This window comes from Anarhichas minor, unplaced genomic scaffold (genome assembly GCF_050575085.1).
Source record: "Anarhichas minor isolate MPS153535 unplaced genomic scaffold, ASM5057508v1 ptg000010l, whole genome shotgun sequence".
In the NCBI taxonomy this organism is placed as follows: domain Eukaryota; kingdom Metazoa; phylum Chordata; class Actinopteri; order Perciformes; family Anarhichadidae; genus Anarhichas; species Anarhichas minor.
Window position 1 is genome coordinate 1662604 of NW_027466456.1, and position 72089 is coordinate 1734692.

Genomic DNA, 72089 nt, shown 5'->3' on the forward strand with positions numbered 1-72089 from the left:
AGCCAGCCAAGAGCCAGTCAATTCTCCCGCTTTCCTCTCTCCGTAACGGTGGAACCCCCGACCAGAACAAAATACCAACATCTAACATGTTACAACCCGATTAAAATACTTCAGCAAAAGCAGGAATACATGTCCCTGTGATTCCTTCTGTTCTTGTCTTTCTATTACTGTTGCATCATAATTCTACCTTTGACATAGATATACAATGAAGAAGAGTAGAGCGCTTTGTAGCATCTGTAGCTCACACTGAGGAGAAGATAACTTCGGTTCAATCCCCTACAGAGGTGAGGGGAGAACAGGTAGCATCCTCATGCTCTGAGGAGGGAAAGTGCTCACTTGTTGTGTCATTTTTCCTTTAAAAAAACCCGATTGATTGAATGTTTTGATGATTTTCATGAATGATTTTCATGAATGATGGGGAGGACAGCTGAGTGGAAAAAAAGTGCAAACTGCTGAGCAGAAAGTCAAACAGGAAGTGGATTCAACACCTCATGGGGGGGTTTGTAGCTGACCAAGACCAAAAAAAGCCATCGACGTCTTCCTACAGGCAGAAATGTTAAGATTGCAGAAACAACAGGTTATGGGAGGAGTTCCACCCGTATGTTATTGTGAGGTTTTGGTTGTTAAGCCTGTAATTGGCAGGTGTCGTTCCTTGGTCCTGTGTGTGGAACTGGACCCGGTTGGGGTCAGATATTTGGGGTTTCTAGAAGGGCACTGCACTCCGATGTGCTCAGTGGACACCATTATGTTTAAAGTGATGTGATTCAAACTTCACACAGGTAAACAAAGGCCTTAAGCTTGACGTAATTCCTTGCAAGTGGGTGCAGTGGTTTTTTGAAAGCAGACGTTTACATGGCGTCAGAAGGTTTCTCTCAGATATCAGAGGTACAGCGTGTCTCCAACTCTCAGAGTTACAAGCTTACATTTGCAATGAAAACAAAAAGCTGTTCAAAGCTTTAGGAGCCGGAACAGTAAGCTTCCAACGATTTCCTGGTGTCAGGACCACGCAGCCTGAAAGAGCTGCTTTCTGTTTTAAGATTTAGTCATTCCAACAGCTTTGTGGACCGCTACACAGCACGGACACGGGACTCACTGCAGAGGGAAACATAAATTGCAAGAGGGAGGCTGGAGAAAAGAAAAGACTGTAGAAGGAGCAGATGGAGTCGAGTACTGAAAGAGGGAGAAAGGGAGCCTTCAACGGGGTTTTCTTTGAGAGTTTCTACACAATACTCTGGGTTACTATGGCGCCCTGGAGTCGCCTGCTGGGCCCTTACAGGCAGAAATAAGAGGTCTGTTTGCCAGTAGTGTGTGTGTGTGTGGGGGGGGGGGGGGTAAGACCTTCACCTAGGTTACAGTAGCAGCACTACTATTTAACAAACTTAAACTAAAAGTTAAATGTTTTGCATTCACATTTCTACGTTTACAGCTTAAAGGAGCAGCTGCAGAATGTACTTACAGTGATTATCATTATGAAGGGGTCCCCTGTATGAGGAAATATGAAAAATGTGCAATAGAATAAACAAAGTATGTTAAAATAAGTGTCATGAGTGAAGAGTTGTGCAGGGATATGAAAATTACAAGTGGTCTATAGTTTAACCTGTGGACATGCATCATATTTCATGATGCTAATGTGTGTTTTTCCATGTAACAACATGAATCAGCTGAGTAATAACAAGTAACAAAGTAACAAAAATATGTTGTCAAAATGCAGTGTTTCCATCTGACATGCAGTACAATTCAGCTTAAACTGACAGCAGCTCAGAGTAAAAGCACGGTTGTAGAGTAAAGGTGTTATTACACCTTTACTCTACAACTGTGACTAAACCCTCAACACATTCTCACTGAGTAGAGATTATATTGAGTCCCATTACCGACAGGACGCATTCACACACCAGCTACAAGTACACCTGCTCCATGGAGAGAGATGATGCAGGCTGTGTGCAGACAGAGGGGGGGGGGGGGGGGGGGGTCTCTGCAGAGCACACCGCCAGCTTCATGATTAATGCGGCTTTTAGCTGCAGCGGAGGGAGCCCGGGCCCCCTCAAAGACCGGGTCGCCCATTCAACGTTCTCCATCAAACCCGAACCCGGTGACTGAGAACCAGACACACACCACTGGCGGCAATTTTTTTTAATTATTTAACGCTTTTTTTTTTTTTTTTTACACCGTATAACGCGCGTTTTTCACTTCACTCCCTACATCGCGAGGCAACGCTCCTCCAAAGTGGACTACCAACCCCCGCGCGCATCGGGGGACATGCATTCATTGAAGCACGCGGAAGATAGAAAGACTCAAGAACAGGAAACAAAGTAGCCGAAATAAAGAGCCGTGTGTGTGTGTGGCCATGTACACTTATAATAAACTTCTGAATAGGTGTATCAGAAACTAATGTAAGTGGAAGTATAATTAGGTTAAGCCACCATTGAGACCCCCCCCCCCCCTAGTATTGGGCAGAGGAGCACGCAGACACGCACGCGCCAAACAACGGGACGCACGTTAAAGTGCACGTTAAAAGACACTTCTACGACTTCATGGAACAAAAATGATGATTAATCTGGAGTCTCTAATAGAAGCGCGCCCTAAATAACACAACTACACACGCGGGGAGGGGGTGGGACACAGATGCCGAAATGCAGCAAACCTCCCGCCACACAGACCCTGACCACTATGTTTTCAGTGAGGGGGGGGTCACACACACTCCTCAACACACTCACTCACGCCCGCACACTTAAATCCCGATGCACCAGCAGCAGCAACACTAATTCATTGCAGTGATATGAGCAGAGCACACTGAATCCACAGGCTCCTCTTATGTGCAAAAAAAACCATCTAAACACTTTGGACCCCCAAACCCCCCCCCCCCCCCGCACACTGTGCACGGGACGAGGTGTGTGCACGCTGTTCTGCACTGGCGCACTTACCTTTGCACTACAGCGAAAATGAGCACAGTTAGTTCCCATTTTAGTGAGAAAAAAAAAAGCTTTAGAATCCGTTCATTCCCGTGTACCTCCTCCTGGCTGCTCCAGACATCCACCGCGTGTTTCTGCAGGGAGAGTAATCCACTGTTCCATCCCGGGGAGAGCGCTTTGCGAGCTCCGTTACATCTTTCTCCACAATCCCCTCAAAACTATGCCAGGCTTCTTTCAGCGCGTTTTTTTTTCTCTCTCTCTCTCTCTCCTCTGCCCCCTCTTCTCCTCTCCCTCTCTCTCTCCCTCTCTGAGGTTGCCTGGTTACCTCTTTCTGTAGGCTGGTTCAGACCGCCGGCCGGCAGCCAATCAGGATGCCGGGTTCAGTTTAACCCCTCTGCTGCCGAACTGCCCTGATTTCCAGCTTTCAAGGAGTGGGAGTGGGTTGGAAGGGGGGGGGGGGATTTAGAAAATGTATATTAACAAAACTATAATGAGCAGGAAAAGATGAAAGGAGAGAGAAAGGAGGAGGGGGTGATGGGGGATTTGGGTTTGAAATTAAAAGTTGCGGAAGAAATGTCATCAGACTTGTGCTTCACTGATTGTTGCAGTTTAGCAATGTGTTCGCACTCTCAAGGCATTCATTATTCACGTGAGTCATTAAGCACGTGAGTCTTTAAGCACGTGAGTCGTTAGGCACTAGTTATTCACGCGAGTCGTTAGGCACTCGTTATTCACGTGAGTCGTTACGCACTCGCTAGTCACGTGAGTTGCTAGGCCCCCGCTAGCCAACAGAGTAGTTAGGCACTCGTTAGGCACTCGCTAGGCATGTGAGTCGTTGCGCACACACTAGTCAACAGAAACATTCCAAACTTGCTAGTCACCTGAGTCTTTAGGCACTCGCTAGTCACCTGAGTCGTTAGGCACTCGCTAGTCACCTGAGTCGTTAGGCACTCGCTAGTCGAGTAAGTCGTTATGCACTCGCTAGTCAGGAGAGTCGTTAGGCACTCGTTAGACACGCCGCACACTGTTATGCACACGCTAGTCACATGAGTCCTTAAGCACTCGCTAGTCACGTGAGCCGTTAGGCACTTAAGTCATTATCCAGATGAGTTTACGTCAAACGTGATCTTTCCTAAACCCTAACTAGGAGGCTTGGGTGAATAAACCAAACTTCTTGTGAACACTGAAGTTTATATTGAAGTCACTATGTGATGAGTTGAAACTGACAGAAAGGAGCGTCATAGTTTGAAGCGTAGGGCCTCTGACCAAGCGTCGGCAGTTGACGTAGTTAAAGATGAGAACGTGTTGAGGTTGTTAAAGGATGACTGAACCGTCAGAAGTTCAGTCATCACACACACACACACTCACTCTTTCTACACACACATAGTAATGCTAACAAAAAACAAGCTGACTGAGTCATGAATGCACGCAAGCAGAGATCACGCTGCAGCCTTCACCCAGTCATTCAGCACAGACTATTGATTGGTTAACCAGCCGGTTTAGGTCATGCAGCCTTAATCGTGTGTGTGTGTGTGTGTGTGTGAGTCATGGACTTGGCAAACTCACCATTTACTTTGAGAGTGGGCGCACGCTTACTGTAAGAAACTGTTTTGAAAAAAAATTGCCCTAAAGACAGAAAATACGACTTCCTTCCTGTTAATACTAATTTTGTTTATTAGAGTAAGACTGACAAAATTAAACTTTGATCTAAGAGGATAATGCTGAACTCACTGAACCATAGCATTTTGCCGTTTTATGCTTTTCCTCTATTCTTCCTAAAGCCTTCACCTTGTGCAGCTTGCCCCCCTTTAATCCACACCTCCTTTCACTTTTCTGCCCCTGCACCTCCTCCTCCCGTCGCTTCAGATCATCCTCTTCTCCAGATGTGGTGTCAGGGGTTTTGGGAGCCTCAGCGTGGACACGATTCCTCTGATCTCTGCAAAGACTGAAGCTGCTCAGCAGTCTTCCAGCTAAACCTCCTCTTCCACACCCAACGCTTAGTTTGGTTTTAAAGTTGGTAGAGACAGGAAGCAGCTAAATCTAGTTATATATTGTATATTTGCTGCCATCAGGGTTAAAAGGGAAGGTTTATTGAACAATATATGTGCCAAAATAAACGTACAAAAGCCTTATTCTGACTTTAAAATGAGTTAAAGTTACTGTGAGGAACTTTTAACAGGTTATGAAATGGTCTCAATTTCAAAGTGATGCCTCTATATGACCTCCATAAGTGAACATCAGCAAGAAGTTTGGATATTTCTACATAGTTATTCTTAATGCTCGTCATCGGTGCCACCGGGTCGGATTCCATGGAAAATCAGATGAAATCATGCAGGTCCACCAGAAACTCCTTCAGCTCAGACTCCAGCGGGGCCTCGAGCAGAGTCCAGTCCACCGTGGACAGACCCAGATCCTCCAGCAGAGACCGGTCCACCGTGGACAGACCCAGATCCTCCAGCATAGTCCGGTCCACTGTGGACAGACCCAGATCCGGCTTCACCTGCAGCCTTGGACCTGCAGTCGGAGCTCCGGAGGGAGGAGGAGAGCTCAGCTCCCGGCAGCAGCAGCGTCTCCTCCTCCTCCTCCAGGAGCAGAGCTTCTCCTCTCTGGGAGCCAACACCGACACCACGCTGCTGGAGACCCAGGACATATTGCTGGACCCGCTGGAAGGAAGGGAGGCACGGGAGAACCAGAACTGAGAGGGTCAGATTGTCAGACCCTGCTGCAGTAAAATGAGAGGTTTTCTAAAAGGGAGTCTGGTGCTCGGATAGAACTACCGCTTTTTGTCAGAAAATTAAAGTTCCTTATTGTCTCTTTACGTTAAGATTATAACTTTGACCAACTAACGTTAGCCTTCCAATAAAAAATGCAGCACCCTCATTCATTTCACTGGGTCGGCCCAGACCCTCCACACAGTGTTCTCCTGCAAACCTGGCTCTTCTTCTGCTGCAACACACTGGGTCAAACCTATTTTTTCCTGTTGTTGTTATCTTCTTCTTTTTCTGTCTTGCGATGTGTGGCAGATTGTGTTGTTGGGTTTTATATGATGATGTTTTAAGAGTTTGAATTTCAATAAATTTAAAGTCATAGAAAAATAAAGCAAAACGCCGCTTTGGCCGATTAATTCTATCACCTGTTCATCAAATGATTGTCACCGTGAAAACTATCCAGAGCTTTTAAATCTTTCCTCGTAGAATTATACACACAACATAATAAAACAGAATGGAGTCCATTGGCAGGATGTTTGTAGGGATATTTAAGCTCGACATGTCCATATCCTCCTAAATGTAAATCTATTCCTATTAAAAACCTTCTCCGTCTCATCAACCTCACGTCTCTCCACCACCTCATCACATCATCTTCTCCTTCCCTGCTCTGTTTTCCTCTCTAAGTATAGCTGTAGTTTACCTTCTCCATCGGTGCAGAGCCCTCCTGTCTGTCTGCCTCCCACACTTCAGTATCTCTGCCCTTTTTCTTTTTTTTGTTGCCATATCTCCCTCCCTCAGTGTCTGCCTATACTCACCTTCCTCCTCCCTCACAGTCTCTGTCTGCCTGTCTCAGCTTGGCTGAGCAGATAACTCCTGGATGCTCACGTGGGCAAGCTTTCCGTCTTTCCTCTCACTCCTATATATGTCACATAGAAACACACCTGACCGGATGCAAATCACACATTCCCCTTTCCTCCAGACTGTTGAGGATCCATGGGCATGTCCAGATGGGTTGAGAACGTGGAAACTCAGCTCTCTCTTACTGTTCACACAAAGCATTGTTTCACAGGATTAGGATTACTCTAATACAAATATGGAGAGGAAGGGACAGAACGGAAAAAAGAAAAGGGATGGAAGACGAGAGGAAAAACAGAGAACAGGAGAAAGAATAGAAATGTATGCGTATTAATCAGCAAAGCGGGTCAAACTCGTTAAAGGCAACAAAGGCAGCTCTCTAATTGCCTGAGCTACAGTATAGTGTCAGTACAGTACGGAGCTCATCACTGGACAGACAGTGAGCCCGATTAAAACCTTAAGTAGCATGTAGCATGTAGCATGATGGCCAACAGTGTTCAGACTGCACACGCATCAGATTAATGGAAAAGTACTGAAACATGTTTATTCCTCTGGATGGGAATGATGCCGACTCGGAGCTCAAACCGGTGGCTCAACATGGAAGACAATGAGACAGGATGTGTGGGGGGGGGGGGGGGGGGGCAGCACATTGTCATAGGTCAAACTTTCAAAGGAATACTTCACCCACAAAATGACCCGATTGTATATCAGTTACTAGCTGTGTGTTACCTTGAATTGTTAAAGAGAACTTTTTCTCTCATGCCTCCACGGCCAACGAAGAATTAAAAAACAGAGAACAGTCTTGGTGAATTAAAGTAAACAAGTTTAGGAAACTGCAAAACGATTTATATATATATATATATATACACACACTGTATATATATATATAGTTTACCAACTCTCACAGAACTCGTGCAGAATAATCCTCACATTACTTCCCAAACACGTGCATCTTTGCTTAAAACACTATTTTCAACTTCATGCGAGTCCAACATGTTTTAAATACGTTTTTATTAAAGATTCATGTGTTGGGGAATCATACGACTGGATAAATGAGACTTGGATTGTACTGAACGAGTTGTGTGAGAGTTAATAAAACAGATGTTTAGATGCAGTTTTGCGGATGTTCAACGTGGCCCGTTTACTTCAATTCATCAAGACTTTTCTTAGTTTTTGTGAGTCTTTGTTCATGCGAGAAAGTTGTCGTTAAGAATTCAAGGTAACGCGTTAAGTAATTGGTATACAAATAGTTATTTTGTGTGTGAGTGAAGTACTCATTCATGAAAGTGCAGCAACTAACGTCTGAACAAACAGCAGATCTTCATCAGAAGAAGAAGAGGCAGCGGCGGTCAAAACATGTAAAATGCCTGCACCCAGCTGAGACAGACAGGTTCTGGGCATTATAGGCAATGACATAGCTTATAATAGTAATAATAATGATAATAATAATAATAATAATAATAATAATAATAGGCATTACAGTTCTCTGCCAGGAGAGATTTACAAAAGGTGGGGGTCTCCACATCATAGTAAGCAAGATGAATTAATCCATTTATTTGGCCCATATGTTTCTCTCGTGTTAAATATGTAAATCCAGCAGCATTAAATCTGTTGAATACCACAACATATCGGGGTGCATGTTGTGCATACATAATGTGACATCATGGTGCGCCGTCACATTCAGTCGCAGGTTCAAGGTGAAATAGCGATCTTTGCTTTTAGGACTCATTATGTTGGGACGACACGTGACGATAAGGTGGGAACAATAAATAACACCAGTCCTCCTGCAACCGCCAAAATACTTTAAAATTGAATTCATCGTATTTTGAATTAGGTTTTCCACTGATTAATGTGGTGTGATTATGATGAATGAATAGATTCTGTTTATGGTATTGACTGGATGAAAAAGAAAAGTTGCTGTTAGCTCTGTGCAGAGAAACATCTTTATCTTAATCTGACGAAGAAGGGCGGTTGCTACACAGTATTTAAATCTTTAAACTATAACTGTTCTCACGCAGCGTTCGTAGCTGTACCAAAAAAAATCAATGCTCTGCAATTCGTAGATATCCCACAAAACCAGTTTGTACGTAATCCACGTAATCAAGAACCAGGAAGTATAAAGACCACAAAAACTGATACAGGGCGGACGGGACAACACAATAAAACGGGTCCTTCACCCAGGAGTCCGTTGTCTGTGCCCCGTGTGAAACAAGAAGTCAACGTTTACTTGTCACGCAACTTCCGTAATAAAGTGACGCTACCTCCGTAGTTATATTAACCCAAACCGCCATCTTTTCCTAAACCTAGCTAAGTAGTTTTGTTGCCTAAATCCAACCGAGTTGTTTCCTGTGAAGAGGGAAGCTTATTTTGAAAATACTATCCATGTAAGGAGTGGAAATGAACACGTGTTGCTGGACTTTGGTAAGAAAACGAAAAAAAACAAAAAACTTTTTCATACAATATCATTTGGGTTGTTGGGTGAGGATTGGTGGACTATAACCACGAGCTCCTGATCTCATCCCTCCACACTGCATTTAAAACATGGCGCACTGTGGTCACATTGTAATCAAATGTGAAAATGACCGAGTCTCCTCTGAAGAGGCGTCAATACGTCTGGAGGTGAATTTGTTGGACACATCTCGACCGGAATGAGATTAGCTTTGACCCAAATGCACAAACGGGTACGCGGTGACCTGTCTCACTTACAATCTCCCATACTGCTGATGTAGACGAACACCAGGCTGCCCCCCCCCGTAGACGACATATCCAGCATCACTAGGAGAGGAGTTTTGACAATGTGACAGACGTTCTTATTGTATATTCTCATATGTAAATAAAGTGTGAAAGAGGACAGAAAAGGAGACACTCCTGAGCGCGATGACTACTTAAATCTAGGTGACAGGTTGACTTGTGGGTGTTTGGTTAAGATAGAAGGGAGGTGGAGCTGTGTGTGTGTGTGTGTGTGTGTGTGTGTGTGTGTGTGTGTGTGTTAACCCGCAGGGGGTTAGATATAAAGATGTGCTCGGTTGAAATGTCACACATGTTTAGGCTTTCATCAGGATGTGTAACTTTGAGGGCTTTTGCCTCCGGGAGGATCCATCATATTTCATCATATTTCATTTACACGTTTGCTGCATATGCAGACACGGGACCAGAGGGGGAAGTAAAGGGTGAACGTAGTCCCACCTCTGTGTGAGCCGCGCTGCCAGTCTGAGTTCATTGTGCTCCATCAGCCCTGATGCCCCCCCGCACACACGTCACCGATGCACCAGGACGTCCTTTTAAAGAATGGCTCTTGTGATGGTTTAATAGTGATCAGTAACAGTAAGCAGGGCGGCATTATTATTATCAATTTTTACACTAAACAGAAACTTTTGTTCTTGTATTTTACACCGGTGTCGTTCTCCTGTCTGTTTAATTCATGTTTTAATTGCATTTAACCCTCTGAACACCAAGGAGTATCGGTGCAGTATGACAGTTACCACGCAATAAACCATAACAACAAAAAACTCAAGTTGAATTTCTTTGATAATTTCTTTTACAAAAATGTGCAAACCATGTAATCTATATATCCAACATTTTTACAAGTTGCCAAAATGACAGTTTCTGGCCGTGATAAACGGTGTAGTTTTGACGATTGTTTAAGGAAAACATGCTTTTCCATCCTGCCGTCTGGTTTCAGGGTTCAGATAAAATAAGACAGAATTTTATTACTCCAGAAGGAAATTGTTGTGCCAGAGTTTGATCAAAGATTACAAGAGTAGAATAACAAAAAACAATAGAATAAAAATATAAACATATATGAATAACAGAGTAACAATTATCAATTTAAAAGAATACCGACACCAGCGCCAAATATGAACAGAAATAGAAAAGTAATACCGAGCATGATATTGAGAGTAGTATTAAAGTTACAGTGCACATAGTAAAATGAAAATAATATTGCACATGATATTGACTTGTAATATTGCACATGATGTGCAATGTTCCAGCTGTCCTTCCTTCAGAAGGGGGAGGAGTGTGGTGCGGCACCGATGTGCTTTTGACAAAGAAAGACGATCGTTTGTTAGTTTAAAAAGACGAGTAAACAATCATGTGAACACATTAATCCTACAACATTAATCCAAAGTTATTCTCAAGAATTCTGTGAATGTGTACATGCTTCATAATGGGAACATCATTTGTGTCTGAGCAGTAATTAAAGGAGGTTATCAGCAGGAGAAACATGAACAGGGTCTTACTGGAGGGGACAGGAGGCAGCGGTGATAACATGAGCAACAACTGCTCTTTTAAAGGAACTGAGGCTCCAGGTTTCCTGTGAGAATGTTGTAGCTTTGCTTTATTAATCTAGGCATTTATGAACGTGTACTCGTGCAGCAGTGAGGTGGAATAATCTGCAGCATGATTAAACAATGAAGGCAAAAGACTCAAAAATTAAACATTTAATCTTACAAAAGGAGATGTGTCCGCCTAAGCAAGTATTACATGAAGTGATTAAAAATGAACAAGTTAAATGATATTTGTCGGTCCCTGAGGACAAACAGTCCCCTGCAGAGTGGTGGACAGACTCTCTGCAAACATCTCTTCTGGTTGGACTGATGAGGAGACTAACCTTCCTCAAGGTAACACAGGAAGAACAAAACGAAATATCATATTTCACGTTTTCTACATGTCTCTTCACTGTTTGAGATTTGACTGCCGCTCTTTTAACTGTATGTGCCCTTTTCTTCAACGGTGTACTGGAGAATGAGAACAAACAGCTGTTCGGCTCATTGTCCCCAAACTCCTACTAGTCAACAGTATAGCGACTAAAAACACAGATTAATCAAAACCTTTGCGCAAAAGGTGCATGAAAACGTGACTACTGAGAGGAGTTTCTAAAGTCTGAGGGTTGAATGATCATTCTGTGGCGTCTTGAAGAGAACTTTCTCAAGAACACAAACAACGTTTTAGATATGATGTCACATGACACATGATAGGACACAAGAACGGACGAGAGACCTGCAATAAAACTAAAGCCACGAGCAGGAGTGCAATCATGCAACAGGACCGCATAAATGTCAATTGTGTACTTCCACTACTGCACCCAATCATTTCATAAATGATCAATATAGACATGAATCGTCATTAAACCAAACGTGTGCCTCTCTAACCAACAGTGACATACAACTAAATTGCCTTCAGTCACGTCGCAAGGGAAACGGATCTTCTCCCGCATTACGGTCGCAGTTTTAAACAACAAAAACCCAACAAAACTACTTAAGCTTACTAAAAAACATCATGGTTTGTCTTAAAATAACATTATTTAAGTTACAGACGTTAATTAAAATGATACGTTTACTTTTGGTTTCACACAGGACCTACTATTATTAGAAACTGATTTTTTTTAATATGTTTCCCTCAAATTGTAATTGACAATGCAGATACAGGAACATCCTTTTTTTTCCATTTTTGAGAGACCAGGCTGAGCTACTTCCACACCATTCCTTCTAGCGTCTACATGCTATTAAAGCTTTGCTCAGGCCGAGTGTTACGATGCTCACAGAGAGCACACGCACACTTATCCACGGAGAAACGTCTCAAGTGGAAATAATCAGAGGATCGGCTGCACACTTTATTCCTGCTGACTAACCCTCTGCTCCGCTGGACTGAGGAGTTATGATACTGACCTTGCTCAACCTCAGGTAAACTCTGTGAATCCCTCAACGAGAGGGGCTATGGGAGGAGAAGTGTGTGTTGTGTTGCATGGGAGGAGAAGGGGGGGAGGGAGTTAGGGGGAGGAAAAGAGGGCAGAGGAGGTGGATCAAGTCAAGCTGACACAGTTTCAGTGTATTCTCAAGATTGTAAATAATGCAGGACGCGCTGGTTCTCGTGGGTGTTGTCTTCATTCATTTTTAAGGGGTTGGGTTTCACAGTAGTACTCGGGCTCTCTCGTGGCGTCTCTCTGCGTGAGCCGGCCTGTACAGCCAGAGATGTGCAGGTGAACGAGCGCAGCAGGGACGCGTTTAATGTGATGAACTCACCTTTTCTAGTTGAGGTCGCGGGAAAGCAAGCAAGATAATGACTCTCTGCTAATTGTTTTCTGATTGCTGGAGTTAATCAAAATGTTATAATCCACTTGAAAGCAGTTGTGTAATGCGTACGTTATCCACGTAGCCTTGAGGCTGGACGTATGAAGTACTCTAAATCACACATTGGGCCAACAAACAGCAGTCGTCCAGCCCGGAGATCGCTGATCGTTAGAACAAAATGTGTGGAGCTTGTGTTTACCACAGACCTTATTTCAGGCACCTAAACAAAAACCCATTAAACAAACTCATCGACTCCAAGAAGAGGGAACAAGAAGAGTAAAAATGCTGACTCATGTCTGAGTTTTAGGGCTCTATTACTGTCACAGTGTTATCTCGGATGCGTCTCTTGATCAGCCTGCATAAACATTCTTGACATTTTTCATGTCTATAAACCCAGAATGAGCTAAATCACAGGAACAACAGATGAGTTGAGTTTGTTATTTTGAGAAAGACTCAGCGGGACTCTGGTCCTCTGTTTGCTTTCTGAGGCCCCACAATGCAGCTAACTGCATTACATCAGTTCATACGGTCAGACGCACTGTTGATGAAACCCTCTCACCTCAACCTTAAGGCTCAGCGTGTGCGTGTTTGAGCGAGAGAGTGTGTTTCTGTGTCGGCGTGTGTGTGTGTGTGTGTGTGTGTGTGTGTGTGTGTGTGTGTGTGAGGGCTGCCTGGGGCTCATTGCTCATCTCAGTGGGTATAAATAGAAAAATAGAAAGCCAGGAATATAAGAGCATCATAGTGTGTCTGTGGGGCGTCTGTGGGGCGGAGAGAAAATGAAATAATAATTTTTTAAAAAGCAGGTGCTGGGCTGCCGGAGTCAAAGCTAAACAAACGTTGAATAATAGCAGCTTCGGTTTGTCGAATTGAACATCTGTAGCTATTTGAGGCGGTCTACCGACACAATACCCAATCACAAACTGTTTTAACGTAGGATTTCATTTTTCTCAGGCAGAGTTGATGTATTTTAAAAAAAAGCAAACCTCACCTTCATGCTGCTGTTCTTAGGACGGTTTTGCAGGTTGATTTGTTGTCAACGGGTTCTGAAGAACGTACTTGGAGCAGCGTCTGCAGCTCTCCTCTCTTGTTGCCGTGTGTTGCCTCAGCACCCGTTGTTTCACCGGCATCCACTCAGGTTTCTGAGCGATCGACGTGGTGTGTGGAGGTGGCCGCTGTGTGTCTTGATGTGAGTTTTTATTCCATTAAGCTGTGTCCAAAATAACTCCCTGGTGTCATTACTCCCTTTACCCCCCCCCCTGTTTTTTGCATTGCATTGTGGGATTGTTTTCATACCACGAACACTTCATTCATTTCATCGTGTGGACTTTTGAAGGCGCTATAAAGGGCAAAGAATTCACACATGGACACTCAAATGAAGTGGCGGAGGGTGACAGGGTGAGTGATTTCAGACAGAACTGGCAGAACAGAGAGCGTGTTATGATGCAATTATGGTATCGTTAGGATATCATTGTAATACTCCTATCGATACTGCTTATAGGTTTGGTTTCTTATCGATACTGTTATCGGTTCTTGTTGATTATTTTGTGAGAAAAAGACGATGAATTAAGAAAAGAATCAACTTTGCTTCATGTTTCTTGTATATAAATAGTCTTTCTTGAGCAGCGACACAAAAAGTTCCAAAATCTTTAAAATACATTTACATCTAAACAATTGATTAGCTTTCATTCGTTGGCTTATTCTTATGATCAAACTGTGTTTGGCACCACTAACGGTACCTGCAGTGGACGAGGATGGACAAACAGGAGAACGTTTGCAGATTGATGCTCTGCTTGTTGGTCACATGTGATAAACTGCTGCTGTTTCCTCTCTTACTTGTGAGGCTTTTATTGTGTTTGAGACAACGAGAGTTCTCAGCATCTACTGGAGTCAAATGTTTTCTTCTCTCTGCCATGATGTGAGTCTCACACTGTACTGAGCACACTCAGTGTGTGTGTGTGTTTGTTATAAAGCACAAAGAGACAGAGAGAGGAGGTTTGAGACGAGGACATCTCACTGTGTGACTTCTAGCAGAACAGTTGACTCGGACCGCATCAATACTCCGGGTATTTACTCATTTAGAACCGGTTCCCGTTTAAAACTGGGATTCGGGGGGATCGTCCCTAGATGTGATGACGGTGCGGCATTATTTAAAGATGGCGTGTTTGACGCACACAAACGGCGTGCTACGAGAGCTGAACACGTACCTGGACGTCGCCACTCCTGGTGTCCATATCACGGCTCCTCAAAGACGGGAAGTGCACCTGGAGGAGAGAGTTAGGGGAGAAACAGGGAGGGGGGGGGAGGGTATCATTAAGAAAAAGCACTTGTCAGGTAACCCATTAGAGTACCATTACAATACCAATCTCTGCTCCCCATCTTTCCCTCTCAGCGTGTGTGTGTGTGTGTGTGTGATTCTCTTTGTGTGCCTCTAGCGGGGAGATGAGATCATTACCTGTGACTGCGAGGCTAATGTCACACTCAAGCCTCAAAACGCGCACGCACACACACACACGCACACACACACACACACACACACACACACACACACACACACACACTAAAGAGGCTAATGTGAAGAAAAAAAACGTGGGTGACCGCGGGGCTGGTCTCCATTTGGATAAGGCAGCCTGTTTTACAACCTGCTTCCAACACGAGCAGACGAGAGAAACAAGAGGACGAGAGAGGAGGAGACATGACGGACGGAATGAATGGAAGGGGGGGGGGGGGGGGGGGATCTAATTGGTGGGAACGAACAGCCACCTCTCTGATTCTGGGAAGGGAGAAAAAAAAAAGAAGCTGTACGGAGAAAAAGGTACAGCTGCGGACATAATGTATGGCTCAGAATAAGCTCATTAGCAGAGGCGGGACTGTGAGTGACAGATAAGGGGAGATGTAGAGGGGGAGGATGGGGGAGGGGGGCTTGAACTGGGTCAGAAGGTGGAGATGACTGGCCTGGCCTCTAATTAACTTCTCCATCAGCCCTGTGGCTCTTACTTCACATCACCTTCACAGAGACATCACGCCGACTGCGGCGCGTGACGGCAGGAACATGCTCTTCTGTCGCCACGTGGATTTACTGTCAGTTGGAGAAGTTGTGGCCGTTTTTTTTTTATTGTATTGATTTAACTCTTCCCTTAAAAAAGTTGGATCGAACAATCGGCTTGCTTTTGACCCGCTTGGCCACTCGAAACGCGCTTTGCAGCCATTAGACCCTCCTCTATGTAAATGTACAAAAGTAAAATAACCAAATAAAACTTTCAAAAGGGAGGCGGCACAGCGTGGGTATCATAGGGCGCCGACTCTTCTCTCTCTCTATAAAGATCCTCTCACAGGCTTAGATATTATGACAAATTAATCACAGAATACTACAAACACACCGTCAGATGGACAGCACTTTTCTGTGAACGCTACAGAAGTTAAACATGTCATCAAACAATCAGTCAAGTTTTATTCATGCAGCACCTTTTAATAAAATAAAAAGCAATTCAAAGGGCTTACACTGACAAGACAAAAACATGACGCAAATGGAGAGCAGATGAAGAGACTTAAGCATTTCCTGTCACGGCATGGGCCATTTAACATTAACAATGCAGCATTGTGTTTGCAGAGACAATGCCGACAAAGCAAAAATGTACTGTCAGCCGGTGTTCTGCGCTCACATTCAATGTTTTGACCCCGGCTTCCCGTTCATCATCATCCAGCTATCTCACCAATTCAAACTCACTGAATCAAGAGTGGAATCACGAACCTTAAACCTTCGCCGTCAAAACCAGCTAGCTAGCGCGTCAACTTTAGCAATTGATGCAAACGTGCTACCCCAATTTAACATTATTCAACCGTTTAAAACAAGTTGGGAAGAAAGCCACGTAATACAACGTCGTCCGACCTGCATGTGTGCAGCTTTTCCACACCATGACGAAAGCACTCTCGTCCATAAAGTACCACGTGAACGTTAAAACGATCCTGAACGTAACTCAACCCTTCAGATGTCAATGTTCTCTGCTTTGAGGAGCTCTGATGGACACACTGGCTGTTCTTTCTCATCTGAAGGAGAACAGGAGAATGTTGAAATACATTTTCAGGACATTTATACTTCTTCCTCTCCATTTCTATGTGTTTTCAATAACTGGTAAAACTGCGTAATCGTATGAGAAATATCATGGAGGCTTATCCAGAGTCTCCATTACTTTGTGAATCTGGTAAATGATTGTAACACACACCATTAAAGCACCATGCCCTCACAGCAGGCTTATCAAAGCCTCCAATTATGAACCATGACAACATTTCATGGGTCGTATTATCATGCGTCTCATTTCTTTCTTTCTGTTTCTAAATATATGCGTTTCCTTCATGTTTCCAGAGGGGAGAGTACAATATACTGCAAACACTATGTAGTTACTCATTGTTGTGTTTTGAAAATGAAAAAAAATTGAATTTTTCGTTCCATACGGCATGAAAAAATAAAGCTAGAGGTGCATTCTGCGTTTATTCTGGTGCTGCTTCGATGCACAACAACAAACTGTGTCAGCAGCCTCACACTGAAACACACACTAATGCTGAGCCCCCCCCCCCCCCCCCTTCTCCAGTCATCTCCTGTTCTCCCTCTTTAATTGTCTCTTTATATCTAATTTTGTTTTCAATTTCAATTAGTTAAGCGTCACATTAGCATTACTGGTAAGCACAAACAGTATTAACAATGCAATTTACAAAATGTGTGATTTCACCCTCTCTCTCTCTTTTTCACACTCCCTCTCTCTCTCTCTCTCCCTCTCTCCCTCTCTCTCTCTCCCTCTCTCCCTCTCTCTCTCTCTCTCTCTCTCTCCCTTGCCCTCTCTCTCACCTCCCAAACTAACTCACCCACTATGTGTCCTCTCCCTCATAATCATGTTGCAATCATGTGAAAAAAAGAAAGCGTAGGAATATAAAATATTAACTGCACGTTCATTACAGGCAAGGAGAATATGAAATGAATAAATCATGGTGTACAAGGCTGTCTAGATTCTTATCCGTTATCCTGATCTGCCTTCACGTGCTGTGAGGATGCTTTGCAGGAAATTAACAGACCAGTGTGTGTACTGTATGTATGTATGTACTATGTGTGTGTGTGTGTGTGTGTGTGTGTGTATGTATGTATGTATGTGTGTGTGTATAATGATCTAAATGCCACATCATACCACTCATTCATCACACAAACGTTTCTATGACAGCGAGGACGTCACCTGTTGGTTTGTGGACTGCAGTTTTGAAGCCGCGAGTTTGGCGATTTGGCCGTCGCCATCTTGGCTTTGTGCAACAAGTGAACGGAAGTGTGTAGAGTGATGTAGAGACGCTGTATACGTCTCTGGTAGAGACCTGCCAATCACTGTGTAGCCCCGCCCTAAAGCATCCCCTGCTTTATGGTCTGTTTGACTCTAAATGGACCATAATGTACTAAATGAACATCATGCTGTATTGAAGAAGACTTGAAACTAGAGATTGAGACCATAAACTCATGTTTACAATGTTTACTGAGGTAATAAATCAAGAGAGAAGTAGAGTCATTTTCTCATAGACTTCTATACAACCAGAGTTTAATGCACTTCAGCATTGGCTTCACTTTTCAGAACTGGAGGTTGCCGCCTGTGTTCAATGGACATTTTCAAAACGAACACCACAGTGTACAACTACACAGAGGCTACCAAGACAGTGAACTTTATTACTGCTTTCACTATTGACAAAGGCAGTGCGGACCAGATCCACTTTCACAATAAAAGCCTTGGACATAAACACTGTAACTCTTTCAGAGCATTTCATAAAACAGCTTACAGGCTATTCAACAATTTACCTCAGACAGACGCCGCTCTGGGTCAATAGCATCCTGCTAGTTGGTCCTCTGCTCGTGTGAATCTATTCAAACCTTCTATTGAAAAAGAGCTAAAACCGTTGCATATTCACAGCCGGTATGAATAGTTTTGATGAAATATTCGCTGTGAGTATTCCATGTTGTAAAGCTCCTCATGTGTAAAGGTATATATATAAAGTTAATGCTAGAGCCACTAACAAATCTCACGTCCCTCACACTTCCTGGATTCGGAGAGGCTAATCACAAGCGTTTATGCACATGTGTGGGGCCTTACGGGGCCGCCGTAGAGATATCACTTAGTTATTGATCAACATCGTCTCGGACGTTGCTTTGGGACAAGAGGGGAATAAAACCTGTGACCACAAATCGCATTCTCGAGCTGATTACTGGCGCGATGGAAAGATAATTTGGTTTCACTTTGAACATTGAGTGAGTGAGTGAACCGTCCGTGTCCGTCTGTCAGCACAGCAGCTGCAGCAACAACAGTCCTGCATGTGTTTCTGCTACGACAGTGTTTACGAGCACACCACTTCTGCACGTCGCCCCCCCCCCCCCCCCCCCGATATGAAGGGCCACCCCGAAGCCTTTGGATTGGTTCTGATGTGCAGATTATTTTCTTGAATCTATAATTATTCTCACAGTTTTAACAACGAGAAACAGGCAGATTATTTTCAGAGACCGACTTGTGAGTCTATCTCACATTTATAACATAAAGACTGTAAGGAGGGTCTGACAAAAGATGCTACAGAGTTGCATTATGGGAAGTGTAGGACCCTGCATTTTAAGAGCTTGACCCACACTAGGTCCTCTGCAGTTTCACTTTTTAGTTTTGTTAGTTGCATGGAAATCCCCCAACTTTATAAAGTTCAGCGTCTCTTTGTCGAAGAAATATTATTCCTGCCAACTAAAGTTTACCCAAAAGATACAGTATGATGAGCAGCGTGAGGAGAAACTCAATGAGTCTTTTTCAAAGCCACACTTTAGGACCAGCACTACTTTGCTCTCTCTCTCTCTCTTCATCTCTCCATCTCTCACGCTTGATGGCCCCCCTGCACGCTCCTAATAACCCATGATGAGTCCTCCACACTTGAGCACCCTCCCATCAGACACCCGCTGAGACCAGCACACACACACACACACACACACACACACACACACACACACACACACACACACACACACACACACACACACACACACACACACACACACACACACACACACACACACACACACACACACACACACTCTACCCCTCTGTGTCGGACGTAGAGGGGTGTGGATGATGACAGTCATCAGCAGGGCAATTAATGAGCCCGTCCCCCTAGTTACAAAACAACAGACAGAAGAAGAAGAAACAACATTAGCCAATGTGGCTGCATCCTAATGGTATAATTAGCTTAGCATGCTGTTCCCCACTTGGGACACACAGCCAGCAGGGAAGCAAAAGGGAGAGATGAAGTGGAATAAGAGGCAGTAGAGGAAAACACACTATTCAACATTAAGATAAGGAGGCTGAAAATAGTAAAGAGATGAATACACTTTTTTTAGTAACATCCAGACAGACTCTGGCTCTGTTTTACACTCAAAATAAAGGAGGGAGAGACTGAGAACGGAGGGAGTGGCAGAGCCAAGTGAGCCTGGAGAGAGTGATGGAGGTAAGACAGAGGAGTGAGGGGGAGGCTATAAAGGAGAGGTGGATGAAGGGAGGGAGAGCAGAGCGCTGTAGACACAGGGCCATGCTTGCAGCATACTGATGCCGCCGTAAGACATGCAGTCGGCGTGGCCTCGGCTGTAAGCAACCAGGCGTGTGCTGCAGAGGGCTGGGCAGCCTCGTAACACTCAAACTGCTTTTTTTCACGCGTGCATGTATTGTTCGATTGCGGTGTGTGAAAATAACACGACGAGGGAGAAAGATGGGATTAAAAGCAGAACACAAACCTTCATGTGAGCGCATGTGTGTGTTTTTGTGTTTGGACGTGCATGTGTGTGTGTGTGTGTGTGTGTGTGTGTGTGTGTGTCCTGTGCTGCAGTGGGCTGCTCATTATGCTGCGTGTGTCTCCCCACTTGCAAAGCCTGTGTTATCGCAGCACAGAGCCCCAGCAGCTCCCGTGTCAGCCCGGCTACTGTGCTTCAGTCCCAGTGGGAGCTTCCATAGCACATTCTGCTCCTCAAGGACGGAGACACAGACCACCATGACCTACCTCAAGCAGCTCCACTCATCAACTGCTGCTGATCGACATGAGACATGAAGTGAGTCCTTGTATTTGTTTCTATTTCTCCGGAATGTTAAAATGTCTGTATTCGTTGAAATGTTTTTATTTGTTTATTAAAGTTATGTTCTTTTCTCTTATTGGTCAGCACTCAGAGTTGCATTTGATGTGTAACTCGTGCTGTATAAATAAAGTTTGACTGGTTGATTGAATGTTAAAGTGACTACGAGGGACTTTCATTTTAGGTTGATTCTGTTGGTCCCTGTGGACTAAAGTGGTAGTGTTTCTTAACACCAGACTTCCTTTAGAAAACCTCTCATTATAATGCAGCAGCGTCTGACAGTCTGTTCCTCTCAGTCCTGGTTCTGGTTCTCCTGTGCCTCACTTCCCTCCAGCAGGTGAAGCAATACGTCCTGGGTCTCCAGCAGCGTGGTGTCGGTGTTGGCTCCTCCTGGAGGAGGAGGAGGAGACGCTGCTGCTGCCGGGAGCTGAGCTCTCCTCCTCCCTCCGGAGCTCTGACTGCAGGTCCAAGGCTGCAGGTGAAGCCGGATTTGGGTCTGTCCACAGTGGACCAGTCTGTGCAGGAGGATCTGGGTGTGTCCACGGTGGACCGGTCTCTGCTGGAGGATCTGGGTCTGTCTACGGTGGACCGGTCTCGCAAGCATTTAAGAATAACTATATAGAAATAGTCAATCTTACTCACTATGTAGGTCGTATAGAGGAATCAGTATTAAATTAAGACCAGTTAAAGTTCCGCACGGTAACTTTAAGCTCCATTTGTCCAATAATAATTAACCGTCTGTACCTTTGTGTAACGTGGACAAACGGAGAAAAAGACAAAGAAGAAGAAAGTAATAGCTGGACGAAAATGAAATAAATAAAAAAGAAGAGTGTATGTCATTTTCATGTCAGCATCAGTTTGAATTACACTTGTAATTGTGAGTGAAACAACAGGACTTCATTGAGGTACTGTCATCACTGCTCCGCAGTGTAAAGTATGCCAGAAGGCTGTGTGCAGAATCTCTCTCTCTCTCTTCCCGCTCTATGTGACTCTGTCCAGGACACAACAGGAGGCCTGCTCTCCTTTGTGTCTCTCACTCAATGCCTCAACATTCACTCGTCTCTCAGAAAGAGATCCAGAAATGGATTTCATTCATTAGCAGAGATGAGAAACGGCTTGCAGGGGGGGGGTACAAAAGCGTCTTTTTTCTGCCTTTCCTAAAGTATGCCACGCTGTGAAAAATAGAAGGGAAATAAAAAAAATAAATAAAAAAGGAGAAGCGGCAAAAACGCTGCGATGTTCTCCTCCATCTTTAATGAAAGAGAACGAGAGGAGCTGTCGCTTTCCCGTCTCCCACTGCTCCACCACAACCTGATTACCGTCTGATGATGATGGCACTACTTCCTGACATCTAATTGAAATAATTGTGTGTAATCACTTTAAAACACTGGCAGGAGACACGCCAAGCGATGAGTAGTTACGAAAAAAGGCGACGGCGTTTTTTAATTGAATCTTCCCAGATGCGTCTGATTCCATCAAACAAGTCTAAAAACCACCGGGAGTCGGGCGGAGACGCAGCGGTGGCACAGTTCAATTGAGAGATGAATGGTGGGGTAATGGGTTTAGGGGCTGTGGAAGAGAGCAGGGTTTAGCTGGATATGCTTCAGCCATTCTCTCATACTCGCACACTTTATCCCACATAATCTGGGAGAAATCTTCAGAGTATACCGCGCTGTATCCACTATCCAGGTTGACTTTGCTTTTTTTTTCTACCCAGAAACTGATCTGTAATACAGCGTTTCACATAAACAAGCCAAGCGAGGATTACGTACCGTAATGGCTGATGCTCTGAAAATATCACCTTTATCTGGCTCGGCAGCACCAAAGCTCGTGATCACATGCTAAAAGACAACTTGTTGTGTTTCTTGCACTGATCAAATTTAGGCTTTTTTTGCTTCTACAACATGTCTTCTTTCAGAGTAGCAGTAGCTCTCACATACACCAAACTTTACACTTTCATTCCTCTCTAGATTCTGAAGGTTTCTGCAGGGTTAGGGTGGTTCGGGTTTTTATCCACTGTTCAGGTTTCTGTTCTGGAAAATGTATGCAAATTTGCACATTTTCATTTGCAGATTTAAACACAACATTTCAGAAAACTTGTAACACAAAAAAGAATTGTCTCGATGTAAGCAATCAACTGGGGAAGTTTCATGGTGACACGTATTAGTTAAATATTTGAACCCTATTCACCTGTAGCGTCGGCCCTGAACTAAAAAGCTCATTCTGGACCTCGGAGCCCGGCCGCTGCTCTGTGGGCTCCTGAAGGTCCGTATCACACAGGGAGCTGCAGCCGGGGAGAGCCTGTCCACAGCCATTTCCCTGCTCTTTAATCTCAGCGGCCGACTGGAGAGAAGCAGCGCTGCACATTCCATTAATGTAAAGTGGGGCTTGAAGGCCCGTAATTTATTGGCTCTGCAGACTCGCCTCCCCTCATCTCACTCATACTGGCTCCCGGCCACCAAATACTCCCCCTGATACCCGCCGACATGCAGCACCCTGCGCTCAGCGTTTTTACGCTATTTCGTTTTGCTTTCTCCCTCTTTGCGTCTCCCTCTGTCGACTCTCTCTTCAAACCTCTGGCCTCAGTGTCTCTCTCGATGGTTCCCTCGCTTTACCTGTTGTGCATACAGAGAACCTCTCTCCAGTCGGAGTTATCGTAGTATTTCATCCCAGCTGCTTCACAAATCTTCTGCTCTACAAAAAAAAAAAAAGGATCCCAGGCCCGGCTCCTTAAGCCTCTGCAATCACTTGATTTAACGGATAGTTTAATTACAACCAAAACGACACACTCACAGAGCCACAGAGATAACTGCAGGAGAACAGAAGAATCCCCCGCTGAGAGAGATGAAGTGCCAGAGAAACAAGTCTGAGTGTAAGACAGAGAAAGATCTCGTTATCTCGGTGTATCCCCCCCCCCCCCCCTCCCCCTCCCCTCCCCACAGTGTGGGCGGTATGGCATAAATGTATCACGATTGTTTTTTTAAGCAGAATCTCGATCCACGATCTTATTACAAATCTTTTTCAAAAGACTATTTTGCCAGTTGTTGAACGGTGCAACCAAACTAATTTAAAAACAATGTAGCCTTACAAGGTAACAAAACACCACATCAAACTCCATTCTCAAATGAAACACTTTAAAGTTTATTTAAAGTAAGTAATCCATAGGAAGGAGAGAGGAGCATCACTCAATCCTAAACCAAACAGACCCAAAAGTATCCGGAGGAGAGCGTGGTTCATGTAACTCTTATCTAGTCGATGGCGACCATGAAGAGAGAGTCAAAGTAAGTGAACGACTCAGTTATTTAAATGACTGATTAAAGATGAGTCAGTCAGTCCTTCAGCTTTTGTTTGTTTTTGTCATTCAGTTGATTTCAGACCCTGAGACGCTGACTGGAGCATCCTGGTGCTTCAGGTGAAACGGTTTAAATACCCGGCGGAGCAGCTTCTGGTTTGGCTGAGCTGTCTAAAGATCTATGAACGGGACACTCTCTAAGGATCATACTTTTGTCTCCTACTGGGTTTTTACCCTCCTCTGACGGGGAGCAAATAAAAGCAGAGCTACATTATAAGTTATTTCAGAGGAACAGAACACACCAATAGGTCAGTCCCCTCTCTGAGACAGTCGGTAAGGTGGTAGAACACGGACTAACTTTGTGTCTGACATGACGAATCTAACATGTGAGCTTCAGATGATGCAAGCGACAGGAAAGCGTCTCCACGGAACAAGCGACATTATGTCAAAGACAGAATACACCACTTCCTCCGTAATGAACTTTATGTTGCGGGACCTCCCTCACGTCGTGTCTCAGCAGACCTGCTCTCTGTATGCGGAGCATAAAACCCTGCAGTTACATTCACGCCACGCTATTGTAAATTGTTTTTTTCATTTAAAGTCACTGTTTTATGTGTGTTGTGTGCAAAATGTCTCCTGCGTGTATTGTAGTAGAATGGAATTAAGATTTAATTTGGGAAATGTACAATCTAATTAAACTTTAATATAGGAAGAGAATCAATATATCGATACCGAGTTAAAGAGGGTTGCTTTTTTTAATGAAGGCATTTCTGTAATGCTGTTAGCAGGATTATGTTTGTTGGATTTGCTTCATTAGTTTATAGAACAGTGGCTATTACTGTAGTCATTTAAACTAGAGTTAGGTTAACCTGCATGTTTGGTATCATTTAACTGGGATGAATTCAAACTTTTCAAATCTGTCCTCAGCAGAACTCCAACAAGTGTTTGCTTGCTATGAGTGAGAGCTTCAGAAGGGATTTTCCTCCACATGAGATCACGCTATCGTCAGGACGAACGTAAGATACTTCAGACCACCATCGGCCACATGTAAGTACACACAGAAGTATTCTAGTTGCTGAAGGGAACGTGGGGAAATAATGCCGACAGTACACATGCATTCTTGTGAAAACTAGAATTACCGCCTCACGGTTTGTCTTAAGGAACCGGTCGAGTTGTAGTTTACATCAAAAATGTAATCACTTCATCATTACATCCATTTGGCCAACTGGGTGAAATTGTGATAATTAACATATGAATTCTTGATTTATGGCCGTAAAAAAGTGTTTTGAAAAATTCCGATCACTTTATTCTAAAGTCCAAGTGGACGTTTGTGCCAATATTTGAAGAAATTGTCATATTTAGCATATGAATAAGATTTTACTACCAAAATCTAATCAGTTCACCTTTGAGTCAGGGCTGGTTGATATGTAGAAAAAAATCATAAATATCACAATATTTGACCAAATACCTCAATATCGATATTGTAGGTTTGACCGTTGAGGCTTTTACAAAATATTCACACAATGAGAGATTTTTTATAATCATTAGTAACGTGGATATTGTTACTAAGTGGGTGAAGGCAAACAATAGAACAGTCCGTTATGTTCATTATTTTACTGTAATGCAGCCTTTAAAACCAGGAAAAGACAACGCTTATTATGAAATATTACCAGTCTCATATTATGATATTGACATAATTAACCAACAGATGTACGAACAACCTGAATACATGATTCTGTCCACAGCTGTCGCCCGCTCATATAAACTATGAGTGTTACGTTGACCAGCACATTCACAAATCACAGTTACTGCACAGCTTCTAACTGCAACGTAGTTCAACCAATCCTGTTCATCACTGAACAATCAACACGAGTATTTGGTCAATATTACCAGAATCCACTCTTTAGTTATCCACACAAAGTCTAATTCCCCATTTATGCTCCATTCCTCAGTTCGTGTCTTTGTTGTGTTTAAATACAAATAAATGTGTCCCGTTTGCTGATTCATAATTTGGTTATTAAACTGTGCAATGCTGCTTTATAAACACGAATGGTGCAGTATATTCTAATCAATAAAGATCGGTTATTATTTTAACACTATAATAGAAATGCAAACACTCTCTTATCTTGCTGTTGATGTTATTTTTTCCCCTTGTTTGGTACATTCATTAAATCCATAGATTGAGTTATGTCTAATACATTTTTATATTCCCCGAGCTAAGACGCCAGAATCTGCTCACTTCCTCCAGCTGTTACAGTAAATGCCTTCAGAGGTTCACCCAGAAAAACACAGCAAAGAATGTGAGACTGCAATAAACCTGCAGAGTGGATGTTTTAAAGTTCCGTTACACATACAGAGGAAATGAAGAAATAAAATAAACTCACAAACACCCCTAGTGGCTAAGTGTGTGTGTGCGAGCAGCGCAGCGTGAATTATAGAAGAACAGCCGAACTGGGACTTGTTAGAGATGGCGAAGAGTTTTTCTTTTTTTTTAAGAGCCACGATAACAAGAGCAGGAAGAAGCATTCAGACTAAAAGCATGAAGGCAAAGCGACGATAAGAGCCGCACACTGCAGGTTAATGGTGTCTAATTACAGCGGCGATGAATTACTCATCTGCATCTCCTCACACTTCAATTGTTCAAGCGCATGTGAAAAAAAAGTGTCTCCAGTCCGTCTCCTCACACCACAATCTGTGCACTCAATAAGCGGTAGTTTGATGCAAACAAAAAAAATGAATACAGAATACGTGAGGCTATCGAGTAAAGAAGCGATGCGATATTTATGAGCTGATTAAACTGTGTGCGCGGTCAGAAAGGAGCCGTGAGAGGCCAGTGGGCTTCCTCTCACTTATTCATGCTGGGGGCTACACGTCTCTCTGTAAATTATTTACACCTCATCTGTGTGTGTGTGTGTGTGTGTGAGAGCAGTGAGTGAGTGAGTGAATTATTAAGGTTATGTGTATACAGCCACAGTAGGGATTCAGATGGGTCACTGGCCGTGCTGTATATAACGTTATGTTGCCACGTTGTGCTCCATGTGTGTGTGTGTGTGTGTGTGTGTGTGTGTGTGTGTGTGTGTGTGTGTGAGAGAATCCATCAGCGAGAGGGGTTTCCCAATTTAGTGAATGGATCCTTGGGGACGAATCGTGGACAAAAAGGGCAAACTGATACCGAGATAAACATGACATGACGCTGAGACGGAAGAGGGGGAGCGAAGAAAGGAAAAGAAGCAAGGGGGGAAAAAATATGTATTTATTAGAGATTGCAATTTTCTTGTCAAATTTCGAAGTTTGAGCCGCCGATTCAGATTTTTGGATGATTTTCTTTCCAAAAACTATAACTGACAGAAAGGCTTTAGACTCACTTCTTTTCACCACCATCATAAAAAAGTATTTCAAAGTCGGTGTGAACTGTCTTTCTAAATTCTAAATGTTATCCTTTTACTTTAATAATTGAAATGAGGAAATCATGCATTTTTTATTTAGATATTTGCTTTCATTAAAGCTAAATCTTGTGATGAGCGGTTTTAATGAATTCTATTAGAAGCTGCTAGTGTTAGGAACTTAAACAGGTCATAATTCTCTCTCTAATATCTATTTCATATTGCTGTGAAAACATCTCCTTCAAACAACTATATTTATTCAAGTTTCTTGCCAAAAACTACATTTTACAAGATTACATTTGAACAAATCTTCAGCCAATAGTCACAGAGCTTGAACGCGTCATAATGCAAGTCGATGAGAAAACTGAAATATGAGACTGAACGGCCAATTAGATGAAAATAAGGACGGGTTCGATCGTCGGCCGATCGATCGCTGCATCTCTGGAATGTCCAATCTTCATTTTCTTCTGACACACTTTCCCCTTTACCTTTATTTCCACCTCAGAGGGGACTGAGTGCTTGATGGAAAATGCATCTCCTCTCAATGAGCGTGCTGTCAGGTCTGACTGTAGTGGTCCTGGAGATTGGGGCGCCTGTGCATTTGACGGGTTAACATGTAAAATAGTTATGCTAATCGCTATGCTAATTGCGTTTCTCAACGCATGTGAGCACACTGTGAGCTATTTCAGAGCAAACAGCCATGGCCTAAGCTGTGAATAATGACCACTTCAGCTCCTGCAAGGGTATGTAAGCAGCAGGCCGCTGACGGACGGGGTTAGTGGGCGGATTACAGGGGGGGGGGGGGGGGGGGTGAAGAGTGATGAGGAGAGAGGAGAGGGGGTGGAAGAGGAGGACGAGGGAGGATGGATGGAAGGTGTGACGGCTTTCTTCATAATTACTCACCCCACTCAATCCCCGAGTAATATTCATCTGACGGAGCAGACAGAGAGATAGGAAGTCAAAATACAAGTCTGGCGGCAGCATTACATCATGAATGATCGAGTCTACTGTCTGCAGAAGAATCGCTGCTGCTTCGACAACAGATTGCGCCCTGATATTTTTTAAACGCTGGTACACAATGAGTCACTCTTTGATTCTGACAAACTCACACAGTGAAGCTGACATGTAACCGTGTGTCAGATAGTTCATGTGTTTCTCCCATTGAGCTCCTTTAGATTCTTCTGAAGCCGCATTCAAACCGACAACTGACCCTTGACTAAGTCCCGCCCCTCAAACGCAGTCTGGCCAATCATAGCGAAGCACTGGCCAGCCACAACCAGTGTTGCCAACTTGGCGACTTTCTCGCTAAATCTGGCGCCTTTTTTTGTCAAAAGCTACGAGCGACAAATCTAGCTACTTCTTCTGGTGTTGTTGGAGACTTTTCTGGTGTTTTGACTCTGACGTGAAAGCACGTACCGTTCGGCACGCGGGAGCTGCCGTGAGCTCCTCCGCCGCCTCAAAGCACTCAAAGGCGGTTAGTCTCTCAGTAGCCCCTCGCGCAGCAGTCCAGCTGCAGAAAGAGGAGACCCGCACTCTCCGTGTCCAGACTGCAAATGAATCGCGCAAAGCCGCCGCTGTTCCCGCCTCTCTCCTACAGCGCTCATTACAATTATGCAAATTAGGCGATGACGTCATTTAGCGACTTCTAGCGACTTTTAGGACAGCCAATAGCTACTTTCCTTACTGAGGAGTTGGCAACACTGGCCACAACCACAGTCCGACAACTATCCGGCTCTGCTCCGTAGACTCATGGTTTTGTGGATTTGGAGCTAGTCGTGGTTAAATGTTGTGTATCAGTGATACTACAGAGATAATCGGTTTTTAAATTGGCGCTACAAACACAAACATTTTGGATCAGTCCTGTGGTAGTCAACACGTTGAACAGCTTGCAGCCATGGACGCCGCCGGTGTTAAGTGGTGACTCTCAGCCGAATGCGTCCGCGGTTGCTCGTAGTGGCGGCAGCTGTTGAAAACACAGACAGTAAATCCAATAAAAGCCTTTAATCAATTTAAAACACAGACTCATATGAGTGTATTATCTACGCCAACCGTTAACTTAAGAGACTACTACCAGTTAACACGGTCACCAGTTAAACTGAAACATCGAAAAACAGTCGTGAATTCTTAAGACCTTTAGTCCGAGGCTGAAATATCGATTCTGACAACCGAACATGCAATAAGCAGATATCTTGAAGTTGGAAACAGTGTTAATTCAATGTTTAAAGCTTGCCAACTCCTCTGGACGGCAAAACTTCTGTTGCCAACATGCGCACGCATATTATTTTTATGACGTCAATCAGAGGACAAACGATAACAAAAGACTGACACTGAAAAACATGTTCTGCTGTAAAAAGGTTCATATTTGGTTCATGTGGAAGAAAATAAAAATAAAAACGCCATCACGATAGCGGTTTTATGTAAGGACCCGTGTACTGTTTATCTGTGGGTGGGTGGTGCTGGCTGGTGTTAGTGGGAGAAAGAGGAGGATGATGATGTATGGAGGAATTGCTGATCGGCCTCTGAACTCCTCCTCTGGGACTTCGGGGGATTCTTTCCCCCTCATCTTCCTGCTACACGGTCTCCATGGTGATCATCACGCATGGATGGTGGTTGCACGCTTCCCTCCTGCGTCACCTGAGCACAGGTGACCATGACAGCTCGGTCTCCTTTACATATTCACCACCATCTCCCCAGAGAAGACCTCATCATAATGGGGAACATATACTGGGACCCCTAAAACAACCTCCTACACCCCCTTCCATATTCTCATGTATTTTTCATTTCTCCACCTCCCCCATCAGCAACCCCCCTGGTGCTCTCCCTGCTTGTTTCCATTTCCAGTTTCCTCTCTGCATTCTAGCCAGGGAGTGATATTATAGTGCGCACAGTGTCCTACACCTGGAGGAAACGCGTCTGTGCAGATGCTGCCTTCATACTAACAGAGTAGCCAGGACTCCTGGTGGGCACAGACAAGTGGATTCACCCAAAGGACTGAAAACATTCTGCAGGAGAGATAATTCTTCTCTTCGCTATTTTGAAAAGCGAGCAGCTAAAGCAAACACTTGATGTGTAGCGCCCGCTAACAAAGAGCTATTAGGGAAAGCGGTGTCACTGCACTTATAAACACTTGGACAATGTAAACAGGCTAATGGTAATGAAAAGGGGCAGGCTGACTCCTCACGGCTAACACTTAGCCTAGCATTTAGCCTCGCGCTGAGGTAACAGCCGCTGTCATGGGAATGCTAATGAAGCTAAGGAAAACAAAAGCCTGGTTAATGAGAGCTGTGAGATAAGAGAGCAGAGGCCAGGACACTCACACTCACACACACACACACTGTGACAGGCTCTTCTCCTTAGACACTAATTAGACAGGACTATATGTGGAGGAAGAGCTAACTAACCGTCCACATCAATACTGCAGCTTGCAAGGCCATTGGCCTCAAAGACACGGAGGGAGGAAGGGGAAGGAGGAGGGAGACAAATTAGAGAGAGGGCAAGACACGGAGGGCAGAGAGAGAGAGAGAGAGAGAGAGAGAGAAACGAATGTGCAGGAATGAAGATGAATTCACACGTACGCTCCCGTCTGGGTGTGATCCACTCGCATGACACATGTAGTGTGAGTGTCGAGATCCAATCCACATATTGCCGTGTAGGAAGTGATGAAATGGAGCCACCCGTCTCCTCGGTGCATACATCCTCCAGCTGTGCTCGCACACAGTATGTACTCACACATGGCGACATTATAACTCAGATAAATGCATGCATGCAGAAAGGTAGTGGTCTCTGTTAAATATTGAACTAGAGTGAGCGTCTGTAGCCATGCTGGCAGCTGTACTTCATGGACGGATTACATACTTCACCTCTTACCTGTAGTGCAGTTTATCAATCTAGATTGTTTTGGTTTGAGTTGCCGATTGTTGGAGGTATTGTCCTTTTTCCAATATCATGGAATTAGATGGCACTGAACTCTTTAAGTGTAGGAACTATTTCCTTTCAAACAAACTTCCCCCCCCCCCCCCACCCATCAACTGTATCACCGCACAGAAGGAAGCGTGCACATACTCATGGCCTCATTTAAATATTAATGGCGGCCTCATTAGCGGAGTTGTAATGTCAGCTAGCTCAGTGATGCTAGGTGTAGTAGCAGTGTCAAACAGAGCTGCACGCTTCCTTCTGCGCTGTGATACGGTTGCCGGCATTAGCTTGATAGAAAGAAAATAGTTCCTACGTGACACCGCTCTCAACAAGGCCTGTGGATTATCTTAAGTAACTATTTACTAAATGAACATCATGCTGTATTGAAGAAGACTTGAAACTATAGATTGAGACCATAAACTCATGTTTACAATGTTTACTGAGGTAATAAATCAAGAGAGAAGTAGAGTCATTTTCTCATAGACTTCTATACAACCAGAGGAGTCGCCCCCTGGTGGACACTAGAGAGAATGCAGGTTTAAGGCACTTCAGGATTGGCTTCACTTTTCAGAACAGGCTATTCATAAAATTAAACAAAAAAAGCAACTTAACCAAGCTTTTTGGTGGCCTAAACCGCCCCCTGACCTCCCCCCACAACTTCTGTGCCATAAGAGGACGCTGCACTTGCCGGGCCGCAATTACATTTCCTATAAAATGTATTTCGCAAAGCAGAGTAGTCGTGTCGTATATAAAATCATTTTGTAGAACACATGGTTGATGTAAGTGACGCATGCAGCACTACCAGCAGACCACCAGCGTTTGGTTTTAGCTAAATTAAAGCCTCGTCCTCGAGACATCTTCTACCTGGCCCCCCCCACCAGACAGCTCCCTCTCGTCTCTCCGCCTCCGACACCCCGTGAATACTAACCACTGGGCTTCTCCCCTCCCCGGGGCTTGACCTGATATTGCTGCCACTCCTTTTTTCCCCACCAGCCCCGAGGCGATGGCTGAACTTAAACTAGGTTAGGGAATGGGAAAGAGGTGCAGTAACAGCAGGCACACGGCGCGTAGACGAGTGTTGGCTTAATAACCATCCAGCAAAGGTTTGGGGGAGCGACTACCACTCCATCTCTCTCTGTCGCTATCATCTCTCACATCTCTACATTCCAGTCTCTTCCCCTCACTTCCAATCGCTCCACCTCTCTTGCAATTTGGTCCTTCTTTTTATCTGTCTCTCCCTCTCTATATCTCCCCCTCTTTTGCACTCTCACTCCTTCTCCACTTCTCACTCTCTCTCATACAATCAATCAGTTCTGAATTACTCATTTGCTCCATCTCTCAGTGCTGCATATTCTCTCCGCCACCGAGGACTCCATTAATTTTCTCCCCTCCCTCCCTCGCTCTCTCTCTCTTTCTCTATACTCTGCTTGATAGAATCAGATGCTATTTGTCTATTAAGGGGCCACGGGGATATTTAATAAAGGGCCCGTGTGTGGCTTTATGTGTGTGTGTGTGTGTGTAGGAGTGTGCATTCCCGACCAGGCGGGTGAATATCCTTCCATTCTCCACCTTGATGAGGAAATTAACTTGTCCGATGTGGCGGCTGATGAAAAGTCATCTCGACGGCAATGGTGAATGTCGCACTTAATTTTCTATTAAGCTACAGTAACCCTAACCAACTCTAATTGATTAGGTGATCAAAGGTAATTGGTATTAGGCCGCAGCTGTGAATTCATTTGTCTTTTATGAATACTAATTGACCCCAGACTGGCCCCTGCCCCCCACACACACACATTTCTCTGGTGCTCTTCCTTTCCAACACTTACCGGACCTCCAAGTCATTGTACATTCTTCCCATACCCTCACTCCTCTGTATGTCTGGTTGTGTGTCGGTGCGTTTTCCTCAGCTTGCGTTCGTGTGATTAAGTATTCGTCTCTCAGCTACCTTGCCGCCCCCCCCCCCCCAGCCTTGGGGAGAAAACCAAATAATTATTTTTGACATCCATTATGTGTGTGCCTCTGTGTGTGTGTGTGTGTGTGTGTGTGTGTGTGTGTGTGTGTGTGTGGTCAGCACTTGTATGTACACCAGTGTGTCCATTTGTGAAGCAAATTGGGGCAGGGGAAAAACCGCAGGTCTTTGGGAATGAATGTGGGATGAATCTAAATAATCTAAACGAGCATCACTTCCTCAACCCGCGTCTGACATTTATGAGGCCTGGTGAAAAATAGAATGAAAGAAAATGTGTCTCCTCCTCTGCACCCCACACTGAGCCTCTGGCACTCGCATACATGCAATTCAATCACACACACACACACACACACACACACACACACACACACACACACGGAAGATACAGATAAACATATAACCACAAGCCAAATATGTGCGTAAAGATACAGCTCGGTCTCCGCAAAATGACGTTCCCATACAATGAAACTTCACCGTCAATTACGTTTGGAGGAAATAGATTTTCTCCTGGATTAGAGGTTTATTTAAACCAAATTGTTGGAACAGTGGAAAGAAGCCTGTTTTGGTGAGTTTAAATGTGTTTGTGTCTAAGTGTGTTTTACGATGCTCTGCTGTGACGACACGTCTCCCAGCAAAAAAAGAGCGGAAGTGAACGTGCCACACACGTTTACTACCAGGCCATTCCTGTGACGGTAAAATATATATCTTAAAGATAAAAACACAAACTACTGAATGAAATTAATGACGATAATAACTTTATAAGTTTCTAACAAACTCTGCAACAGTCAGGTGGATGGATAGGTCAAAGTGAAACTAAAACGCAGCGTTGACTAATTCTAAAGTTAATACGCAACAAACATACTTATTTTAAGTTAAAACACGATCTTTTACTGAACGCTACCCGGTAGTTTTGTTGTGTTTTTGCTTTTTTTCAATATACAAATTTAATGACGTGTTTAACATTGCGCCTGTTTTCTGGGAGAAAATATGTTTGGACCCGGCGCTGCTGCTGTTTGGCTCATTTTCTGTAACCAGTATTAGCAAGCTAGCCAACTAGCCAGCTTTTCACTAGTTAGCTAGTTTGCTAATTCCACGATACTTGAATGCTACACTGGTCACATAAAATAAATAAAGTTGTCACTCGTCTTGCGAGAGCAATGTGCAACAACAAGATTACTTTGGCTCTCCTCTCCACCTTACTACTCCACTGCTCATTTTTTGTTTTGTTTTCTACATGTCTCTTGTTGAACTATCCCCTTTGCTGCTGTGATCCTCCAAATGTCCCCGCTGTGGGACTAATAAAGGATTATCTTATCTTACTGCAAAACCCTCACCTTGGTGACTGCGCCACTTGAAGTAAGTGTGTTTAGTTCATACAGAAGTTAGCCCGCTACAACAGTTGCAATGGCACACGTAAAAATGGCCGCCACCTTGACCATCCATGCTACGTTGATTGGAGCGGGAATGTCCCTTCAGTAGTAGTGACCATGGCTGCATGTCCTCCAAACAGCCAGCTATTGAAGCGGAGTATTGATTGAGATTGAACTGATCCTAAGTGACTGCTCTTGCTGCTTCTCACCACCAACCAGCTATTAATCAGGCTGCTGGGATTCTCCACAGAATATTTCCCTTCACAGCTCCGCCATAACCCGACACACACAGATAAGAACCGAACCCTTATCACTGCTTTACTTCCTTTCTCCGGCAATGTGTTTGTGGCAGAAACACAAAGATGCAAGAATGCACACACACACACGCTCTTCCGGCAGCCCTGCAGAGGCTGAGGCTATGAGGCTATCATGGCAACCGCTCTGCAAAGGTGTGATTGGTCAAGAGGAACAATGTGCACATGCACAGAAATGTTTGCTGAGAGAAGGTATGTAAATTTACTACACATAACAGGAACATGCAGTTCAAACACACAGACACCACGGGACACACACACACACACACACACACACACACACACACACACACACACACACACACACACACACACACACACACACACACACACACACACACACACACACACACACACACACACACACACACACACACACACACACACACACACACACACACACACACACACACACACACAAAGTTCTCTCAGGAGGCAGAACATTTTTTTTCCGAAATCTTAAAAAAACGAACAAACAGACAAACATACACTGACAAGTCAGGGCAAACATTAATTAGTTAACGCCACAATATAGGAAGTGACAAGTTGGTTTATATGATCTGCGAAAAACACAGCCAGACATTTAATTAAAAATATGCAAATGTGCTCACAGTTTGGAGGCTATCAAATTCAACTTAACATAAAAAAAACATTTCTGACGACATTTCAATTACAGCCCCTCTCTCTCTCTCTCTGCACTTTACACCAGCTCCGCTGAAACAGCGGGGGGGTGTTTCTAACATAAGAATCCTCTTTGACTGAGAGGACAATTGTTCCGGCTCCAGCGGCAACACAGACGAGATTAAACATCAACATTATTATTTATGATTAAAAAAACCTCCCGACCTCTCACGGAGCTCGATGAAAGAGCTAATGGCAAAATCATTATCAAGATGAATATTTGTTTTTAGAACAGTTGTTCCAATCACAAATTTTGTTTTGCCGTCCCCCCACTGATATTTAGAAAGATGAACATCACGTGTGCATTCTTACATTTCTGTAATTAATGACATGTGCATGGGGTTCAATGGGATGTGCTGCATGTTTTTCCTGCCACACCGAAAAAGGGCAGCGTGGTCATATCTCAGGCCCTTTCCCTTCCCACAGCTCGTCCCCCGTGTCCAATTAGCGAGGAGAGAAAATCAAACCGGTCGGGGCTTGGGAAGTGATCGATCACTCTGACCCCGTGTGTGTGACATGTATGTAACGTGTCAGGCTATAAGCTGGGCTAATACATCAGCTCACACATTTGTTGACCCCGACACACCCCAACAATCCCAAAGTGACCGGAACATTTGGGACTGGAAATGACGAGGTCGTTTTTTATAGACAGTTAAGTCTCATTCGTTACTTTTTTTTGGGAGGGGGGGGGGAATGTGCATTTATTCAAAGTGGACTCTGTGGTCCAGTCGACACCAGGTGGGTCGAGGTTAAGATCTATGCAAATCAGCTGTAGTCATCCGATATCCGCGTAGAAGAGGTATAGCACTTCAAATCCCCCCTGCATCACCCTAATTAATCATTCGTACCTCACATCTACATATTCAAATCACCTGAGCTTCAGTCACAGCAAAGTGGGGGGAGGAGACGGAGGCATTGATGGAAGGATAAGTCGCAGGAAAGAGGAGAGAGAGAAAAGAAAAGAAGAGTCTCGTTTATGTGATTTCTGTTATCTCGAGGGCCCTCGACGCGTCCAAGCAGCGTTGCAGCGAGCAGTTAGCCTGTGATCGTACAGCACCGTCTGCATTAGCACTTCGGGTTCTCCTGGTTGCTCAGAAGAAGCACTCGCGCCGTCAGAGCCACAGCGCCAAAGTCTTTTACTTCCACAGCTGACAGACTCTAACCTTCTGCCCTATTAGTGAACACACTGGGAGCCTCTGTGCTCTCTTCTCTCCGTCTCGGTGCCTCATCCGAGAGCCTTGATTAAGGCTTCAGGGAACCAGGAGACAAAGAGTGTAGTCGCAGAGAGAGAGAGAGAGAGAGAGCGGGGAGAGAGAGAGAGCGGGGAGAGAGTGAGAGAGAGCGGGGAGAGAGTGAGAGAGAGCGGGGAGAGGGAGAGAGAGAGAGCTGGGAGAGAGAGAGAGCGGGGAGAGAGTGAGAGAGAGCGGGGAGAGGGAGAGAGTGAGAGAGAGCGGGGAGAGGGAGAGAGAGAGAGGGAGAGAGAGAGAGCTGGGAGAGAGAGAGCGGGGAGAGGGAGAGAGAGCGGGGAGAGGGAGAGAGAGAGAGGGAGAGAGAGAGAGCTGGGAGAGAGAGAGCGGGGAGAGGGAGAGAGAGAGTGAGAGAGAGCGGGGAGACGGAGAGGGAGAGAGAGAGAGAGACTGGAGAGGGAGAGAGAGAGAGAGAGAGAGCTGGGAGAGGGAGAGAGTGAGAGAGAGCGGGGAGACGGAGACGGAGAGGGAGAGGGAGAGAGAGAGAGAGAGAGAGAGAGTGGGGGGAGAGAGAGCGGGGGGAGAGAGAGAGGGACCAACAAAAAACATAAAAAGACAAATAGAGAATGGGAAAGGAGATACCCGAGGAAGAGAGAATCAAGATATTCTAGACATCTAAAAAATGCATATAAAAAGATACGAGTGTCTATATATGTGTTTCGTATTGTATAGTTATGTATGGCTAAGATAACTACAACAGAGACACGAGGATCGAATCAAAGTGTACCGTGGACAGAAGGTGAAGCTCGGGTGGAGGTGAGTGAGTACATGAGGGGCATGCGGTGAGAGCGAGGGCTGTATTAACCTGTGTGTTATTGATGCTGCGTACTAAACCTCCTCCTCCCCCTGTTACCGCCCACTGGTACCCCCATGGGCTCAGCACACACAAGGTAATCTATGGATCCTGGACAAGCCTCATGCAAGAACCACTCTTACACATTTGTTCATTGTGGCTTGTACGAGTGGTTTAGGAGAACTCCTACATTTTCCCAAGGTGGTCCAGATGAGGCGGAAGTGCCTTAAACCTGCATTCTCTCTACTGACCAGCAGAGGGCGACTCCTCAGATTGTATCGAAGTCTACGAGAAAGTATGACTCTACTTCTCTCTTGATTTATTACCTTCAGTGTTTTTTCACTTCATTGTGACATTTATTGTAAAAATGTCTGAAACAGTGTTCGGTTGTACTTAGCTCCTCCCTCTCGGGTCACTTCTGATTGCAAAAAAACTGCCAAAATGCCGAGCTCGAGGCTTCAAAACTGAAGTCCACAAACCACTTCTTATATGCAGTCTGGAGTCCAGACCTGTCGCAGGAGTCATATGTAATTCTTCTGTTATCCAGACCTACATTTTTCACTCACGAGTTGTACATTTCATTACTTTTTGAGCAATTTTGAGTTTGAAAATCTGATTTAATTATACTACATTATTATGTTTGACTCTGCAATAAAGATTTTAGGCTGCAAAACAATTCGAAATGTATTAACAATACCACCATTAATTAGAATTGTCTATCAATACTATTGTATAAAACTGCAATATCAATATTCACATCTCAACCTGCAAAACTAAATGAATGATCTGACCCCCTCCTGTTGCAGCCATCGATCGCCTTCAGACGTTTTTCCATATGGAACCTTTTCTTCTACGACCCTCAGGTGACACACCATTAACAGCACTCGTTATTTTCCCCCCTTCCTTGACTTAAGCAGGTCTTTCTATTCTGCTGCTGACGCTGTTAAAAGATTATAGACGGTTCTTTATGGATCTCCAAAAGCAGGACGTGCAGCCTTTTACGGTATTACTGGGGCGTTTCATTTACAATTCTCACTACGCATATCGTGGCCTTCGTCATGTTTCGTCATTTACTCAGGTCTCTGAAGTTAGGAGCGTTTACTGAATCTTTAACGTGCTTCACTCGGACGAAAAAAAGTCAGAGAAAGTTAAGAATACGAAAGCCAATGAGCCTACATGGTATAGGTGCATTCGGTAAATTGTTGGTTGGTTCTGTGTGTGACCTTCTTCATCTCGTCCAAAACACATCAGCAATAAGAAATAACGGCTGACATTAATTCTAAGACAGGTTAAAGGTGTCCAGGTGTAATTCCCTATTACCTGAACGTATTGCCTTTAAAAGGTTACATTCTAAGCTTCAATACGTTATAGAATCTACACAAAACGTGTACGATCACAATAAATACTCAGGAGTCAAACCAAGTTTGTTCCTTTCAAAAGCATCAAACATATTTCTTTCTGTTTCGGCTCTACACAACATGTCAGACTCAGTTTCCGACACATGAAAACAGATCAGTGTAAAGCAGTTATGGCTGCAGAGGAGACAGATGCATCCACACAGCAGATGACCAACACACATACTGAGGCCCGTTTCAGCCTGAAGACAGCAACGGTTAGCTGTAAACCGGGTGGAGGGGGCAGAGTGACGGCTCGGCGCTGCAGGTAGGGGGACGTCTGGAGTGGGAGTGGGAGGGGGGGGGGGGGGGGTAGGAGAGTCGGGCTTGGCTGACGACCGGGCGGGTTGGCTCGGCTGATGAGCGGAGAGGCTGGCTGTCAGTGCGAGCCTGTAATTGAGGGTGGGTGTGAGCTCTCCCCCCATGGATTCCCTATATTCTCTGACAGCTGCAGCACAGTGCAGGCTGTTCACACATGATCTGCTTCTACAGACCGGACTCCCCTACGTCTCTCTATCGGCTGGTTCACACAGATGAAGTGTGGTGCAGACTAATGTGTAATTCAGGTCTTAGACTCGTGGTTTAAAACTATCCTGTATAATTCAGGATCTCATGCACAGGCAGTGGGTGGCTGTTTGATGTAAGGTGAATTTGACGGTAAGAGGGACTACTTTCTCTGAAGTAGCTGACCCGCACGACACCCACGAGAAAAGACATATGTTTCAAAAAGCCGTTTTGTCATGGGATGAAAAAAAGAAAAGAGAATCCTTCATTTTCTATTTCGATCCATAGCTGAGTGGTGTGTATGATAAAGTGTTGCTCCCCGGGGAGTCTGGGCCTGTGATCCGGCGGTGCTGCAGGTTGAAAGGGAACTCACATCTGCTAGCGCCTCGAATCCGCCGCGTCAATAAACCAGACTTAAATGTATTTCAGTTTACCGTTTGCTCACTTTGCGCTGGCATTTCGAAACTCTTTACAGCCGTCTCTCTCGCTTTGTTGCCGCTCCTTTCGCCATGTTTTCTTTTAATGACGGGGATGGTGAGGCCCTGTGGCATTTTATACACCCGCCGTTCTCTTGCTGTTATATTTCCTCCAATTCTCTAAAAGCGGGGGGGGGGGGGGGGGGGGGGATTTGTGGCTAGCCCCTGTAGTATTAGGTCCTGTTGACTTTGGTTGATCAGCACACTTGTGCCCTGGCTGTGCTCCAACCTGCGCGCGTACACGCGTACACACACACACACACACACACACACACACACACACACACACACACACACACACACACACACACACACACACACACACACACACACACACACACACACACACACACACACACACACACACACACACACACACACACACACACAATGTAACTCACTCGGGAAGCTTAGAACAAATCTTCTGCATGGTAGGTCAGCGAGGCCCCGAGGACCCCTCACACTTGACACACGGATGTGAACCTGCCTGTGCAGCACCGAGCGGTCGCAATGGATCCACAGTTTCCAGTGGGAGTCGAGGGAGCAGCAGCAGGTGGAGGGGGGGGGGGTTGGGGGTCAGGGTTTGGACAGAACCAGAGACGCGCTCCACTGGGCCACACAGACGAGCCGCTGTCGCTCTAATTGGCTGGACAGCAGGACTGAAAGCCCAACACGCTACACACATATTAGCCTCCGCTTTAAGGACAACAGGAGCCGAAGGACCACAACGGCAAAGCAGACATGAATTAATGACAGCCATTAAGGCTGCCAGCAACCACAAACGTTCATTTCAAAGCAGTTTTTTTTTTACAAGACGAGTAGTTAAGGGCCACGTACGCCAAGCTACATCTCCCGGTGTGTGATATTTCTGCTTTCAGTGTAACACATCTGACAGTGAGTTGCAATTTTAGATCTCGGCCTCCGATTCTAATCCGCCTTGACTGTAGCTTTAGGCTATTTGGCAAATAACATTTATGTTTGTTTGGTTTAATGCCTTGAATTAGCCCACATCACTCTGCTCTCTGTCTGACCTTTGTTTAACGCGTCCTGACACCAGCAGCTCTCCAACAAGCGTCTGAGTGTGCTCAGGCTCGGCAATCCCTCCGTGCCGCTCTGCTCCAACGGGGGAATTCAAAGATATTTTGGTGAAGGATCTAAAAAGGAGTGGGAGACCCCATCAGAGGAAAGGGATAAAAAAAAAAAAAAGGCGAGCGTTTTTTACGCTCAGAGTGAAAGGATTTTAAGTAGCCTGTGTAAAGAGGTGATGTTAATTGCCACCGATACCCCTCCCCCTATTTCTTCTTCAGCGTTCGGCGTCTGGCAAACCAATTTGCAGAGGCGGCATCAAGGAATTTCTGTGTGCAATCAGATAACATGCGGCAGAGCCGGAGAGGCTGAACTCGGAGTCAAGATAATGGCTGGATTTAAAAAGGGAAATCTCATCACATGCTTCTTCTTCTTCTCACCTGCAAGCAAATCACAAACAAAAACAGGCAGATGAACAGCGGAGAAAACCCCGCGCCTGCTTGCGTGTATTTATGCGTGACGTGAAAACAAACGAAACATTAAAAAAAGAGGAGACGCATCCAGAGGGAGACACGCAGGAGACGCAAGCATTCGGGACGGGAGGCAAAAGGGATCCTGGGGATGCGACGTTCACCCGCTCTGACAACCGACATGGTGAGAATGACGTTGGTGGGAGAGCAGCGATGAATAAACTCCATCTGACGTGGTGATGAGCCCTGACCTTTTTGGGAGTGAGAGGAGGGGGACGTAGAGACGGGACTCACACGGGGGTGGCTGGGTGGCACAGGCGCAGCAGAAAGACGGGTGCCCTTCTATGCATTTGTGTTCTGTGCACACGTGTGTTTGAGTATGTAGGACACGCATACCCACGCGTACAGTATGCCAGGCTACAGTTCCATCAAAGCATGACACGGATCCAGTGTGATGGACACTGGCATGCAGGAGCAGAGGGATATCAAACCCCTCCACTCTCCACTTTCAGGACAGTAATCGATGCAAATTGAAGCACGGATGAACTAAAGTCAAAGTATGTTTGCATGTGCACAAAAGAGACAAAAAGAGCGAAAAAGACATCTAAATTAGTGAGATGAGTAGGATTTTATGAAGCCTTCCTCTCAGCTCCCTGGTTGCCTCTCTCCTTTCCTTCACCCTCCTCCTCCTCCTCCTCCTCCTCTTCTTCCGTCCCTCCGGCTGGGAGAGACATAACAGCTAGTGACAGAAGTTAAGTGATTCCCAAACTCGCCGTTCGCACAAAAGCCCGGCAGCAAGACACTGTCTTGCACATGGATACTCATACATACACCCACCCCCCCACACACACACACACACACACACACACACACACACACACACACACACACCAGATTAGCTAGACAGTTTGTTCTGTTCAATCCGCCCATGCTTGCTGTGCGCCTGCCTGTATGCATATGTTTGTATTGTTTACATATCAATCCATTGTAGCTCGCTATGGCTTCTGGGAACACCACTTCGAAAAATGACTTTGCGCCTCTACAGATGGGAATTAGCTTGTAGCTAAATCTGATTCAATACATCTCTTTGCCTTGTACGACAATGCATTTAAAAATTGTATGCATCTAATGCGGACATATCCGTCTCTGCTCCTCTGCTTTGTATTCTCTCCGCCTCCCTCCTCTTCTCGCTCTCCTCCCGTCCGTTTTAATGAAGATGCAAACATCAAAGTCTCGCTCTCTCCTCCATCCAGAAGTGACGCCGAGGAGGAAAACGTCTGGACCAGCCAGCAAGAGTCCACATCAACAGAAGTTAAAACCACTTTGTCAGCAGCAGATGTCATACCGCAATTCCAACATGCTCACCCACACACACTCGAACACTCACAGGCATGCACATATACAGACCGTCCAACTCTGGCTGACTGCAGGAGGTGATAGAAAGTAGTAGAGGTGGCCACATTTTACCTTTAAAGATGCTGATTTTGTGTTGACTCAGCAGTCAACATGTGAGCAAACAGCTGAAGATGATTCGAGGGCCAGACTCCCCGGTGAAGGGAACTAACAACTAAAGGAGTGGCTAATTTAAAGATGCTCTGCAAACAAAGCAGAAGCATTTACTTGTGCTTCACATCAAAGAAACATCTGCAAACGTAGACGTAGACCAAGTGAGCACGTAAATGCGCAGTATAGACTGTAATATATTATAGATGAATATGAAACAGAACGCCGACGCCATAAAGTCCTGTGGACTATAAGCTCTCCGTCTTTGTCCGTTCACTCCGCTTCACATCCTAATTAATACACAAGCAGCAGCATTTGAAACCATTAATCAGGCATTTACGAGGCCAGTCCGAGCATTAAAAAGGTTATTTGCGTAATAGATAAAGAGTGTGTAGTGAAGCTGAGGTCCGTAGCACTGGCAAGAGCCTTCTTGATCTTCAACACTTAGTATAATAAATGACCACAAAGTTACACATTAAGTATGAACACACAGGAAGACACACACACAGAAATGAATATACACTAGAGCAGTGATTCCCATACTGTGGCAATGTAGCTCTGTGTGGTACGCGAGTGGAACACAAGAGCCTCATTGAAGACCGAACAATTGCACTACAACTGTCCTCAACCAAAGTAGAATTTCCGCCTCCTGGTTGTTTGTCTCCGCCAACCGGGCAAGTTGCAGTTTACATCCATGTCTGCCCAAAATTACATCACTTTATCATTTTAGCACATTACACCAGGCGGCAACCTGGTCCATTTAGAGTCCATTTAGGGCGGGGCTACATTGTGATTGACAGGTCGCTGCCGCTACCAGAGCCGTTTCTACGTCACTCCTCTGCATTCCAAATTTGGTAACCTCCGTTCATTGGTTGCAAAAAACAACAACACGACAACTGCCGTAATTCAAAACGGCGAAGGCAAAACTCGAGGCTTCAAAGCGGCAGCCCACAAACCAATCGGTGAAGTCACGATGACCAAGTCCACTTTTTATATACAGTCTTTGTATTAGGCATTTGAAAATGTCATAATTAGCATATGGATACTCAGGTTATGGACAAAAAACGACTTCATAGTAACATTGACCTTTTACCTCCAAAATCTGATCAGTTAATCCTCGAGTCCAAGTGGACGTTTGTGCTAAATTTGAGTTAATTCCTTCAAGGCGTTTACTAGAATGGACCAGACAACCCAAAAACATAATTCCTCATTTAAATTAGTTATATGACAGACGACGGTTATTCATTACATATACTCCTCAAGGGTGTAAAAATGTGTTGCTAATCATTTCAATATCTTAGAAATAAAATTTGGGCGGACGTGACCTCTGCCATAGAGTGAACTAGACAGTCGAGAGGCAACGCTGGCCGCAAACAGTTCAGAGTCAGAGGAACTTCCCAATGCTGAGTCGGCAGTTGACCCGCCGAGCGCCACCACTACCAGCGCCGCTGCTGGCAAGGAAATGAAAAGAAGTCACCAGGCAGCTGCAGGGTCAGAGGAACAGCGAAGGCTGTATGTAGCCGAGGTGGTGCTTTCATTGTTACGTTAGTGGTATCTGCGGTGGGAAGTGGTGGATTTGGGTTGGTACATAGTGGAACATACTCTTAAATAGTTTGGGAACCTTTGCACTAGAGTACGACAGGCCAGTGAGACATAACGTCATGTTAAACCTGTATTTAATAAATATATGTGACATTCAGGGAGCGGAAGTCAGTTTCATTTGTTTGCTTGCAAATTAGCAATCGTTCACTAAATGTACTGCTGTCTAAGAGGCACAAGCTGTTTCATTTGAATATACAACAATCCTATATACGGAGATGTACTGTAACACATTTATTAATTGTTCATTTGGAAACAGAGAAAAAAAGAAACTATCGAGCAGCGGATCGGAAACCGCTCCTCATTAGTGTTTCATTAAAAGGCAGACTTTAAAGTTATTGTGCAAGGTTGTTGAATTTTAATGACCCCTCACTGTGCTCCAGATAGCAATCTGGTTGTGAACATACAGGAGGAGAGGAGGAAGCAAGAGGTGAATGGAAAGAAAGAGGAGGAGGGGAGATCAATGGAGTCAGAAAGAGAAGGAGCGGAAGAGGGAAGGAAAAAAGTCTGATGGTGAGATGAAGAAGAAAGAGTTAAGAGATGGCGTGATCCCAAATTAGTATTTTAATGGCGGGGTGATGAGATTAAGAAGAGGAGTGATGACATAGCTGTAAAGATCTGAGGAGACGGCAGGAGGAGGAGAGTTGGGATCCTTTGGATGGAAGAAGGGGAGGAAGGTTAAAAGGACCGGTCTCTTTCTATCCGTCTGTGTATCCGCCTCCAGCATGTAGAGCTAGTCCTCCATCTGTCTGCGTCTCTCTGCCTCCCAGTATGTCAGACAGCAGACACACAGTCGCTGCCTGTAAGCCGTCACCGACATGACGTGTCACATGCTGGTGCCACTTCCCCGTTGTGATCTTATTGTCTGAATGACAGCTGGTTCTCTCCGACATCGGCGGACACACACACACACACACACACACTCAGACACACACACACACACACACACACACACACACACACACACACACACACACACACACACACACACACACACACACGTGTTTACTCTGAGGTTGAGTAGACCCACTCAGCAACATGAAGCATCTTCATTATGAGTTTCCAAACCCGCTTTCTCAGCCGAATCGATGGCCGTTATCAGCCTCATAGATAAGGACTAGCAGGCTACAACTACTAGCAGGTTCAGAATCATCTATTGACATGTTTGACCACTGATAGGAATACAAGAAGACGCTGCTTAAGTCATTCTGACAGGATTAAAGGAGGAATTCAGGTGATGCAAATTAAGTAGGGATGTCACGATACCAGGATATTAGTATTATTAGAGTTCACTCCACAAACTTTCCCCAAACCTGTACCAAGTAGTTCTGTTGCGTAAACATTACGTTGTATTGTTTCATTTCACAACATAAAGATTCACTTTCACAAGGTGGCAGGTGCAGTTTATTACGACTGAAGCATTATAATGGCAGTGATAACGGCTGTGAACGGCCATTCAATCGGATGACAACAGTCGAAATGGGTTTCTTCGTGTGTTGAACTCCATGAGGAGCCCAAGGTAACGTTCTCCGTGCCTGCTAACTGTGCTGAGGAGCGTCACAACAAAAGAGGGATCCCATGACAGCTGTAATGATCACTACTAGCTGGTGAACATAGTGAAGCAATTAGCGGCTAAAGAGTCTACATTTGTCATTGTAAACCAGAATAAGAACGTGAACAGATGACACCAAATGTAGCTCCGTGTCTGCTGAGATGTTCACCGTAACAACTACCAGAGATGTACTGATCGATCGGCCATTCCCGGCCTATTTAGTCTCGTATATACAAATCTTTGCCGGTCAAATTTACACACAATGATAGAGGCGGCACGGATGGTAACCTCACAGCCCCCCCCCCCCCCCACACACACACACACACACACACACACACCCTGCCATCGGAGTGGAATTTCTTCAGCGTGAGTGAAGACGACATAGTGGGATAAAGATAAAGTGGGAACTATTGCAATTCGTTTTCAGTTGGATTTTACTCGTCCAGTAACCTGGAGCACTTTTATTATGAGATCTGTTTGAGTGAGTGAAGGTCCTGTAACTTGGTGCCGCTTTGGAGATAACATTAACGGTTATTCAGTAATGATTTTTAGGAACATACTATTGAATTTAAAATTTCCATCAAAGAAAAGTTACAGAAATGTTGGTTTATGCTCAGCTGTCATTACTGGTTGTCAGAAAGCAAGAAAATCAGAATCGGCAAGTCAGACTTTTGAAAAGTCGATGCATGAAAAGAAAAAAAACTGACTGCAGCTTTAAATAAAGGACAGAACTCATAGAAAAATATGTGATCATCATGTTTCTTCTGTCATTTGGAACTTCAGATTTTGACTTTCTCACCGACATTACAATCATCAGTGGGAAGAGGAGCAACAGAGCTACAGGGTTTAGAATAAGACATGTAATTATCTGAGCTTCTCTTTCAAGAAGACAACAAGGAAAGGAAGGAAGGAAGAAACATAAAGGCTCACCTTCATTTTCATAACACCACCCCTGAGAGGAAAGACACACACACACACACACACACTCTAAAGAAAATACTTGTATAAATGACAAGTAGCAAACATTTGGCCTCTCTGCTTCCTGAATGGCCGTAATTGTGTTTTGGAGCTGAGTGGCGGACGTGGTTTGAGTGGCAGAAACGAGTGCAGTGGAAAAGGTCGTTTAGCTCGTTACGGGTAGCAGGTAGCGGCGGTGAGCCGTGATTGGACCATTGAGTTCAGGCCTTCTTGATTCCTCTATTGTTTCCGATGTAGGGCTGGGACACACTGAGGGATTTTGACAGCTTCATGCCGTGTACCACTTATGTGTGTGTGTGTGCATATGTGTGTTAGCTCCCCCCGGATGTCGTGAGTCAGTGTTTCAGAAGGCTCATTGCCGTCTGACGCCCACTTCTCCCACTAAACGGGTTTGTTTTTCAAATGTCAGATCACGGTGGGAGAGCGAGGCGGCCCTCCGATGAGGCTATGATTGTTTTTCCGAAAAAAATGGAACGAGTGCAAAGAAAGAAGGGAGGGAGGGGGGTGGGGGGGAGATGATGACTGCTCTCCATTATTAGCCTGGCTCATTCCACCGACAGAGGAAATAGTGAGGCTCTCTCTCGTTCTGCTGATCGATCCCTCCGTGCTGGGAGGACGGCCAGCACAATACGCTCTCCATCCATCGAGCCCTTTTTCTCCATTTTTTATCTGTCAGTCTGTCATTTGGTTTCTATTATGTTTTCTCAGATAATTGCTTTTCACTGCAGATCGTTCCTGAAGTTAAGTCCTTCACCCAATGAACAAATCGTCATAAAAAGAAAAAGTTATAAGTTCTTACATTGAGGTCCCAGAGCTCAGTTCATGGCGTGTGATAAAAGCGAAATACGAGTGGGAGTTTCGCATGTTGAAGGGTGAGGGTGGGTGTCATCTTGATGGGTGGTTTTTGCCCGGAGCCTGAAGGCAGCGACTGCTTATATACACCCTCTAAGGTCACGGCAATAAAAGCCAAAGAATTCGCTGATGAAATATCATTTGAGTAAAACACATTTATTACTCTACTTGCTGTAACTTACTGGGAGCACTGGCATTTAATTGAAATTGCTACTGTAAGCGTTGGGATCTCGCTCCCTGTGTTTAATGTGCATCTGCACTACAGACAACGTGAAAAAAAGAAGAAAAAAGAAGCCATCAGCTCTCACGGATAAATTAAAACGCTGCACCGCCGGCACCCATAATGAGACATTACACTTCACAAGACATTTGTGGAGCAGCAAGTTTCTACTAAGGCGCTTTTGTATTTTCTTTTCATCCTGCATCTTCATTAAAGTATTTTATAGAGTAAATATGTACATTATTTAACAGCTGACAAAAGGCTGGTGTTCACTAAATGAGTCTTGAAAAGTATTAACAGTAAACACTTTAAGTTAAGTGACTTACAGCACCGATGTCTGCACTGCATGTTCAAATCACTGTACATAAGAAGTGGACGTAGTCGTCGTGGCGTCACCCATTGGTTTGTGGACTGATGTTATGGTCTGTTTGACTCTAAATGGACCATAATGTACTAAATGAACATCATGCTGTATTGAATGAGACTTGAAACTAGAGATTGAGACCATAAACTCATGTTTACAATGTTTACTGAGGTAATAAATCAAGAGAGAAGTAGAGTCATTTTCTCATAGACTTCTATACAACCAGAGGAGTCGCCCCCTGGTGGTCAGTAGAGAGAATGCCCCCCCCCCCCTCACACACACAGCAGCTTTGATTGGACATCAGGAGAATAGAGAATGTGTTGTTCTTGGTTGAAAACAGTCTTAAAAAAAGGCAAAAAATATGAAAAATAATTAATGGATTAGCCAACTAAAAGACAATTTGAAAACTTTTAAGTGGCCTCAAAATAGCCAAATATTTGCTGGTTTAATCTTTCATACATTTTTTCCTCAAATATCTTGGAAGACCTCGAGCTGCTGGACACTGATTGGCACTTTATTTCTAAGTTCTAGACATTTCATGGACTTAACCATAAACCACATAATTGGGAAAAACAGAGAGCGGATTGTTAGCTGCGAGTCCCGTTGATGCACTCTTGGACAGTGTGACATGAATATATTGATCATGCGACTTCTGTGGTGATGTATCGTCCGTCTGCTGAGGAGACGGCCTAAAGAATTCATGAGTCAAAGCTCAGAGCAGAAGGGCCAATCCCTCAATGTCAGAGATCCATCGTCCCAAAACACACACACACACACACACACACACACACACACACACACACGGTGAACTACTTCGGCTTACTTCTGACTTCATAATGCAGATTGACAAAGCCAGATAACAGTCGTGCAGCGAGTGGAAACCCTGGAGAATCGACACAAAACCCGTCACCTCCTCCCACAAATCGGTATGGAAGTGTGTGTGTGTGTGTATGTGTGTGCGTGCGGGCCCTTCCCATGTGGTCAGCGCTACAGAGACAGCATTGTCACCGACTGAGCTCCCTGTGATGTGCAGGCGTTGACAGGTAGCTGCACCTGTGGGACTCAAGTGCGACCGCAACAAACTAGCGCGACGCGCTCACACAGGACGTGACGTGACAGACTGAGAATCTCAGCGACAACACGGGATCCTCGGCGCATCAATAATGCAGCGCCTCTGACAACTAGAGGAATCAAACTTCTGCACCGTCTCACACCACCATCCTTCTTCTCTCTCTCTCTCTCTCTCATATATCTCCCCCCCCCATCCATCTCTGCTCACTTCGTTACCCTCTCCCTTCTGCTGGAGCACGAAGACAGAGCGCCAGCTAGAGAGCAGGCGACGGGGAGCCGCTGTTGTTCAGACGACTTTTCTGGATAGCATTGGCAGTGACAGAATAACACATTTTGGCCTTATGGGATCAAGACACATCTAAAAACCCCAAAAAAAACAGCCGATATGGATACGAGCGTCACGACTGTGTCTTCTATTCGTACCGGCTGTTAGCTGCAGGCGTCGTTTAGCTAGCTTGTCATACGAGCCACGCAAGCGGCGACAAACCACACACGCGGTGAAATGTCTGTCGTGACCAAAGAGCAGCGTCTCGTGGCGGCACAGCAGCCATCTGTATGCCGTGACAGGTGAGAGCTGCTGGAGACACTGGGGTGTGTACAGCATATACGGCACACAGAGAACAGAGCCCGAGGCCTGCCGAGTTTGGATGTCACCGCGATGGCTGTCACCGACTGCCACGCCGCCGCATAAATCGGTATCGTCTGGGTGTCCTGCGTCTGCGTCCCTCCTCGTCTGTCTCTCTGCCGTGTTTCACAAACCCTCTCACTGTCCCTTTGCACTGCCATTTGTTATGTTTTTTTGTCAGTGTGAGTTAAAGTTGTTTTTATTTTTTTTGCAGTTTTGTCCATCATTCCTGTTGGTTGATAACAGCGTATAGTCACCGAGTTGAATGATGAGGATCTGGGAACACAGCAGCAGCAGCAATGCCAGATGGGAAATCTGTCAGTTTCAGGAGGGACTATAGTTTAGAAAACTGTTTACAACAAGGTCTGCGTATTATCTTCAGTAACCGGGTCATGATTTATGAAAAGAGACATTGCTGTTGAGTATCATTTGTGCGTTTTGAGCACCATCAGCCCAGTGCCATCTAGTTCCATTATATTGGAAAGAAGGAAGAGATCTCTACAGCTGGTATCTCCAACACTACAAAACAATCTAGATTGATAAATGGCACTACGAGTAAGAGGAAAAATGTTTATTTCTGATACGTCCCTGTCCACAAGTACAAAGGAGTAAATGTGTAGCCTCTCATGTACTTAAAGGAGCAGTGAGTAGGATTTGGTGAGATCTTGTGTTGAAGTTGTCTTATTGAGCGTGTTGGAGATCGACGATGGTCTTTTAGGTAGCGTAAGAAAGCTTCTTTCTAGAGCCAGTGTTTGGTTTGTCTGTTCTAGGCTACCGTAGAAACATGGCGGTGCAACATGGCGGACTCCGTGAAGAGGACCTGTTTTCTACGTAGATATGAAGCGAAGCATTCTGAGCTTACGGAAACACAACAGTTCTTAGTTTCAGATGATTATACACTCATGAAAACATTATATTCCATTTTTGGTAATAGATCCCCAAAATGCTACACGCTGTCCCTTAAAACAACTTTTTAACACGCCGACACATCTACCCCACATCTTCACCATCATCGTCTCTACACTAAGCCTGATTGGCTGGAAAGAGGTCACGTGAGAAGAGATGCGTGAACACAGCTGTAGGATCCATACTTTGCCATCTGGAAATGAATTCAAATGAGACAGCGCAGACTAAAACCAACTACTAATTGTAAGCGTCACAAAATGGTCAGATTATCACACTTTATTGATTGTACAAAATACCATGATCATACCATGATCATTGTTCAACTGGCAACGCTGGAACACAGCGACTTCCTTAAAAATGATCAGAGATGTTGCACACAAACTTCCAGGCGAGACAAATAAAAACAAAAGCCAGCTGTGAAGTTATGATTGTGTGAACATTTATCACACTTTGCTTCCTGGCTGAACTTTAAAAAAAAAACAGACTTTGACACGCAGGCTGGTCTCATCCAGCATTCATAACCGTGCCAACGAACAATAATACGCCGGGACTCCAGTTATTCACACAATCATGAATGAGGAAGTATTAAGTATTCTGTAGATATTTTAACCGAAACGACGATCTTTTCCTAAACCTAACTGAGTTTCCTGTGAAGTTCCTGGCTTTAGTGTGAAAAGACCAAAAATTTGGAGTAATTTTTCACAAGATATCAAACGAACCGTTCAGATGCGCTCACTTTCAGTTTTACCTCCAATTGAGATGGTTTTGATTATCTAATTACATTATAAACTCCTATAAACAGACTGACTGCTGACAGTGATGTTGAAATGTCCCCAGAGCTATATTATACAATGGCATCATTCATTACTGGCAGAAATGCAAAAACAAGACCCAAGTTGCAATGAAGTGGAATTTTCCCTCCAATACGGAGGTTAATATGTTGAAATGCCACTGAGACAAATCCCTGTGCGTTCATTGCAGTTGGTGATTCTGTCTCTTTCTTTCTCCCTCTCTCATTCCACACTTCCCCCCCTAACGACCGAGACACAGTCAACCGTGCGACCGGCCACGAATGCTAATGCCGCTCGGCTAACGCAGGACTCCCTCCCTCCGTTCATTCTCACTGCTATACCTGCAATCGAAATGGATCTGACAAGCGCGCACGTCACAACCCGCGCGCACGTCACGGCCATCAACTCATCCAGGTAATGCTGACGGACAGTATTGCTCTGCAGAGAGATATTACTTAGCTGGTATTGCATTGCTTGCACTTGCGGCGGGGAGAAAAGCATATTACTCACACATGCCATTTTTAAGGCGGTGAGGCTGTGTGGAAGCAGTTTCCCTCTCCACGTCTCGTCGTGACCGACGCACTCGCACAAAGTCACCACAGTGCTGCTTTGGCACTTCGGTCACAGCGAGACAAACTCCTCTTTTTAAAAGGTTTAATTCTGTAAAGCCACGATTTTTGAGCAATGGTTCTTTTTCTTGGTGCTATTACGAACTAGCACAAATCCATGGATGGGGAGGTTTTTTCATAAGAATTTCTCTTCTGCTGTGACAGCAGTGGTGGGTGTCAAGGGGGGGGAGCTGTCTGGGGAATCTGGGGGCTTTTATGAATTCCCTTACATTCAAACACACACTTTCCCTCGCCTTTGAAGGGTGACGCCACAATCTCCTCATGAAACGGGAAAACCAGAAAAGAGGATTGGGAGCACGGAGGGAGTAAAGAGACATCCTCCCTCCCGTCTCTCTTCCTCCTTCCCTCCCAAGCGCTGGCAGGACAGGCCGTCGGAGGATGAGACTGTTCGCCGTCTCCTTCCCCGGAAGCTCCGTCTATCTGTCTCCCGTCATCTTCTCCCTCCCGTTCTTCTTCATCTCCTCTCGTCCTTGGTGGTTTCCCCTCTCCATCCCGTCTTCCCTGCGTTCTGTTAACCTTCCATTAGCAAGTCTAATGTCGGGCCTTACTGGCTGCCTGCTGCATGGCTCCCGGCTCTGCGCTTTCCAGGCACTATGACAATGTTTTCCTCAAGCCCCATTAGTGCCTCCTCACACCACTAACAGCCATGCAGCACACAGAAGGATGGGGGGGAGGGAATGAAGAAGAGGATTACAGAGGAGAGGGGAGAGAGAGGAAGGTGTTAGGGGGGTGCATTGGGTGAGAGCGGTCCAGGCAGAGCGGCTGGCCAAGTGAGAGAAAGGGTGGAGAAGGGATTAAAGGAGGCTGAAGGGGGGCCAAAAGGGGACATGATAAAACAAAAAACAAAAAAGAGAGAGAAGCATAGGGGGCAATGCTAGCGGGGGGGAGGGGAGGGTGAGGAGAATGGATCTGGGAAGAGGGGGTGGGTGGGAAATGCGGGGCCCTTCCAATACGCCTGTTTAGCAAACATCATTTGCATAGAACCGATGCGGATGGAGTTCTGTGTCACAGTTATTTGCATACATTTGCATAAAATTAATCCCCTCTCCCAATTGCCGCAGCGATTGTTTCTGTTGCAGAAAATAAGTCAACAACGCATCCGAACAAAGCAAACATATTGACACAAACGCTGAAGGAGAGTCGGGGCTACTGCGAGGGTGAGTGTGTGTGTCAGTGCAGCTGTGTGTGTGTCTGTAGGTGTATGTGTGTGTGTGTGTGTGTGTGTGGAGCCATCTGCAATCATTTGAGGTCATCTACCGCTCGTTCAACAAAACAGAGGTTTTCCTCTCGGTAATCGCGAATAAATATGCGCGCAAATATGTCTTCCTCTACGTTGTTGTTCTTCTTCATACTGCTGGCCACTCTCTCCACTGCTGCAGCTCAGCATCTTGATCAGAGAGCATGTCAACAGCACGGTTTAACCCTTAACCCTCCACCTTTCTGCCAAGGCGAAGCTAGCACTGTGCCAACTACTTTAACGGACTACTAGTGAATGGAAATCTACATGAATATGAAGATCGTATATACGTTCTATCAGATTAGAACATTTTCTTTTTGAAAAATGAGTGAAATAATTCAGGTGAAATGCACCACAGAGAATCAGTGTTTCCTGTTTGTTCATGATTTATGAGAGCTGCTGCTAAAATTTCATACATGATGTTTAGTGTATCGTCACCTAAAAATACAAATCCTTGTGTGTTTGTTACCTTAGAATGAGTCGTTTATATCTAAATATGGAGCGGTGTCCTCTAAAAAGGTATGGCAGCCATGTTTCTACAGTAGCCCAGAACGGACAAACCAACACTGACTCTAGATAGGGACATTTAGGTTTTCCACGTTTCTGTGTCTCCCACCATAGTTCTCCTCACGCTTGGCACATGGGAGAAGTTTCAGTTGGTTGCAACCTGTAGCCTCGCCGCTAGATGGCGCTAATGTCTCCACACTGCAGCTGTAACACGGTGGTCATCATTTTGTTTGAATGAAGACTCAACTGCTGGCATTTGCTCCAGCACTGTTTTGGAAGAAGGAAATAACAGCAGTAATTTCACAAGAGTTATGTTCTTTCTGTGTATAATACTGACAACCGTATACATTGTACTTCATCCTGATGTTAGACCTGTTGCAGGTTATATTTTGCGAATGGGTTATCAGATACATCTTAAAGATTACCGTTTACGAATCAATGTCCTCTCTTGACGGCCGGCTTCTGAGGGAAGCGAATGTCCTGATAGAGACATGTTCATTGTCCTTCATGTCACTTTATGAACATGTATATGAATAACTATAGTAATAAGGGAAGTCAGAGGCGAATCAGATGTAGAAGTCACGTATTATCGTTTTTAAAAGTTTCTGTGCGTTGGATTTAATCTATGCTGATTTCAATAGTGGTGAATATAGAAAAGTAACTGATAAATATTGAAAGAAACTTTCACGTGTTGTATTTCAGAAGGAGCCATCCGCCGCCCCAAAGCAGTCCACCTCGTGGAAACGCTGGAGGATACAACCGAAGCTGGATGTTAAAGAGATAAATCCATCATTTCCTGACTCACAAAGAACAATGTCAGAGAATGCAACTGGAATCTGGGGGAACACGCACCTGTTACGTGTTTCAAGATCAAAGCCGACATCACAGAAACACACATCCAAGGACAAACGCTTCTCCTTGCAAATGACTTCCAGCAGGCTCGGTGTGAAGGAAAATAACAGCAACATGAAAGATTCCTTCACTAATCATTTCATCCCGCGATCAATTGACTACAGAGCGTGAAATAATGCAGATCCTGCTCACAGGCCGAGTGGGCATTGATCACATTCGGATGTTTGTTTGCATCCGAGCTCGTGTGTATATGTGTGTGTGTGTGCGTGTGTGTGTGTGCGTGTGTGAAAGCAAAAAAAAAACAGGAAGAGTGAAAGCGTGTTCACGTTTGTGTTTCTTGGTGTGTGAGCTCATCTCTGTGTGTGTGTGTGTGTGTGTGTGTGGCCATTGATCAAAGGCAGAGCCCCGGTTTGCCGGTGTGGAGAGGAGCCAATTGATCAGAAATGGCTGCAATTGGAATCTAAATAAGACCCTCAGCATTGACCCCATCTCGGCGTTCAGCTCCGGGCTTCTGTAGATGCAGGGTTTACTCGAGGCCAGCCGGCCCGCCTCCTGTACACCTCCAGCGCACGGCTTCTTTGCATCGATAATTACCGAAGTTAAACTCTCACATCTGAGCCGAGCAAACTCGGATGATTGACTTAGCATCCTACTTATTTTTTTTTTATTATTATAATGGGCTGCCTTGCAATTCCCATTTTCACTGCACCACCTACTCAATGAAATGCAGTAATTAGCCAAAGTAGTGGAGAGTGATTGCAAATGCCAAACCGGTTTTAAAGACTCAAACAATGGAGCGAATCAAGGTGGTGAAACACAGTGGTGCCTGGCCGCAAGCCACACAAATGGCTGTTTGAAAGCATTCACATTTACATCTACACACACACCCCCCCCACACACACACACACACAATCCCCTACAAACAACCTCCGCCAGCAAAATAAGGGCTAAATTATGGGATCTGTGAGTTGCCTGGTGAGAGCAGCGTCATGAAGACGGAATGCAGCAAGTAGCAAATGGCCTTTATACTGTTTGCTGCTGTCTGTTGTTACTGTACTGTGTGTGTGTGTGTGTGTGTGTGTGTGTGTGTGTGTGTGTGTGTGTGTGTGTGTGTAAATGGTAATTCATGCATAACCAACAGGCATGGAGGGAACAAGACGCCGTAGCTTTACTTCCCTGTCGGGCATTTAAAATTCATTATTCAGTCATAGCCGTTATATCACAGGAACAGATAGAGAGGACAGATACGCATTTAGATATAATGGGAGACATATAAAACAAACATGCCCTTCAGAGTCTTTGTGCATTCACACCTATTTACCGGCACGTGTCATTCAAAAATCGCGTTAGCATTGCAAACGCGGGAACAATCGAACACAAAACAACCGTACGCAAACACAAATAACTGAAATGTTACACCGGTTACCAAATATGAGATGTGCGGATAGACAGGTTTTTATTCTCATGTGATCACAGCCAAAGTGCTGAGTTAAAAGATTTGAATTTAGTGAGTTAAGCTTTTGTTTCTGCAAAGCTTTTGCTTAAATTAGCCATTTCTGGCCGTGTCTAAATGTTGTTTTGACCTCAGTGTCTCCTCTCCTAATTGCAGTGCTGTTGCTGCAATAATCTATGATTAGTAATTTAGCACCGAATTTGCATGTGCATATCACTGAGGTTTAGCCAATGAGGGAGTGACAGAAGCGATGAAGGGGGGTCGTGGGAGACGGGGGGGTGTTGAGAGGCTGTCGTGGTTCCCGTGTGAATGTTTCATGGGAGATCAGACGTTGTGTTACATGCGTGTGTTGGAACGGCAGCGGTCACAGTTGACTCTCGGTGCAGTTTCACAGTTGAACTCGTCAGACAGGAAGCACGACGACCTTTATCAACGCTAGAAACAGCAGCTTTGATAATGATGGATGGTGTTTTGATTTTAAAAAAGCTGGTTTGCAAGTGTGTGTTAGGATGGTTGTGTGTTTGTTTTAGCCTGTGTGCATCATTATGTGTCGCTGTGCCTCTGTGTGTACAGTACGACAGCGTATTAGGGTCATTGTAGGAAACAACTTATAATCACGGAGCCGAGGGAGGGGGTAGCATTCAGATAAAAACTCAGAATTTATTTTATTACAGTGCCAAATTTAAGATATAAAAACTCTTTTATTAACTTTATTTTGTGTTTTCTTGTGTTATTTCATGAACATAATGCTGACATCAGTATGCATTGCACTTTATCCTCTTGTTAGACCTGGTGCGCGTTTTATTTTGCTTATCAGATAAATCCTAAAAACTGCTGCTTCCTCATCAATGTCCTCTCTTGATGGACGGCCTCTGAGGGAAGCGGATGTCCTGTTCGACACATGCACGTCGTGTTTCATGCTCCTTCAATAAACATAAATAACTACTTATATTGTAAAAGTTACAGGAAAGTACCTATAATACGCCGTTGCAGTACAGTATGTTGTTATTGGTTTTCTTCATGTGTTCAGATATGTTTCCGCATGTATATGACCATGTTGATCAGTGTGTACGTAAGCCTATATGTGCAGATCAGTGCTTGCTAGTGTGTGTGTGTGTGTGTCTTGACTGTTCCTCACCCTCAGCAGGAGAGCTGCTTGAGTGTTAACGAGGCTGTTAATTAGTGTAGAGAATGTACATCTAGTGAGTGTGTCTTTCACAGCAGACACACACACACACACACACTAATTTGCATGAGTATACAAACAAGGGAAAAAGGGCAGATGGACAACAGCATTTACTGTGGATATGATACACATGTGGCAGACACCTCTTTTCTTTAGAGAGTGTGTGTGTGTGTGTGTGTGTGTGTGTGTGTGTGTGTGTGTGTGTGTGTGTACCAGTAGGTAAGATGTTGCTGTGGAGGCCTCTCTCAGTGTGACGTGAGCTCAGAGAGACGAGCTGGCACATCTGCTGACACACACTCCATACTCGCACCTACTGCTGCTGTCAGATTCAAGACTTGTGCCGCCGAAATGTGCATTTTTGTGAGGAACTGAGAGCAACATCCAGTCAGATATTCCAATTGATGCACTGGCATTTTGAAACTACACGACGTGGTTTTGTAATGGGTCCCTGCGGGCCCTTCGGTCAAAAAAAACAAAAAAACAGTGCTCAGAAAAGCACAATTCAATTGCAGTCTGACAGCAGCGCAGAGAGGCAACGCTGCTACACTCACTGTTGTCCTGTAGTCTCAGCCAAATCAATCAGATTGCTCACACATCCACAGCCAGCGTGGGATCCACTAATGCTTCATCCCTCACAGACACGTCAGCTCTGGATCTGTGGCTCTGCCTTCAAGTATTCATAAAGGCAGATGAACAAACGTGCACTAATATTTATTTAATGCAGTCTGTGCATTTGATAGACATCCCCCAAGAGCAAATGCATAAGGCAATCATCAAAAGGTTGAAATCATGTTGAACCGTGATTGATTGTTTACGAATATTCGGATCTGGAAAAAATAATAATTCCCTCAGAGCGAGGGAGGGAGAAAGAAATGTTTGCTCAGACGGCGAGAGGACGAGAGTATGAGCGAGAAAGAAAATAAAACTTAGTGTGAAACAACACATTTTCATCTCCTGAGTTCTGCCCCAAACTGTCTCCTCGAGATAAAAGCAGGACTGACTTCTCGTAATGTCTTAGATACAATCATGCATCCCAAACAGCACATTTATTACCCAGTGTTGCAGCAGGAAACTCAAGCACAGACAGTCAATTCCAGCTCTCAAATCTCCTGTGAGTTCAGCACCAAGGACAGCTCCTCTGCTGCTGCTCGCTAAGAACGTTTCCACTTTATTTTTTGTGGGGGGGGGGGGGGGATTTGTAGAGGCCAGATAGGCTCGTGTATAAACTTGAGAGTCCGGACAATGTGGGACTTTGTGAAATGAATTACATTTTCCAGCATGACTAGTTCTGACTTAATGCCTGTAAATGTAGCATGCAGGTCTTTTTCAGTCCGGAAATGAGAAATCTAGCATTACTGTGGGCGCGCTGAAAACACTCTGTTACTGTTGTCTGGTACCGTAAAATCCCACAAGAAGGATTTAGAGCCATTCTGGATGCTAAACAGTAATTTATGGGGTGGGTGGGGGGGGGGGGGGGGGGGGGGGGGGGTAAGAGAGGCCATGTAAGAGTTCTCCAGGCTCGTTTCTGTGCCATTCACCCACACTGCTATCACATAAAGAGAGCTTGTTGAGGATCTGTCACAGCTTACAACAGTGTTGATAGAAGTAAAGATAAGGTACTAACCTCTCACAGCTGTTCCAGGGGCAAGCAGGGAAGAGAAAGAAAGAGATATTTAGATATTGAAATGTTTAACCGTGGTTGTTACATCAGGTGGCAATACAAGGTGCTGTATGGGGCGGCTGTGGCTCGGAGGTAGAGCGGGTCGTGCTCCCGCATGCTGTGCCTCCGGTGTATGAATGGATGTGAATGATTAGTCCTGATGGGCGGATAGGGGGCACATTGTGTGGTAGCCTCCGTCATCAGTGTTTGAATCGGTAAATGACATGAAAGGCGCTATTCAAGTCCATCAACCAAACTAAAGAGATTGTGAGCATTTCTATTGCCTCTCAAAATGATGACGGCTGAGCCGACGGTTAGCAGCTAACAGCGCTAACGGCTTACTCACTCTTGGCATTGTCCGAAACACCAGAGGGCGTACAAACAAATTCACCTGAGAAGAATCAAAAAGACGAGTATAACCGCCAAAAAGCCATAAATGCTGAGGAGGGATTGTAATTATCTGTAAACTCATATTCATGGAATCTTTATTGTGTTTGTACAAGAAACACCTTTAGCGTTACAAGCATTATGAAGAAACAAAGGTTGAATATCCTGGAACAATTTGATTTGGCTGCAAAAGATAGAGCTAGCTAGTGGGGCATGCTCACATGCTCTGAAAGTCATGTATGGCAAATTTAACCTTTAACAATTTCTACCAACCTGTTGATTATTTGTTTAGTCTGGAAACTGTCACAACACTATAAAAATGATGCGAGCCACAATCCCCCAGTGCCAGAAACAATATCTCCAAACTGCTTCCTTTTACCTGACAGAGTCCAAATCCCAAATTGTTTCAGCACTGGTGTCACGCACGCGCGCGCGCGCGCGCGCACACACACACACACACACACACACACACACACACACACACACACACACACACACACACACACACACACACACACACACACACACACACACACACACACACACACACACACACACACACACACACACACACACACACACACACACACACACACACACACACACACACACACACACACACACACACTAGAGAGGTCGCCCACAGAGCAGAGTCTGATAAAAACGTTCTCAAAAAAATGGGTGAATGCCAGAACTGCAGCAGAGATGCATCGTTCACTGGCCACCGCCATGAATCACTCGGTCTTCACACACTTACACACTCTTCTCTCACATGCACACACTCATATAGGTTACACGTACTCAGAAACACCCAAACCCCCCCCCCCCCCGCTGAAAATGTAGAAGTGTGCCCTTTCCGCCTGGCACACTGCCAGCTGCTCACCGCACCGGAGTGTGACCCCCGCATGTGCTAAAAACAGGAAGCATTTAACCTCCTGCCCTTTTTCTGCTGATGTTCCGTCACAGAAGCTCATCCTGCGTTGAATATGGACCAGCGACGGCCAACAACACACACCACTTTAGCTTGCGAGGAAAATGCCGTCTATAAAACAATCGTTGCATTGGAGTCTGTGCGCGCGCCGCCTGGTGCGCTCTGAACTCGATATTCGATATGTCCCCTTTGAAGTGTCTTTCTATTCCCATCTGTGAGCTGCGATGGATTCACTCCTGCTGTGGCGTTCTATCAGAGAGAGCATCAATCTACGAGACTGACGTTTAATCCCAAGCCTGGGCAGGTAGAGCAGCAGACATATGGACATAACACACACACACACACACACACACACACACACAGACACACACGCACACTATCAGCTGCTTGCACACAACAACACAAATCAAAACCAGCGAGCATAAACCTGCGGATCTTGAGGAGCGATGTGAGGATGTGAATTGAACTACTAGAGGTCGACAGGCTGGAAAAAGTGAAAAATAAAGCTATGAAAAAGCCAGAGAGGGAAAGCCTTGGAGGGAATATTTTTCCTGCATCAATCTGTCGGTTGAGACGTTGACAGAATGGCTCAGAGATACAGGTGGTCAAGGAGAACGAGAGCTGATGTATAGACGTATCTGTGGTCCGTTTCTCACTGCCGGAGGTTTTCACGGGACTCTTCAGCCTGCAGCTGATCTTATTGCACCGGGCATCGCTGTGGCTCTGCGGCCTTTCTCCCGTCAACGATGTGTCCAAATCAATCCCACATCTTCCCCCTTGGTTCTTTTTTTTTGGCTGGACAGCAGCAAAGGCCAGGGTCACTGACCGACCCGGTGATGAAGTTACACTATTGGCCTTATTTGAGAAATTTAGGAGAAGCTCGAGCTAGATTGGGAGTATTTAGCTAGCTAGACGCAAACGGTGCCAAGAGCGCTAACAGTGCAAACTGACACTAAAGTGCTGGCAGAGCTAACGGTGTTTACCATGAAAGTCAGCATGAAAGAAAACCACATGATTGGTTGGCGCTTCACCTATAACATTCTTTGTTATGGCAGAATGATTAAACTAATCACAATGGCAGACTTTTACCCACAGTCTGCATTCGGACTATGGGGTATGCTACTTCAGTACACCACCGCTGACTATCCCTGTAACAATTTGGCCATAATTTAAACATATACACTTGGTCTCAACCTAGTCTTGTTTTTCTCTTAGCCTTTTTTTCCTCAACTCACACCTTCACTTCTCCGTCTCGGCTTCGAATGCTCTTCGTAGAAGTCATTGCATTGTCTTCATTAGCAGTGGTGTCATTTTCAAGTACTTAGCTTTTTCCCTCCGATGATGATGACTTCTTTTAATAAGGTCATGCTGAGAAATCCTTGCGCCTGTCTGCCTGCGATTGTGCGCGGGGAATGTGCACAGCGGTAATAAATGACAATACTCTAACCGTCGGTATCAGATGCGTCGCAGAGAGGCTCGTCACAAACCGAATGAAAGAGGAGCGACAGAGCCGGGACAAGAACACACGACGAGTTAAACTAGAGAGAATGAATGAACGAGTGACGACGAGAGAGGAGAAGTGAAACTGAAGGACGCAAAACCCAGCAGGGCTATGTAATCAATTTCAATTAGAACTCGGCGTCACCTGGAGTCATATCTTTGAGACGGCGTTAGAGCAACGTCTAAAGGCCTCTTCGGTCACACGCTGCCAACCTCCTCCCTGCTCCAGTCACAGCGGAGCCTCAGCAGCAAACCAGTCGCTGTCATTACCAGATCCTTCACCAGCGAAGGTCCAATTAATCAAACTCCTAGAACTAGTCCCCGTCATGAAGAGTTTATTTTGACACGGCCCCCCCCCCCCCCTCTCCTGCTGGACCCCAATGTCAGTTCTCAACAGCAGCAGCAGTCGATGTTTCACTGCTCTTGTTTTACATTCAGATCAGAGATGTCGGTTTCTGTCAGTTAACGTTCCTTAACTTTAAGAAGCCCGACACCCATTCATCGGTAACCAACTGGTTAATTTGCCGCTTTCCTTTTTCCTACATGAGCTTTCTGCGCCGCATTTCGAAATGTGATATCCATCTAATTTTAATGTTTTGCGATGTAAATGGCCTTTGATTTCATTTTATGGTGGTTTCGCTGAGGTTTTATTGCCGCACGTTGAGCAGGTCACGCTGTGTATGTGTAAGTGCATTGTCGGATTATGAGACAACGGGCCCCTGGGCACAGACATGCAAAAGGCCCCACACCCTCTCCTCCATAAGATACTCAGACTTTTTACTTGTTTAGCCTCTTTTAGTCGTTTTGTGTCTCTTTGCAGTCAAATTATGTTTCTTTCTGGTCATTTTGAGTCTCTTCCTGATTTATACATGTCTAATTGATAATTGATAATTGTTCTTAATGCTCGTCATCAGTGTCACCAGGTCGGATTCTGTGTAAAATCAGATGAAATCATAAAGTTTCACCAGAAACTCCTTCAGCTCAGACTCCAGCGTGTCCACCGGCAGAGACCAACCCGCTGTGGACAGACCCAGATCCGGCTCTGCTGCTGCCTGAGACCTGCAGTCAGAAGCTCTGGCTGGAGGAGGAGACCCAGGCCGTATAGCTGGGCTGTCTGGAGGGAGGCACGGTAGAACCAGAGCCAGGACTGAGCATATAGCAGACTGTCAGACACCTGCTGCAGTAAAATGAGAGGTTTTCTGAAGGGACTCTGGTGCTCAGAGACAATACCACTTTAGTCCACAGGGACCAACAAAATCAACACAAAATGAGTTTGTTGTAGAAACTTTAAATAAACATAAAGACCATAAATCAACCCATAGACAGACATGCGAAACCGGTTTGAAATATTTTCTGTGGTTAACCGTTGACATCCCTAATTCAGAAACAGAGTATTCAGATACGAAGGCTGGAAAATGTAGTATAATTGTCAGTGTAAAATAAAACAAAAATGTATTAAAAAGAATATCCTTCCATACAGAAAGTATTTGGAGAAGCACCACATCGATGGGGAGTTTTTTGTGGCTCAACACCTTTAACAGATTTGATGATCAAAGCAAAGATACACGACACTGTGAACGTTTATACAATAGCAAAATGTGGCAGATGGTTTTTTGAAACGGTGTGTAAATGCTGCCTTCACAAGTTGGTCTCGAGGCAGCTAACTTGTCGCCTGAAAAAAAAACTGCTCTGACTCTTTGACAAAGAACGCTGCCACTCAGCTTTTTTTCACGAGTAAAGAAAAGAAAAAACAGCGACTGCAGTTAAAGCAACAACCGTGAGGCAAGTTGAGTACTTACTGATCTCTGTCAGACGCATCTAAAAATCTATCTTTATGTGTTGAACGTTTGGTTAGCTTTGCAGATTTGTCATTTTTTTTAAAAAGATAAAAAGTATACATGTAAATGTATCTGCTGTGCAAATAAAACACTGATTGACTAACAGAGAGAGGTGAGACGGCTCCCTGGTAGAGTGACAGCGACCAGAGTATGGAATCTGTTCCACAGTGAAGAGTGACACGTTAGATGATTAGACAGCATGCTCATGACAGCTGCCACAGGTACGCATGCACACGCACACGCACACACACAGAGAGTAGACTTGGGACTGGTGCTCCAGCTCAGTTACAGCACAGCGTAATAAAGAGAAGGCTGGCAGCTGCACTCTAACACAGCCAACTGCTCCTGAACATCCATAACATCAAGTCACTACTGATAAAGACTCACAACCGAGACACACAGGCCTACTACAAAACTCTATAGCAGCTAACATTTCATTAAAGGCCAAGTGTGTGTGCGTGTGTGTGTGCGTGTGTGTGTGTGTGTGCGAGTGAAAGAGAAAGATATTTTTGCCCTCAGGCTTTTCCTCTGATAAACAGTTGCATTTAAAGATTTCACCCACATGAACACACACAAAGATAAAAAAAAAAACCTGCAGGCACACATGTACACACAAAAACACACACACAATACTGAGGGTAAACCCTAGTATAGCCTTAAACTCACATTCGCACTAAAGAGAAAACCATTACCAGCGAAGCTTGGTGTGAATGTACCTGTAGAGGCAGTGATTGTTAATACTGCTGAGGTTTGTTAAAAAAATAGGGCCGTTACGATACCTTTTATTATATATTATTCATCAGCTAATTTATGCTGCACAGACACAAAAAACACATGTCATTTGGTTTACACGATCGTACATCCGGTGTACTGCGCATATGCAACTCTCAATAGAGATGCGAACAAAGCGAGATTATTCCATCATCACCTCCGGAAAAAAAAATGAACGCTGCGTCCAAATTCCATGATGGAAGTAGCTTACGAGGGAGCTTCTTTTGTTCATGAGCACACAACCACCGAGCTAAAGAACAAGTGAGAGCCGCTGCTCAGCCTGATACTAAGTAGCAAAAAGGCTAACCCAGTAGCACAAAGGCTAACCAGTAGCACAAAAGATGTGTTTGGTATCATCAGGCTTGTTTTGTCCGAAAAACGCCTGATGATACCAAATACATCACATCCATACAAAGGCAGCTGTTAAAAAAAATAACAAGATACATATATATATTTTTGTTTTTAACGCACTAGTATCAAATCAGTACGAGTTTGGGTACAAAGGAAAAGAATGGTATCGGGGCATCTCTAGATAAAAACAAAGCTTTACTGGTTATTAAAACTGCTGACATTTGAGGAGTGGAGATGATCATGCAAAAGAGCTGAATACAAACAGCTAGTAATAGCATTCATGATGAGAAAAAAAAATGACCACACATTCTCAAACACATTCACGTAGGAAGACAAACTATCGGAGACTGGGTCCTTGATAGTATTCATGAACCATCTCTTTAGCAGCCATGTATATGTATGAAGAGGTGGCAGCGAAGCTTCGGGACATGGGAGTCACTGAGGGGGACGTTAAGTCTCTTTATAGACGGTCACAAAGGCCCAATCCCCCACATTAGGAACAAAATTGTCTTTTTCATTGCCAGCGATTGGATTCACATATATATCGTCTATGATGCCCCATGAGTCATTTCTTCATCTGCGATGCATCTTTTGGGGGTGAAAATACATCAAGTAAGAGCAGAATTATACACCAACCCATTTGGTTTGGGCTCCTCTAACAATCCACCACATTCTCTCCTAATGATGCCCTCAGATCTCCCTTTTCTCACACTTGTTCTTTTGAAACTCGCATCATACGAGCTGTTTTTTTTGTTTTTTTACAGCCCATTCCCCTAAGGTTTGGTTAACGCTCTCTCGCTGTTGTTCACACGTTTCTTAAAGACAAGGTGCAAATTGAAGTGGCGGTGCTTTTTCCCTCTGAAAGACTGGCATTCCTGTGACAACAGCCAACACATTAGCGATTATCAGCCAGTGTGGCAGACAAAACACATTCCTCTTAAGCCGACTCTGAATAAACAGAAGAGGACAAAAAAAAGAAGAAGAGGATAGTTCAAAACACATTGTATGTGGAAAAGCCAGAGACACAGAGAACAGACATGGATCCATACAACTAGATGATGGGATATTTCGTATTCTGTCGCACATAAACACACACAAAGCACTTTCCTAACTCCCAATCATTCAGTTTGTATTTCATTACTCGTCTCTGGAAGTGTTCTCTTATTCCTCATTGCAAAACAATTACTCTATCAGCTTTTTAAAACAACGGACCGTAGGTTCGTCCCTGCGGTCCATTCTGTGTGTCTCTTTTTATCACAATACACTTGAGATTAAATTATACTCGTTATTTCCATTTTCCTCAATGAGGACTGACCTTCAAATGCATCAGCGCAGATCAGAGACCAAAGCCCGGGTAACACTAATACATCCTTTTTTGTCTATTTGCGGGGGAAATTACACGCACCACAATATTCGAGGAAGAAAATGAGATGCATAATGAAGCTGTGATCCAAAGTCTAGAGCAAATTTGCCAGGGCTTGGACTTCAATTTCAATCCCTTCAATTTACTACGGTCTGAAACAAATTGAGACCCTCCATCCTAATATAAATATTTAGTAAGCTCTCTTAGTAAGCAAGTATATTAAAACATGTTTAGAGGTTGGAGTGTCCTTCAATAAAACAATAATTCATCCTTCATGAGGTTGAAACGCTGCAATACTGCGCTGCATCAATATGGCAGCATTCTCTGCAACCTATGTGACACAGTTGAGACCACAATTCATTGCTCCTATAACCTCAAATCTCCAGCTTACAACCAATTACCTCACCTTTCACCCCTCCAGCCAACCTCGATAAAGAACCATTCTCTGCCTGATCACAAATCAGCTCTCCATCTCAACAAGCAATCCTCAATCCAGCGCAACGTTCACAAATCTGACCCCAGCGCAGCGTTTAGAGGAGACCTGGCCGGAGGTTTAAGAACGTGCTGCTGTCACTGCGGCCCTGACCTCTGACCCCTGCCCTTTGATCCTGGATCTGATTGGCTGTGTCCTACAGACAATACCCTTCCCCCAGAGGAAAAGAGCGGCTTAAAGGTAGAGTGCATGCTCTCTCTCACACCCACACTATTCCAGATCTGTATCAGTATTGGAAATAAATTACATATTTTGTGGACAGTTTATCAAATGTAGGTCTCCCATCATCTTCCCCCCACGTGGGAGTTCATCTCCCGAGGACAGCAAAGGGAAGAGAGGAGGGAAACCGGGGCTGGAGCACAGCTCAGACAAAAATAAAATCCACTTAGTTTGTAGTAACTTGTGTGTGTGTTATCAGTAGTTGGTCGACGCTACCATTCTAAACTAAGAGTGAGTTTCAGCACAGAGTAGCAGAGTCAGATTTCACGTATCACGTGAAGAAGAGTCGATGGACAAGACGATGAGGGAGGATTTGGTGTCAAAGCCAAAAGCGCAGAGTTGGAATTTATTTCGGATTGAAACCCAGTGCTAATAGGGTACCTGATAACATTAATGAGGCAATCTGTAGACTTTGGCTGCTGAAGGTGGCAGCATCTGGAGGCTGTGCACCACAAGAGTGAGGTTGCCAAAACGGTCCCCAAGAAGAGGCCGGACACTCAGCCTTCCAACGTTAAAAATCACAGTAAACAGTCGTGGTGCAACGGATCAGAAAACTCACGGTTCGGAGTCACGGATCGGATCAGCACAATAGAAAAAAGGGACGTCTTCAGAGACGGAGGGAGAGTCCCTCCGTCTCTGAAGTCTGAAGTAAACCATCACAAAAGTCTAAATGTTATCCTTTTACTTTGTTATAGTCACCGATAGTGGTTTGTTTCTCCATAAAAACACACAATTCAAATGATAAGGTAATAATCGATTGTATCTTTATTGATTAAAACAAATCTTGTTATTAGTAGTTTTAATTATGTATTCAATATCTAATAATCTGATTAGAGCAAGTGTAAACAGCTCATAATTCATATCTACTTATGTTGTTCAAACAACTACTAAAATGAATGATTGACACAGTGTCAGAGTCGTGACGTTGTGCATGTAAACATCTCGACAAAAACATATTCCAATGTGTGCAGGACAAAAAAAGGAAATACATTTCACAGACGCACACAGGGCCACAAATACCAAGGCGTTGTTTTTGGCAAAATCCTATACACATGTACACCCCCACCCCCCACCCATACACACAGAAGTGATTGATGACTTGGTTCAGGTGATGTGAGACTGGCCGGGATAATCCCAGTGCCTCATGTATTCTCAGGGGAATCACACAGAGGTAGCAACAAACAACATAACACAGCCTCAGATAGGGCTCATGTGGGGTTATTATAAAACACACACACTAAAATAAAACACACAAGTGCAGAAGGAAGTGATGTGGTGTGGCATTGTCCCGAGGGGAGGATTGTAGTACAGAATCAATAAACTCAGAGGTTTGTCCATCCGATCCTCCTCACACAGACACTAAATACAACACACACACACACACACACACACACGGTTTGTCTGCCTCTCTCGCTGTCGCTCCCTCCAAGGACATGTGGCTGAATCCACCCCCCATGGATGTTATAAAACACGCTGTAGCCTTGAAGCTGAGCGCCGCATTACTAACAACCAGCTAATCCAATCGGGTTAAGCTCTAAAGAACGGACCACGTTTCAGGCCCAAAACTTTGATTCCTTCGTCCGGCTCGACGCCTGGAAGAGAAGACTAATGAACAGCTCCTCAAACTAAGATAAATTCCTCCGTCTCTCGCGCTAACCGATAACGCATACATTGTAATTTATGTAATATTCTATAGCATCCAAGCAAGGCGGAATCATTAACCGCACCATTACACCTAAAGATAACACGGACAGTTTGGTTCGTCCACCAGCCACTTGCCATCTGTCTCATCATCACATTTTGGAATTGCACACACATGAGGGAATGTGCACGTGTGTGTGTGTGTGAGGGGGGGTTACATGTGTACAGAATTTTTTGTGTTTTTCATTACATTGCATCTTAATATCTTGCTAATGCTAATCAGATGCACTTTTTTAAAAACTCAACGGAATTGACCAAATGTGTTCTAGAAACTAAAACTGTAAGTGTGTGTGTGTGTGTGTGTGTGTGTGTGTGTGTGTGTGTGTCAGTTTGTGTAGAAATCCATAAAACCAAGCGACAAAATTTTATCATGCTGCTTGTGAAGCCCATCTGTGCATCAACACCGTCATAACACTCTCTCTCTTTGACATGCCAGCACACAAACACACCTCCGAAATTATTCTGTAAAGTAGAGGTTGCTGTCCCGTCTCCTCCTCCTTTTCCTCCTCCTCCCTCCTTTTCCTCCTCCTCCCATTGATGGAAATCCTCCACTCTGAAGTGAACTCTATCGAGCTGCAACTTGATGAGGCACGACTGGCTGCAGAAAGATACACGATAAAAATGCCACACAATGTAGCAGAGAACCAGCTCTGGTAATAGCTTCGGGTGGTGGTGGGTGGGGTGGGTGGGGGGGGGGGGGGGGGCAGGCTCCACAGCTACTCATAAGGATGCAAGGGCAATTAGATAGCTGTCAGTGTCGATGAGAATGCCTCTCTAGATGCACAATGTGTGGCGCAAGAGAGGAGATGAGATCTGTCTATAAACCGGTGAGGAGAGAGGAGAAGGATGGAGGAGAGGAGGCTTGTAAAGGAAAGGGGGGTTTATTGTGAGGGAGGGACCAGAACAGAGATTTTCCAGAGGAAAAAAGAAAGAAGGTGAAGCAATAGAAAAGACTCTCTCTCTATCTCTGTGTGTGAGTGTGTGTGTGTGTGTGTGTGTGTGTGTGTGTGTGTGTGTGTGTGCTGCTCAGACAGGTAAATTTGTCTCCTACGCAGAGCTTTCACAAGACGTTCTATTGACCTTTGTGGTTACTATAGCAACACAGAGCACAGGGCGAACCTGAAGTGTGAAACACACAAAAAAGGCTTTTACTGAACAAATGTGAGACTGTATGCAAACACAAATAAAGACAGAAAGCAAAACACCTTCAGTAATTCAGTAATTAAAGCACGGCTCTGACTGCTGGACGTGTAGCACGATGAACAGCTGTCCCGATATGTGAGGAACGATATCTTATCTCCAACATGGTGCTGAATGATGGTGTGATGGTGCACAGTGTGTTTAGTAACTGTTGGCACAGAGCTGTGGCTGGTTTAATCTTTAATATCACAATTTAACTGAATAGTTTAAAGCTTCTTTTATAAAGTTGACATTCAAATTATCATTATTAATAACTTAGAGAGACTCGCTTCCCCTCTTTCTGTCGCTCACACACAGCAAGTGACTCAGCTTCTCATCGCTGTGTCTCGGTCCTCAAAATAGATTTATAAAAAGTATATCGGTCTGACGACGGATAAACCGCCGGGGCCAAGGAGCTTTAGTTCTGGGGTTCCTGTGTAGCCAGCGGATCCCCGGGCCGAGAGACAACATGTACGACTGGATTCTTTCACAAGTTGCCAGTTTACAAGATAATTTTTCAAACCAATAAAAACCTAAATCATCATCACAACATGTTTTCATCTAACAGAACATCCTGCTTCAATGCATATTTGTTGGCGTTTAGCCTTTTAAAATAGCAAAACGTTTCCGCTGCCTCCTGTATTAGCCGGGCAGTCCAGCAGCAATCTAACAGCACCACGATTACATTCAACCACAATGACACACGATCATATTTTCTCCTTTTTTGAGGGCGACAACGTCATGAAATATGACCGCAGACACTCAAAGCTTCACTCCAAAACCTCAATAGAAGTTTCAAACGAAAACAAAGATACAGCCCTCTACAAGATGTTAACTTCTCTTATGGAGCGCAGAGCATTTTGGTGAGCAGGCACATGGAGAAAAGATATTCATGGTTCAAGAGACGACAAACTGGTTTCTAATCCAGGAACTTAAATTGACACCAACAGGGCTCAGCAGGTGGACACGTGTCTAAACGCACAGCTGGGTGCAGATTCTAGAGATTATGTTTTATAAATTCTTTCGTTCTGATAGAAAGTTAAAACAGCCTTAACTACTTTCTACCTACTTTACATCTGTGATACATGATCCGATCACCAAATGGCTACACATAGCATTTCTAAAGGGAATTAAATATTGTAGAAGTAGAAATACTACGACGACAACATAAATGCTTATTGAATGCACTCATCATCAAAGTCAAAGTCGTCATGTTGTTGTTTTTGTTACACGTTGACTCTTCGAGGCTTCGTCTAAGAGTGAATGTCAGGTCTGCTAAAGTAACCTTTTAAAAGGTAATATGGTGGCGGTTCGATGGCCAGCTCCTCCTGTCCGCATGCCAAAGTGTCCTCGCGTGATACATTGGATGAGGTGTTGCCCGTCCAGTTATGCTGATTTGAACATTAAATTTCTAGTCCCAGTTAACTTTGGGTCCGGGCCTCATTTCGATGGCATGTTCTTAAATAAAAATGATTTGGACTTCAAACATTGTTTTTGGTTAAGTTAATGAGATGCAATAAAGTAAAGCAGCTTAGTCCACAGCATGACTCTCACTATCAAATGGAAGAGAAGAGGAGGAAAAGACGTTACTATAATTGGTTCATTAGAATCGGCTGGGGCTGTTGGATCTCTTGCGCACAGAGAAATAATCCATCCGGGCACGCTGCATGTCCGTGTGTGTGTGCACACGAACGCAAGCGTGAACACTAGTGTGTGTGAGAGCGCAGGCATGAACTGTACAGACAGACAAACAGGGTTGGATTATACAACCCAGTCTCTTGTGATGAAATACATTTATAGCTAATGCATAACATTAACTTTACTCCACACACACACACACACACACACACACACACACACACACACACACACACACAC